Raw genomic sequence first — 64,590 nt, 5'->3', positions numbered from 1 at the left:
CTTACACCAGTCCTAGAGTAAAGGCTTGCTAATGAATATTAATTTCAAAAGAGACGCAAAATAGAAAATCTTCTGCATAAAAGTCTTTACTTTCAAAAGGATAGATTTAATGCATCCTTTCTTGACTCTATTTTAGGGACAAATTTATCTGCAAAAGTAAAAACGTATGATTTGAAGATGTAGGCGTAGTTATTTCACCCTTAGTGAGCCCCTCTTGTTAAAAGGTCAAATCTCTGAATATCAATGAACTATTGACCCCTTTAACTAGGAGCCTAAAACTAGCATGCAGTTCCATCTGATGCCTCATCAACCTCCTTTGAACTCTTTTGTCTTCTAGAGGACCCTGTTAAGAGACAGATAGCTCACTATGACCAATGAAATATTTTCTAATTCTGCACTATTTAAAGATCACCAATAAATATAAGTAAATTTGTGGCATTGATTATGTGACTCTTTGTAAAGACGATCAGAAGTTGAAGCTCAAGATGCACTTTCTCAGATCATGCTGGAGAACATAATCCTCATGTTTTATACAAACTTATGGAGTTCATGTAACTCAAGGTCTGCTGTCATTAAAGCAAAAGAGTGGCAAATCAGATACCAAGACAATCTGACATTCATTCTGTTACATAAAATTATCATGCTAACAATATAACTTGTAATGAAAAAAAAGTTTGAATTCATAAGATTTACACAATAGTAGCATTCATACTGTATGACGCCAGTGTATAGGCCTGTATGCGCATGTATAACCGAACACATATACGTCATTCCTAGTTTGTATGTCATTGTTACAGTCATAAATCCAAGGATTACATTGCTCAAAGCCTCAGACTAGTAAAACAGCTGTTTTGATGTTTAGATAGCGGCACTTTCGTCTGTTTGTGTGAAGTATGAAGACCATAGGATTCTCCACTAAGATCAGGACAAGTTGCTCATGAATCTCATGCATTAGCATGTCAGTGTTACTTGTGTGTACATGTGATCTCCTGCTTCAGTGTCTGAATTAGCCACTACATGTATATCCAAATGTTCATGCTTATGTACATGATTTGACGCTATACATATATCCATGCTTACACACACATAGTTAATTTTGCCATAGTGCTTTAGATTCAGCATGCAGTTAAAGCACAAGCTGTTGACCCCATTCCATCTGTACTGACATTTATCCTCAGGAAACCCACACCCGGCCTTCCTAGCCTGATTGTTCAAATCACAACAACATACACATCAGATATAGCGGAAGAGTGAAAAAAATAAATTGCTTAAACAGTACTCTTACTAATGCTACAGTAATATATTGTGCATTATTGAATAAATAAATAAAAGTTCACCCAAAAATGAGAATTTTCTGAAAATTTACTTACTCTCAGGCTATCCAAGATGTAGATGAGTTTGCTTCTTTATTGGAAAAGATTTGGAGGAATTGAGCATTTCATCACTTGTTCATCAATGCATCCATTGCAGTGAATGGGTGCCGTCAGAACGAGAGTCCAAATAGCTCAAAAAAAGGGTTTGTAATAAACAAATCCACCATTTTCAATTTAAACCATCACATCGCCAGAATCAACAAACATATTTATTTAGAACTTTTTTGGACTACTTCTGCTTTGATCTGTGCCTATTTCTCTACTGATTCATGTGAGATGACTTTTTTTACTGGAGAAAGTAATATTACGGATATAGGACTCAAACATTTTAATGACGTATTTGTTTACGTAATATTAACACACAGCTTTTTTACTTCACAAGATATTAAATGATGGATTGAAGTCATGTGGGGTATTGTGATGTTTTTATCAGCTGTTTGGACTCTCATTCTGACGGCACCCATTCACTGCAGAGGATCCACTGGTGAGCAAGTGAAACATTTCTCCAAATATATTCTCATGAAGAAACAACCTCTAAAATAATCTATATCTTGTATGGCCTGAGTATGAGTACATCTCAGCAAATTTTATCTTATGTTAAGATATACTATACATTATATTTCAAACGCTATGCCCCCCCCCCCCCCCCCCCCGACACACACACATTGTTTTTTCAAAAAAGAAATTTACTGCACAGTATTCTGTAAGTAATAAACTAATGTTTCTTTCTGAACATACCCTGTGACATGGAAAGACAAAGAGCAGGAAACAAAGAACATTTGTTAAGTTTGATAATGCTCATAGCATTTTCTGCTAATTGTCTCCAGTTGTGTCCTTGCACTGGTTAAGAGGAAAGAGGACAGTCATGGACCACTGCAGGGGAACACATGTTTTGGGTTGTTCGTGTGGATTTGAGTGAACTAATCTTGCCCACTAAATGCTCTCGCTGTTCTCGTGGGGAATAAAACTATTTATAAACAGTTTAAATCAACAAAGACATCTAAAATCAAAACCATAAGCGAGTGGCAATCATAAAGATCTATATTGCAAAAGACGGGGTGAAAATGTCTCTGGCTTCATTTCTTGCAGCTGTGACATCCCTCAATGTGACTTTATATTTTCAGCAGTTCTGAGTAATTCCGATTTTAATCTTAATGTCACAATAATCAGTTTTATTTTTCACTCTAAGGCGTAAAGTATTTATACACTTTTTGTGTTTGTGACAATCGATCTTGTATAGTACATCTGACAATTCCTCCAATAAGTTTCTGGTAACTGTAACTGTTCACTGTTCAGATGCCTGACCTTATAAACAGTTTAATGTCTCCTCAGTCTCAAACACTAATTATGTCTTTAAAAATGATGTCTGAGTTTTGACAGTGTTTTTCACGCTAGAGTTATGACACAGCTCGGCTGGCATGTCGCAGCCTGCCGGTACTTCAACATTAACCAAACTTTTTTTTTTTTTTTGGACTGCACTTGAGACCATGTTTTGTTTTGAAGAAAGGGGAAGCAGGTGTTCTCTTTGTGTAAATGGGCGGCAGATTTCGCCCTTAGTAAAGATTTCCTCTGTTTGTGGTTAATGTTATATCCAAATGATGCTCTTTTTTGGAAACACAATGAAGACAACACCCCCTAAGCACGAAAGGCAAATCATTTCTCATCCGTTACAATGCTTTCATGGCTACACTGACATGAGGAACAAAACATGTCCTGGAGGTTTTAACTCTGCGGTTGTTGATTTTGGGAGAGGCAGATCGGTGGGTAGGAGGATCGACTGAAAGAAAAGGAAATCAAGTCCTGTGTTATGTTTGCTTGTAGAACTGTACACAACGTGTCTCTCAGCACTTTCTTCTTTTATATGATATTATATGGATAATATGATAATGATAGGTAATGATATGCTCTTAAAACTGTTTCCTCAATGTCTACCAGGGAAATTTGTGAGCGTTGTTGACCTCGGTTTCTCTCTTTGGCATGTTAACGCTTTGGTAACAGGAAAACTGAATTTTAAATAAACTCATACAAAAGCATATTACATTGAATCGCACACTACAGTTTAAAGCAAGCAAGTGCCAACAATTTTATGTTATTGAAAATGAAAAAGAATTGAGCAACAATTATATTATTTATATATATATATATATATTTTCTATTTATTAAAATTTTTATGTTTTTGTAATTTTAATGTAACATGTCTATATGTTTTTTTTCTTCAGTTTTAGTCAGTTAAGTTAATGTCGCCTTGGCAACTATCTGAAATATATTTTATTTAAACTATATTTAATTAAGTTTTAGTTTTAGCTTTAGTTAACTATAATAATCCTGTTTTGCACTTCCTGCAGAGAATTTGAACAATTTTATTGTGAGTGTTTTTGCTAAACTGTATATATATATAAATTCATTCATTATTAAACATTATTGAAATAGATTTTACAAGGAAATACTATTTCAGGCTTTCTACTTTAATATGTCATATTTAATTCAATGTCTTGTCTTTTGTTTCTGACTTGCAATTACTGAGATAAAACAGTTTCCGCACTATTGTTTTGTGTGTGTGTCTGTGTGTGCATGTAAAGTTGCACAATATGTGTATTGATCTTTCATAGATAGGGTCACACACAACTGTAGAACAAGTTGACCCTCTGGCATTTAAGCATTTCTTTAACAGAAAGTTTCATTCAAAACAATTACACTGCTTTGCATAAATTGCAATTCCCTGGGAATTGAACCCATGACCTTGGTTTTGCTCACACTGTGCTGTTTGTGCATCTGGATGCCTTTATCAACATCTGACACCCCCTCTGCCCATCTGTATCTGTGTCTGTAAGTACAGCGTGTTCAAGCGTGAAAAATCAGACCAGAACTGCACAAGTCAGCAGTAAACCACAAATATTGCATGTATACTTGCTCCTGATTGGATATCACAGACTCTTTGAGGAGCCTGAGTGGTATAGCACAGATTATATGGTCAGAAAACTGTGTGTGGGTTTTCCTAAGGATATTGTGTGGGAGAAAATGTTTCTATGAACATGTAAGACCTTTTCGTGTGTGTATGTGTGTGTGTGTGTTGTGGAGCATGGAGACTCATCTCCTCCATAAGCAACAATGAGCTCCTGAGCTCTGGAATTCAGATGGTTTTTCATTATCTGGGTGCTTTGCAGTGAGGATTAGAAAGAGGGGCAGATTAGTGTGTATGTGTGTGTGTGTTTTTCGGAGGATTGGAAAGGGGCAGATTAGACCTTTACAACCCCACAATCATGCTCTGCTAAGTCACCGTAGAAGACATCCCGCTGCCATCTGATGCACACACACATGCACTCACATCTCGTAATCATTATGAAGAAATTCCTGCAAAGTATTTTCTATTATTTATCTATAAATCTCTTCATCACTAAATAAATCATGTTCTGATTCTAAAATATGATTAGATGAGCTGCATTTAAAATTGTTGTCAAATGCAGATAAATGCACAGATGTGAACACATAGAATTATAATTAATAAATTATTTTTTGAACACTGGTGTTTTGTATCACATGCTAATCTATCTGTTTGCACAATGTAATGTCTAATTCAACCAGTGACTTGAGTCCAATTCATAAAACTGGTCCTAACGATCCATTGGAAATTCACTGAGACTAATTCAGTTCGGTTCAACTCACTTATTACATTTTCCAGTTGTAGTGATTCACGATCCTTCATCTTTCACAAAACACATGGGTTTTAAATGACATGAGGGCAAGTACGTAGATAATGACAGACTTTTCATTGAGTGAACTATCCTTTTAAAAGTTTTAACTATGATTTGTTTTTCCAGATTGTGTATGATTTTAGTCTCGCTGTCAAGCTCTGAATATCAATATTCCATTCTTCAGTTCTAATATTCCACATTCCACATCATTTCTGAGACACAGAACATATTCTAAGAAAAAATAAAATAAAATCTGTAGTGAAGAATGCACAAGAATGCAAAGTATAAATAGACTATCCAGGTTGACCTGGGTGGATGTTCTTTTTAGTTTCAGTATGATCTGAGTGTTGACAAAAGTGTCGCTTCTCTTGTTGTTTACTTTCTCCCAAGAAGTCCTCCACCTCTACCACAAGGTGCAGACATCAAAGGGCAATTTCAGACACGCAAACACACACATACGCCTTGCGTTGTCTCGCTCACACACCCGCTACTACAAAGACACATTAAGCACACAGACTCAGACGTAAATACACACACATCTCTGCTGTTTGTTTTTCTTATCTCTCGTTCTCTATCCGTCTGTGGCTTGATATCGCTCTAAGGTGTTTGATTGCAGGTGGCCCCATATGAGTTGTGACTGAAAATGTGAGAAAGAAGACGGAGTGAGAAGGAAAGTGCCCCTGCTGCAGGGCAGATGGGAGTGTTGCCATTGTTCCAGATTCTTCTGTAATGACTCTCACAACTGATAATTGCAAAGGGCCACTTTTCTCCAAACGGCTCTCAGATGAAAACAAGAAAGCGGCGAGCTTGTTCACGAGGGCCTTTTTGCCACTTTAACCTCTGTTCTTTCAATCACACAATGCTCACACCTGTACGTACATGTGTGTATCCGCTATCCTTTTTATTCACTTGATTGTTTTGCAACAAAACTTCATTCAACTTTACTTTCGGACAAAATGCATATAGCAGAACCTACAAAGTGAGATGTTTTCCTTGTGTTTCACCCCAGCGAGTGACTTTTTCTGATACTTCATTTGCGTTCACAAGAAGTCATGCAAACAGTAATGCAGCAGTACTGGTTCAATCACATGGCTGTCAAGACAGTGTAACAAGTGCATAATAAATCTCTTTAAAAGATTGAAACTTGCCGCATTTCTTTGGACTGACATTATGACAATTCAGTGATATACAGACAAATAGTCATTTAACTTCATTTTTTCATCATTGTTAAAAATAGTTTATCATGAAATGTAAGAAAATAAAACCTGTACAAGGTTTCTCATAAGTCAAACATGTCAAACTTTTAATGAAGCTCAAAATTAAAAGTTGAAAATGGCATGTTTTGGGAAATGAGTAAATACATACATATACATTATACAAATTATTTGTATAAAATATGCTTCATAGACCCAAACTGTTTGTAGGTGCGAATAAAAGAATAAAAGTGCATTATAAAATTTAGGAAATGCATATATAACACACACACTAATCAAACTTCAATCACTACGAAATTATTAAAGTTTAGTAAAGTTTTGCACCTTTTATTATTGTTATTGGGTATTTGGACTTTTTCTTATTCTCACTGCTGCAAGCACTGTTTAAAATTTGCCAAAACTTTGCATGTAATGTAGGCTTGAAACGCTGTTAATAAAAATTGTAATAAAGCAAGAGTAATGTCTAATACTTTTTTTTTTTTTAACCTTCAGGTGAAACCCATGCCACTGTCTGGGCATTTTACTGTTGTGGTAAGTATCCAAACTGCACCAAACTTCAAAACAACAACAAGGTTATTCATTTTCTGTGCATTCTGAAAGAGAATTAATAATCATGATGGATCAAAGAGCAGTCTAAAAACACAATGATCAGAAAGCTTTTCTCTGAAGATATGAAGCTACAATTATGAAGATTTTCACAGTGATAAAGCCCAGGCTCTGTCCTATCGACCAGTTCAATAGAAATCTTAAATCTTCAGGTGGAACAAACTGCCATTGGGAGGGACAGGAAGGTGCTTACACAGCTTCTTGACTCCCTCTCTCAGTGTCTCCTCTCTAATCTTTTTCATGCGCTGTTATTTCAAGCCATTTCACAGGCGCAGATATCAAAGGCAATTTGTATAAAGACTGGAGACAAGAGATAAAGCATATGAAAGGGTTTTTTAGTAATAGAAAAAGTTATAGAAAGGTAATACAAGATTTGACAATTGACTTTAAGAAAGAGAGCCATTGTGAGAGTGAGTGTTCCGGCCTGTTTATGTGTGAGACGCTTTTCTTAAACAGGTCCTAACTGGAAAACAGGTGCTGAAGAGCCTGTGGTGATGAGTGTACGGGCGTCTTCAAAAAAGATCTGATCAAAGAGAGCCAACCCTGCCTGCAGTCAGTCAGCCTAGAGAGTTATGTTAGCATGTCAGCACACTTAGCACACAACTAAGACCAGCAGCACAACATAGTAGGCAACCTGACCTTATCATAACGTGTTTCTGAGGAAGAAAGATTAAATTCATGCTTGAACCTCAGAATTGTGAGATAGTAACTTGCAGTTCTCAGTCGAAAAATCTGCGAGATTTGTGAGAAAAAATTATAAACTTTTATAAAAAAAAAGGGGCTTCCATAATATACTAAACAACAATACTACATGATTTCATTCAAATATTTCATTCATTGTTATTATAAAACAGGCATTCTACTGACAAACTCATAATTACGTCATGTGAACAACTAGCCAGCAACAGTGAATCAAGTATAACAGTTAGCTGTTAACAGGAGCCTGTATTTGATTCATCAAAAATGATTGATTAGTTCAAGAATCAGACACTAATCACGCTATGGGACGCTGACCACAAAGCAATTTTCTCTGATGACTCTGGAGATCAGTTTAAAAAACAAGCTTTTAAGATACATTTGTTTGGGAATCAGACTACATATGTTGTGTCCAGTGTCACCACTACACTTGTCTGATCTGTACATATCTGTTTTGTGATGTAGAGGTGTTGAGAAAATGTAGAGTATTTTAGAACGACATTGTGCCTGCATCAGCAGAAGAAAATGTGCGAGGAGGAGACAAGGGAGGAAGTGCCTCCTCAAAATACTGGATGAATTTTTTTTTTTTTTTACAAAAATAAAACGCCAGTTTTACAAAATGTAACATTAAAAAGTGTTTAAATCAATTTATTTTTCTAAAGTAAAGTGATTGGTTCATGCGATAATGTATTCAATCTTTCAATAAATTTTTCCTTTTTTTTTGAAAATCATAGAAAAACCATTATGGATTATTTTTTCTTTTGGTATTGGAGAAAATGGGGACACTACTTATTGCAGTTTTTGTTCAGAAGTTACTTATAATAAACCCAGAAATGTGAAAGAGTCCATAATATTTCTGAGTAAAAACCAGTTTGTCGTTCCCAAGCCATTTCACTAATGAAAAAAATTAGTAATGTGTGGTTTTCTCCTTTCTTCCTGAAACATACCTGAGAAACTATTTAATCAATGTTTACCATCTGAACAGAGCAAGCAAACACCTAGATAAAGCTGTTAGTAAGAAGCCCTTTCAGATGTGCAGAGCACTGGATGTGGCATTAAAATGAAACGGGCTGCTGTCCTTTACACTTCAGCTCTTACCTTACTTCAAAAACACACTCCATCTTCACATAGTGAGCCCACCTTTAACTACAGAGATAGCAGGTAAGGAAGAAAAAAGGGAAAAGAAAAAAGTGAGATGGTCTTCAGAAGAAGGTAGAGTGGTAACTGTCATTGATATTTACAGTTCGACTCACATACCCTAGGGCTCGGAGTCCAGGTGGCCCCTTAAACAGCCTAGGGGGGGAACACAAGTATGTGTGTGTGTTTGAGAGAGAAAGATGGGGTGGTGTGACAGAGTATAACAGAAGTGTGTGTGTGTGTGTGTGTCAAACGAGGCCTCTCTGATTCATGTGCCTGAATTCTGAAACACTACAAGGACTTTGTAGAGACTTGAAAACCCCCTGGGCAAAGTACAGAACACACACTTCACTCAATCCTTCTCATCAGATCAGACCTGTTTTAGATCTTTTTCACACACACACACACACACACACACTGCACTTGACACCTAAAGTGATCATTTAAAGGGCAGAGAAATTGTCCAAATATACCATAATCTCTTAATGACTGAAACTGTAATAGATGATGACCTAATAAATCTTTGCCATTCGCCACTTGCTGTTTGTTGCATTTGGGCTTAGTGTGCTTTAAAAATCTGAACAAAAACTACATGGAAATATTTTGTTTGATTCACCGTCACAGTTAATACTTGGATATACGCATTTCATTTCGTCTTTGAAGAAGGTAGAATGAATGAGATGGCTTACAGTAATTATTTGCAATAGGTTGGCAAAACATCTCTAGCATATGTTTCTATTAGTGTGTTTCCTATGAACATTTCAGATCAAAGTCAAAATGAAGTTGAACTTGAAATATCAAATGAAATACTTAAGAGGGGATTTATATACAAAACAAGCATATTTAGTATGAAGACAGATCAAAAGACACCTGATGATGAATCTGGACATGTGCATTTCTAGGGGAAATAATCAGCTTTTTTACAAACTAAGTAATGCGATCCTTTTATAAGCATTTAATTCTTTAAAATATAATTCTCTCAGACAACTCATTAGAAACCAAATCAAAAAGAGACATCAGGAAAAATAGAAGCTTATAAGACATGATAGGGCATGTAATAAGAGAAATGTACTTTCCTTTTTTGTTGCATGTTATAGTTTTCATCTAACCGTGCAACGCCTGAAGGTCAGCCTCACCTGTCTACACAAATGCGCTCTATTGATTCAAGCTAATGACAGATGTCATTAGATTACTAAAGGGCGTAATAATAAAATATTCTTCTGGATTATCTAGACAAACAACCTTAAGGCTCACTGTGCGTACTGTGAATTTAAGTTTCTCAGGTCAATCCAGCATTAAGGTATTAACACCATAAAATTATGAGTACACTGGTATCGATGTGCTAAGGAGGCACACAAAAGAGATTCAAACAGACACATACAGTAGATAGACGTATAAATATTTCTAGACTTTACTAGATGTCTTCACTGTTGATGTGATCTAAAAATGTTTGCATTAAGTTTAATAGATTTGAGCACAGAGAACATTCATATGTGATTGTTGATAACACTTTTTTTTAGTAATCTACTCTGGAACGGTGAAAAAGGCACACTTCAACCAAAGGCAACACTTCAAAAATGACCCAATTGGATGTTACAACTAAATAAGTGATAAAAAAAGCTAAACCTCGAGACCAAAACAAAACAAACTTTAAAGCCTCTGCTTTTGCATTATTGCTTATCAATGAAACATGGAAGTGAATAGATTAATTTTAAATAGACAGAAATATGAAAGCCATAAAAAGAAAAAAGGTCTTTCAAAATACTGACAACATTATTTGATGACATTTAAGTTTGTGTGTATATATATATATATATATATATATATATATATATATATATATATATATACACACACACACACACACTCAAACCTGTACAACATTTCTTTATTCTAACACAAAAGAAGATATTTTGAAAAATGTCTTGTTTTTTTCCCCTCCATACAATGAAAGTCTGGGTTCAATATTGCTGTGAACACCACTGACTGCCATTGTATGAACTTCTTTTGTGTTCCATAGAAAAAAGAAAGTCATACATGTTTGGAACTACATAAGCGTGAGTAAATAAGTACTTGATAAGCCCTTTACTGTAGGTTTTGAGTTTTTGGTAAGGTATTGCCTATAAGAAATATTAATGGTGACACACCTTTTGCTTCATTGGAGAAACACTTTTCAAACTCAATGCAAATAATAAAAGCGTTTGCTTTTCATTTCAGAGATTTAAAACTAAATTTTTTTATTTATTCTTATAAAATATGAACCTTTAGAAATATACACAAATGAATTTAGGACATTAAAAAGAGCTTGGTATAACAAAACAGACCAGAGGGCATGAACTGACTGTACAAAACAACTCAAATAACAAGTTTCTCTCTTTGTGTTGGCAATATTTAGTGCTTAAAGATTTACTTTGTTCCATGAAAAGGCCTAAAAATAGGCAGTTCATTCTCTGCCGAGGCCTTATTGAGCAGCTGCACTCCAATGTCAATGCAGTTGTGTATGACACGGCCTTCATTTCCATAGAAAAGCCACACGACTACGCCATGGAGGAGCCGCTTTTCCCCGAGCCATTCACACCCATTGTTTGTCGAGTCCTTTCATTGTCTTTAATCACAGCCCTACAGTATCAGAGTCCCTTTCTCTCTGTCACTAAGGGAAACAACTATTGCACATGACATGATACAGGCATCCCAATGACAGTAATAGGGTCTCGCTCCCTTTTTCTTTGTTTCACAAAACTGTCCCCAAAGTATGCAAAGTTTCAGATGTAGTACAAGCACCAAGAACTAAAAAAACCTGTTGGGGACGTTGCATCTGAAATTTGCCTACAATAAATACGGTCATGGTTGTGTCCTTTGCTGGCTTGTCTCTTTGTAAAGCAGTTCGTTAAAGTCCAGCATTTACTTAATTTCTTGGCCGTTTGTTTGTGTATAGAGGCCCAGCTCATACACAGGTCGCAGGAGGACCGGCCGGTTCATACTTGGCTTTATGTCCTTTCAGTGCAGGATGAGGCTTGAGGTAAGGTCCACTTCCTGTGAAAACACATGCAGCCTTCCTCCTCGTCTTCTTTTTAAGTTTGCGGCTGAAAACATTTTGCCACGACTGTAGCGTTTTAGAGGTCCAGATCCACATGCCACTGGTGATGCCCACCACCAGCAACATAAAAATCTTAACCATGAAGATCTCCATAGCCGGGATGGAGCTCTTCATCACACACTCCTCGCCGCTCTTACTGTCCTCAGTGCACTTCTGCTCTCCTGCTAGAATTTTCCAATAATCCATGTTGAGACGCTCGTAAAAATAGCAGGCGATGACGCAAGTGGCGGGGACTGTGTAGAGCACAGAGAAGACCCCGATCCGAACCATCAGCTTCTCCAGCTTATCCGTATTCTCTCCTTCGGTCTTCATGACCTTACGGATGTGAAAGAGCGCCACAAACCCTGAGAGCAGAAAGGAAGTGCCAATAATGAGGTAGCAAGAGAGGGGAATAAGAACAAAACCCGTCAAGGCTTTGACATCCATGCTGCCCACATAGCAGACCCCTGTGAGCTCATCTCCCGCTACCTTCCTCATAACCAGGATCATGATGGTCTTAATAGCTGGTATGGCCCATGCCGCTAGATGGAAGTAGCTGCTGTTGGCTTCGATGGCCTCATGACCCCATTTTTTCCCAGCTGCGAGGAACCATGTGAGAGTCAGAATAACCCACCACAGGGAACTGGCCATTCCGAAGTAATAAAGAATGAGGAAGACTATAGTGCAGCCAGTGCTTTCCAAGCCTTCCTGGATAATGTACTGAACGCCACCGTCACGGTCACAGGCCACATTTTCCACCCCCACGAAAAGTCTTATAAGAAAGCCCACAGAGTAGACACAATAAGACATAGACAAGAAGATAATGGGTCGCTCGGGGTACTTGAAGCGCTGTGGATCGATGAGGAAGGTGAGGACGGTAAAGGCACTGGAGATGAAGCACAGGATGGACCAGATGGCAATCCACACCATGGAGAAGCGCTTGTCACCCTTGCTCCAGTACACATCAACATTGGAGTAACACTTGGGAGCACAGGACTCGCTCTTCTGAACATAATGAAACTTTCCAGGATTGCTGCATGTCGTCTTACCGACCCTTTCCTTTATTGGCAGTTCTTGGCTGTTACCTGGCCGAGGGGGGCGGGAGTCTGGCGGCTGAGTGTGGGAGCCTTTTGGGGGCTCGTCAGTGCCATTGTTGGGTGCCTCCATACAGAGATAATTGGGGTCATTTTTATTTGGCAGTCTGGAACAGTCTAGTGACTTAGGCCAGTGGAAGTTAAACTGCTCCATGATTGGAGAACACTTCTGCCTTGCCTGCTCACACATTACGCGGCACGCTGGGATGGGTGTGGATACCTGCTCCGTGCACATGGGAGCGTAGAGCGAGCACAAGAAAAACTTCAGATGACTGTGGCAGCCGAACTCAATCAGCGGAGCAAACTCGTGCAGCTTTATGGCTGCCTCACTTTGATCTTCATGTCCCATTAAGTTCGGCATAACTGTCAAGTTGTAGCCAATGTCCTTACAGAGTGGAATGGCGATCTCTTGGCATCTTCCTTCACCTGGCCGGTCTGGGTCGATGGAGCTGATAGCAGAACAAAACCTGACAATGCACAGCAGCACAAGGCTGAGTCCAAAAGTGGCAGCAAACATTGTCTTTTAATATAAATTCATGTAACAGGGATCGTCTTTCAAAAAAAAAAGCTCTGTATTTTTTACTAGAAAAGTTGCTTCATTATCACTCTTTATAATTGTATTCGGTTTACTAAAAAAATAATTGTATCCCAGAAAATTGTGCAAGGTGAGGATGAATTTGTTTTCCTTTGTGAATTAATGGAACTGAGTCAGTAACTCAGATTCCAAACAATCAGTCCAGTTCAAAAGTAAGATTTTTTGGAAATATAAGTATTAGAAAGCTTTCACCATAGAGAGGTTTGACAGAGTTTATGTTCAATTCCCAGTCCACAAATTATAATTCCTTCTTCTGAAACTCTTTTGGTCTTCTCCTGTGAGATAATGTTGACGTTCCGTTTCCCTCAAGAAACTACACTAACTTTTCAACTCGCTCTCGCATTATTTTCCACATTCTTCCTCCGCAAAGTCTATCCAAACTAAACAAACTGAAGGCACGGCGTCGTTTTATCGCAGTCATCTGAAAATGAATGAATGAATCCGCTCGATAAACGTGAGAATATTCACTTCAGCTCGTGTCACACTCCGCTGCTCCGTCAAGAGTTGCTCGCTGCCTCGCGCGCGGTCTGTGTCTGAGCTCCTCTGCCACCGTCCTGAACCAACCTGCCAAAAGATCCGCCTTCAAAGACAGCTGCTTTACATAAGAAAGCCCAAACTGACACACTGATTATCCTTAAACCGTGCGGAACTGGCTGTGTAGACCTCAAATCCTCGTCACCATTTTACCACAAGATCACAGTAAATTACTCACTGGCCATTTGTTGTTGTTTTCTCCCCCCCGACGAAATCCCTCTGATGATTTACGATACACTTTTCGGCGCAAGTCAGCGAGAAATCTCTCGCCGAACGCGACCAAAAGGATTCCGTGGCTTTCCACTCGAGATGTGTCCCTTTTCTCTCCACAACTGACGATTTTCACGCTCCGACCACTGTGGGAAGAGAGTGTGGAGAGAAAGGAGAGTTTTATTCCTTGAAATTCCCCTAGCTTTTTAATGCTGACTAAATTAAGAACTGATGGCTAAAGTATGTTTTTTCTCTCACCACACGCATCTGAATGACAAAAAGTGAAACCATGTGGCTTTTGAGATGTTATTAATAAAAGATGCGAAATGTCAGTTTATGATCAAAATGTGCCACATTCTCTTTCTTCAAGACAATTTCCAAAGAGATTGTTTATGTTTATATATATGCAGCCTATGTAGTAACCTATATTATATCCTGACTTTCCCTCTGAAGTTCCTAGGAGTTTATTTTAGAATGGTGTTTTTCAGTTTATGAGTAAAAAGTAACATGCTGCAACATTATGTACATTTTTGTATCCTTTTTTTTAAACATAAATTCCTATGCAAGTATAAATTGCTGTACAAAGACAAAAGTGTTTCAGTAAGCATATATTCAACATCCTTGCCTGCACCTTAAATGTAAAAAAAAAAAACTATTTTCAAAATTCACATTTCCGTTATGACTGTAATTTATGTTCGAACAAAATGAAAGTCTCTTACAGGAATGTTAACCACAGACCTCATTTTACTCATAAATCAAAAAAGACCACTGACATTTTAGTGTTCCTGGGCCCTTGACTGCCTCTTTATTTTAAACATAAACATGATTTTTTTTTAAATGCATTATATAAGTTCCAAAGTCATTTTGCAGTGGTTCACTTGTACACTTGAACAATTCACACCAATGCTTAAATAACAAAGACTACGTTGTGGCAGAAATCACATTAATTCAGACGTTTTGTACACAACACTGAGTGCTTTTATAAATCTGCTGCAGTTTCAATTCTTTAAATGAATATGTAAAATTCTGTCCTGAACATACAATCATAGAACAAGTGGCCTTGTAAGCAGATGTGGGTGTGTAATGACATAAAAGAAATTCTTAACTTATGCTATGGCAGTTTCCATTCTTCACCCTCTGCTCTCAATTGTAAATACTTGCAAAAGTACTAGATGAAAATGCCTTAAGGATGAATTCTTAGACAAAGAGCTTTTCAGTCTTGTATTAGTGGATTCATCTACGACTCATACAGGTGCTAAGGGCTGGCAAGCCAAGGCCTTGTCTTACCTCTCCTCTAGGGCAGCTATGCACTCTCATAGCACATTGCATGCATTAAAGTATTGGTATTATGGAGTTGACATGTCAGAGTTCTACAGTCACTGTGTAAGCATGGATGAGGATTAATGCTCTGTTGGGTATTTTAGCAATGTAAAACACTCAACAGAGTTGATATAAAAGAAGTGTAGTTCATGTTAAAGCAACATCAGCTCAAAAAGATGTTGAAAATTGCCTTTGCTTGAGCTAGCTGTTGTTGGTATTCTCATGTGGCAGCCATAAAGAAGGGACAGAGGGCCTCATGGAGCAAGATATACCAGATACCACAGTGCTCTATCATGTTACCCAGTAAAACCATGAGTTATCTGTGCAACACATGAAGAACGTGGTTTTCAGGAGATGTTTGTCAGAACACTCTAAAAGCTTTTTTATGACAGCTTGTAAAGTGCTTTTCAACGTATTTGAAAAAACGAAACTAAGCCAGTCCTACTTTGAGTTGTGTGAGACAGCTTACAAGATTGAGATAGTCTCAGTCACTTTAATCACTATTGATATTCCCCAGAGACATTAACAAACTCAATATAATGCAATTGAAGCCACGCTGAGCACTACTTGGTATGCAAATTGTCCATCTTGGTCAGTAATTTGAATCAAATTCGTTCAAATGATTCTTGAAATTTGGTATTGCAGTATTATAAATAGCTAATCTTTTTCCTCATTTGCAAGTTGTTTTGGTTAAATCAGCAAATTTTGCAACCTGATAACTCAGAAAACACATCTTTATGTGATTTTGTGATAGTTTTTATATCATTTGGATGTCAAGATGTAAACAGACAGTCTGTCAAACAGGTTTTGTTTAAAAAGTTTATGACATTCACCTGGTATTCTTCAGCTTAAACAGCAGAGTATTGCACTCCACTGTAAAAATCCACCTTAAGCTTTAAATGCTGTCTCAATTTTTTTAATATGGTAAATTATTTTGATGAGTTCAAGTTATGGAAAAACATACTTTGCTATGACGTATCATAACTAAGGTCATGAGTTTGATCAGGGGAATGCACAAACAAATAAAATGCAAACCATGAACTGCAATATACGCTGGTTTGAAAAAAGTGCCTGCCTAAAAAAAAACCTCCCTTAAACCAGCCAACAGACCAGTTTGACAATTCTAGAAGACCAATAAACACCAGTAAACCAGGTTTGGCCAGTTTATTAAAAGGATTTTTCATTCATAAATGCCTGTTTGACATGCCGTTTAACCCCGGTGTTGTTAATAATGATGATCACATGTACATACATATCATAATTTCTCTTTACTTTGATATGTAAACATCTTTTCAATGCTTTTGCTATTAGTGAAGTCTTTCAGGATGTGTAACATATCAGAGCACTGTATGAAGCACAGAGTCGGCCTCATTAACTCACTGATTGATGCTGCTAAAACAAACAAATAAAAAAAAAAGACAGAATTTTAACGGGATACCCGTGCCGTTGCGCATTCAGCCTCAGCCGACTTGCTCCCAGTTTATTTTACACGTTTCTGTTCTGTGATTGTTTTGCAGTCCATGAGGAAATCGCTTTGAAGAATGGCAGAAGAACAGAGTGGAGAATCATGACCATTCAATTTTTATCATCAGTAGCCTTGGCAGCTCCTACATTCCCTTTCATGTTTTGTGTTTGTTTATTTCAGCGTCTAGCATCCACCACCCTCACCGTTTCATACGCAGTCCGTTCTACAGTTATCCTTTATATCCACCCACCCACACACACAAACACACACATGCATGAACTTTATCTCTTCCAAAGCACAGCAGCAGCAGCAGCTCGCTGGGATCCATCTTGGTGGAAATCAGAAAGTGTGAGATAATTCTGTAACTAATAAAGAGAAGGGAGGCCCTTTGATGGCTCAGACTGAAAAGATATTTCATGTTTTTTGTGTGAGGGATTGGGGAGATGTGTGATTCTATGGAGCCTGTGCGCTCCCCTGCTGTTCCTCTCTGCCTAGAAGCTGGCCCCCCTCTGGCTAATGTTATGGAGAAAGGAAGGCATTTTAGGGCTGCCTCCCCCCTCTCTCAGCCCCCCTTTTTTCTTTTGTTCCCCTTTGAAGAATGACTTTAGACATTTTATTTACATATTTAACCATGGATGAAAGAAAAGAGGGTTGCGAGAAAGAAAGCTCCCCGGGCTCTAGTGGGAATTTTGATAAGTTTAAATGAATGGAAATCTTATTAGCTTTTTTTTTTTCTAAGAGTCAAAGCTTATGTTTTTGGTGACGTTTTACATGCCAAGAATGTGGTACAACAGGAGAGACCTACATCTGAGACGAGGTGGATGCAGAGGTCGTCCCCAATCACCTCATCCTCCTCAACAAAACGCCTTTTTTTCATCACTGATCCTCCTACAGTCGTCAGCTGCAAAAGTCAAAGTGAATCTTTGCACACTTCAAACCGTGTGTTGGGGGGAAAAAGCAAGTATCAGCTTGAATTCATACAGCTTATTTTTATATTGCAGTATGTGTGTGGTTTGAAGAGTTGGAGCTGCTGGTGGATTTAAGCCCTGAAGGCCATGTTGGTTACAGATACAGGAGGACCACAGTCTTAATCTTCTTACCATGTCTCTGTTCTCCTCTCAAACGATATTGTACTTTGAATCAGGCTGCATACTTGTGTTATCAAGTAGATTTGTATAAAGATTATATATTTCTTTAGACTTTTTATCTTTTTTTGGACTTTCTAATGATCAAAGAATCCTAAAAATATCACAGCTTTCAACAATATTAAGTTAATAATAAATATCAAAAATGTGAAAAATATGAATATAATATGAAGATACTGAAGATGTAATGGCTGCTATACATACATACATACATACATACATACATACATACATATATATATATATATATATATATATATATATATATATATATATATATATATATATATATATATACAGGTGCTGGTCATATAATTAGAATATAATCAAAAAGTTGTTTCCAATTAAAAAAAAAAAAGTTATTCCAATAAAAAAAATGAAACTTGTATATTATATTCATTCATTACACGTGGACTGATATATTTCAAATGTTTATTTCTTTTAATTTTGATGATTATAACTGACAACTAAGGAAAATCCCAAATTCAGTATCTCAGAAATTTAGAATATTTCTTAAGACCAATACAAAGAAAGGATTTTTAGAAATCTTTGCCAACTGAAAAGTATAACATGAAAAGTATGAGCATGTACATCACTCAATACTCAGTTGGGGCTCCTTTTGCCTGAATTACTGCAGCAATGCGGCGTGGCATAGAGTCGATCAGTCTGTGGCACTGTTCATGTGTTATGAGAGCCCAGGTTACTCTGATAGTGGCCTTCAGCTCTTCTGCATTGTTGGGTCTGGCTTATCACATCTTCCTCTTCACAATACCCCATAGATTTTCCATGGGGTTAAAAGGATAGTTCACCCAAATAGCAAAATTATGTCATTAATAACTTACCCTCATGTTGTTCCAAACCTGTAAGACCTCAGTTTATCTTCGGAACACAGTTTAAGATATTTTAGATTTAGTCCGAGAGCTCTCTGTCCCTCCATTGAAGCTGTGTGAACGGTATACTGTCCATGTCCAGAAAGGTAAGAAAAACATCTTCAAAGTAGTCCATGTGACATCAGAGGGTCAGTTAGAAAATACATTTTGGTCCAAAAATAGCAAAAACTACGACTTTATTCAGCATTGTCTTCTCTTCCATGTCTGTTGTGAGAGAGAGTTCAAAACAAAGCAGTTTGTGATATCCGGTTTGCGAACGAATCATTCAATGTAACCGGATCTTTTTGAACCAGTTCACCAAATCGAACTGAATCGTTTTAAACGGTTCGCATCTCCAATACGGATTAATCCACAAATGACTTAAGCTGTTAACTTTTTTAATGTGGCTGACACTCCTTCTGAGTTCAAACAAACCAATATCCCGGAGTAATTCATGTACTCAAACAGTACACTGAATGATCTGCTGTGAAGAAAGAACTTTTAAGATGAACAAAAAAAAAAAAAAATGAAATCTGCATCTCCATAAAGTTGGTCAGCGGCAGGAAGCATGAAGTGCTCTAAAACTTTCTACGGCTCCGTTGACCTTGGACCTCAGGACCAACATCAGCAGATGACATGGCACCCCAAACCATCACTGACTGTGGAAAGTTTACACTGGACCTCAAGCAATATGGTTTGTGTGCCTCTCCTCTCTACCTCCAGACTCTGGGACCCTGATGAAATGCAAAATTTACTTTCATCAGAGAACATAACTTTGGACAACTCAGCAGCAGTCCAGTCCTTTTTGTCTTTAGACGCCTCTGACGCTGTCAGTTGTTCAAGAGTGGCTTTACACAAGGAATGCAGCTGAAACCCATGTCTTGCATACGTCCTGTGCGTAGTGGTTCTTGAAGCACCGAATCTAGCTGCAGTCCACTCTTTGTGAATCTCCCCCACATTTTTGAATGGGTTTTGTTTCACAATCCTCTCCAGGGTGCGGTTATCCGTATTGCTTGTACACTTATTTCTATCACATCTTTTCCTTCCCTTTGCCTCTCTATTAATGTGTTTGGACACAGAGCTCTGTGAATAGCCAGCCTCTTTTGCAATGACCTTTTGTGTCTTGCCCTCCTTGTGCAAGGTATCAATGGTCGTCTTTTGGACAACTGTCAAGTCAGCAGTCTTCCCCATGGTTGTGTAGCCTACAGAACTAGACTGAGAGACCATTTAAAGGCCGTTAATATTAATTTAATATTAATAGTTAATTAGCTGATTAGCGTGTGGCACCAGGTGTCTTCAATATTGAACCTTTTCACAATATTCTATATTTTCTGAGATACTGAATTTGGGATTTTCCTTAGTTGTCAGTTATAATCATCAAAATTAAAAGAAATAAACATTTGAAATATATCAGTCTGTGTGTAATGAACTAATATAATATACAAGTTTCACTTTTTGAATTAGTGCAAAAAATCTACTTTTTGATGATATTTTTATTATATGACCAGCACGTATATATATATATATATATATATATATATATATATATATATATATATATATAAAGAAAGAAAGAAAGAAAACATTTATTTTGAACTGTAATAATATTTACAAATTTTACTGTATTTTTGTAAATAAATGTAGCTTCAAAAAACCACAATAAGACCATAGACTTTTAAATGAATGTATATATGTAATTTTATTATATAGTCTTATATCAAACATACTGTGCAATGAATTTATTAAAGAAGAGCCTGCTATTAATATTCTGTAATATTCTATAGTCTCTACCCACAAGTATTACATTTAAGTCAGATATCTCTGTGATTGCGCAAGCATGTGCAAAATTCTTTCATTCTTGACTGACCAGCAAAGGATGAAAGTTATCCAGCGGTGCAGACATGTCTGTCTGAGTAAGAATTCAGAATCACAGAGTACAAATTTAATCCCCTCATTGCATAGATCCCTCTAATTTTCAAAATGCAAAAGGCTGTTTAAAAACTTGCTTCACTTCTCTAAAGGGTCAGATGATTTGAGGAAAGGCTTGTGAGCTCATCGATTAATAATTTAAGTGCTTGACTACTTCAAAGCCTGCTGTGTTTTATGCACATATGGTTTTAATGGTTCAATAACATATAATTTATTAATACATCTTAATGTGTCCCTTTATATATCAGATACATAATTATCTAGGCTCACATAAAAAAAAAAAAACATGAATAGATTTTCAATTGTTGTAAGAATTAGCACTGACAGCTGAAAAGCATTGCATAAAATAAAAAACTTCAAAAAGTAAATTCCGAATTGTAAACAGTTTTTTTTCCCTTGATGTATGACACATTAATATTTTTTAAGAGTCACCACAATAAACATTCATTGGCCATTAACAGATTTGGCTTAGTTTATTTTAATTTATGACACATATAATCCACATTATAAGCGTATTAATCATAACTCAAAACTGGATCACATCAGAGATAATCAATAAACAAAGGCCTCTGAAACAACATCAAAACATTGCAGTTCTTGCGGTTGGGTTGATTTGTGGGCTTGATGGAGAGCTCTGATGTGTGTAGTAAACACGGATGACTTCATGTGTCGTCTTAGTAATAGAAGTGTCAGAAACTCACTTTGAGAGCCCGTCTTCAGAGCCGCTCTTCACTCTGACCTCATTCAGCTTTCAAGTGGCCATCTTTTAACTGAACTTGAAACCCCAGACAGGCAAGCCAAACACTGAAATGACATTTTTCACAACCCCAATGCTTGTGAAATGAGTTGTCTGTCATTTAATTGCAAATGTGCTTATTAAAGATTAAACCTTTAAATGTGGGTTAGTATATATGTGAGAATCATGGCATTAAATGCAAAGGCATTAAATCATCCACACTGAAACTGTCTCATGTGAAGTAACACTGCAATAAATCAGCATAACTTGAATCCTTCTTCAATATTTAGATTTTAGAACAGTATTTAAGTTTGCAAAGTACTTTTGACGTAATGAAGTGACTGAAAAGTACCCAGAGTTCTTGTTGGGGCACTTGAGTGTCAGTCACTAATCAGGAGGGACTCTATGTTTCTTGCTCTTGCCCTCTTTCTGTCGTCTAATCTGTCTCTGTCTGAGTGGACAGGATGGAATCAGAAGTACTGGGGGTTAAGAATCAGAAGGGGTGACGGAAAGAGAGAGGGATGGAAAAAAGAGGATATGGGGACACCCCACTGGTTTTGGCTCAGGAGGAACCATTCACACAGAAAGCCTTCTTGGGTTATTCCCACAGTACTCTCTTACTGAGAAGACGCACACACAGACACACACTCCAGTCAAATTAGATTAGAGTCCTCTTCTTTCTCCCTATACTTAAATACTGGCCCTTTCATTGCAATCGACCCCTGACTTGCCTCTCAGATAATCCAGATCTTCTAACACCAACACCTATAGACAAAGACTATATTAATTACTAGACACACAAGGAAATTATTATTATAATTATTATTTTGTACTATGTGATTGCAAAGGTGTTCTTGGTTTTGTTAAAGGTTGGCACACACTACACAACTTTTAAAATCTGAACAGATTTTAAAGCTCTAGGCATCATTGGTGACTTTGTTAATGGTTTCTGAGAAAAACTGGGCATCATACATTAAACAACTGAAGATCACACACTACTTCCAAGTCATTCCGAATACAAAAAAACTCATGCAGATACATGCACTTTGTTGCTAGGAGACACATGACAAATGAAAAGTATAGTGCATATTTAAAATGTTTTTTTTTTCTTTCTTCCAACTGGATGGAATCAAAATCTGAAGTAAAAAAAAAATCACAGTCTGTTGCCATCATCCACTATGTGATTTTCTGTGAAATCTGTCATGTCCAATTGTTCAAAATCTGTAGACTGGCTCTGTACCTCTATGTCCATCGCTCTGTCTTTGCATGCCAAATAAAATCAATAATAAAATAAATGTCATGTTTCATGTTTTTTTGTTGTTGTTGTTGTTTACATAAAAATACATATTACATTATTTCATGATTAAATATCGTATCTCATTGTTAGGAATCGTATGGCATTACATGTGTTAATAAACTAAAATATGGAACACAAAATATATTTTAAAGAATGTTGGTAATGTTTTGTTGACCATTCATTTTCCATCATGCAGACAAACAAAACAAAATACAGAACAAAAAACTATATTTTTTTTAAAAAAGTTTCATGTTCTTTTATGTTCCAAAGAAGAAAGTGAGTACATGATGACAGAATAAAAAAAATTGTGGGAACTATTTTATGATCAGAAAGGACAGCTGTTAAATTAACACAATTGTTTTTATTTCTCAAAAGTGATTGAATGAACTAGTGAAAAAAATTCACTGAAATGAAAAAAGTAAAACTAAAATTCAGGCAAAGGTCTTGAGCAGTGTGTGTGTGTTTAAGGAGAGGGGTGTCAGTGAGAATCTGTCCAGCTGTTCATTGTGTCAACCTGTTACTTCCCTTGAGAAAGAAAGTGAGGCGACTGTGTGTGTGTATGAGAGAATCTGCGAGCAATCTCTTTATTACTGCCATCACCACACTTTGTCTCTCATTCTTCATCCTATTCAGCCATGAAACCTCTCACTAATGCATTTACAACTGGGTGTTTGCAGTGGGCCTCAGCAAAGATTAATGTACATGCTCCCGAGAGAAAGCGAGAGCGTCTACGCATGTTTTGACTAACAAAAGCCGAAGGCTGATCCTAAACATCATGTCATAGCCTTTAGAATAAAGCATCCAGAAAGCAGTGCCTGTAAGGGAGCGATTCCCAAACTAGCACTATGTTTAATTGCCCAGGTCCGTAGAAGCCTCTGAATGCAGGGAGCTGTGAAAAGACCAGTGAATTATGACTATCTCAACAAAGTCTGTGGCTGTTTCATCCCACAGACCTGTGAACCGACTGCCTTTAAAGTCTGATGAAAGAGAGAGCATGAGTGAGTGAAAAGATAGATTAAAAAGAAGTCCTTTCCCCTAAGCTTCGAGCGCTAAGCAGCTTTCATTTATTCTCTTATGTCCTAAGTAAGACGTTCTGTACTATTACTAAAGGCATTCTGGGAAACTTTCAGTGGAGGACTCAAACTTCACTGGGGTTTGTAGCACTTACGCATAAACAAATTTAATCGCTGGCTTCAAGGAGAGTTTTAGCTTGGTTAAAATATCTAATAGGACTCTTCAGTCGACTTAATTTGATGATTTAGAGCCGTCTCAATCCATCTGAGGAAATTACAAATAGAAAGGGCACTTTTGGAGGGGTTTATTTTTGGGCCTGAGTATGAGAGACAGAGGGAGGGAAGAGAGAGATGATGAAAGAGAGAGCGCGAGAGAGCTTTGGAAAAGGAAAATCCTCCAGAAAACTTTCCTCTTCATTCATTATAGTGCATGGAAGCCAATTCATGCGGCAGCAAATTGAGATCAAAGTCAAATTAAAGCTGACTTGTTCAAAGGCAGATAAAACTAAGCGAGCCTGCAGCGAAATTTTCTCCACTGATTTCTTCCTCCTTCACTTTCTCCTTCGTTCTAGCGCTTCCCTTTTCCCGTGATCCTTAGGACTTCTAAGAGACAGAGGCTTTAAGAAGTCCTGCAGCAGAGTGCTGACATGACTGAACAAACACAACAAAACCCCTAAAAGTTCAGCCAAGACAAGCGCCACAATAATACTCATAAACTCATAAAAATGAACGACACACAATAAACTTGAGAAAAGCTATTATAAACTATTTTGAACTGTGGCTGAGCTTGGTTCTAAAGCCTAATAGGCAACATTATGAAGCAATATCGGTTCTCCAAGGTTTCCAAAAAAAGGTAATTTTACTTTAAATGTAGCCAAATTTTAAAATTGGATCATATCTATTTTTCAAATGGAATGCAAAACCAATGCAAACTCTAATGTACCATAATGGAAGGGTACCAAAAAAGTGGTACAGTACAGTTTGCTCTTTTGGTACCATTTACAACCACTGACAATGGAAATGGACATAATTGTGTACCTTACCATACTGAACCATACCGCTTGGTGGAAAAGTGCCATTAGTGAGGGATCACATGAGAATCCTTTTGCAAAGAGTCGGCCAAGCTTGAAAAATTATATTTGTCCCGATATCCTAAAGAAAAAAGCACGTGAAAGCATCTCTTTAATGTTTAACTACAAACTAAATTCTTATACATCTTTTATTCTTTTTAACCTGTAACCTTCACAACTTTCTTGAATCCATCATTTAGCTGCTCATCGATGCACCTTTGAGAGCACAGTATTTGTTAACCGTTAAAGACCACAACAAACTAGCTTTCTGAATGTCTTCAAAAAGTCAGCCATTTCAACTTATGATTTTGTGCTTTAGTGTGTCATAAGCATCAGAAACTCATCACAGAACAGCGGTCTGTGTATAAACAGCTAGGGAGACTTGAGAAAAGAAACAAATGCAAAGACAAAGAAACAACTCAGTTTTATTGTAAATTGCTTCACCCGTCAATCACATTAAAAAGTTAAACTACATTAATAAGAATCTGCAGAACAAACCAATCTGAATGGTTGTTCAGGCTTTAGCTAATATATGAAATATTGTGCAATAGAAAATGTGCTCAAAAATATTATGATAGGCTAAACTATACATACATTTTGTGGAAGTATATTGAGGAGAACTATACTGATGACGCACGGTCCTCAGGCGATTACATATAGGCCTAATGGCCTTATTTTAACTCAAAGAGATTTTTTTCAGAGGAACTGTGTGGGATAAGATTGGGGGGGCATGATATTTTCATTCATGTGTTGTCTTTTCACCCGAGGTTCGGCGTTTCCTTTCATGCAGCCACATGTGGAGCGTCTCTTCCTCTGAAGTTGTGTTTGGATTAGGCAGGACAGGAGAAAGGGAACTCGCACATTTTCCCTGGAACTTTGTGTTTGCCTGAACCTCTCACAGAAACTAAACAATTCCACACACACCATGAGAGGAAGAGAATGGAACAAAAAATAAATGACATGAGCATTGGAGTCATCATGGGTGGTGTAAAAAAAGAGACAAAAAGAGGGAAACCAGAAAACGAGTCATGACATAGGGCTAAAAAATAAGGATAGTTATTTGCGAAAAAGGAGATATATAAGTTTATTGAAAGGTATTTGACCCCCTCATGATTCTTCAAGACAAATCATGTTCATTCACTACAACATGAAAGGGTATTTTGAATGATGTGCTGGCTGCTCTTTTCTGTGCAATTATAATGAATGGGACTGGAGCTTTCAAGCTTCCAAAAGAATGTAAGAGCAGCATAAAGTATCAAAAAAGTGGCCCATATGACTCATACTCTACAGTTTAAAGTCTTCTGAAGTCATACAATAGCAGGCTGAAATTTAAACTGTTAATCACTGGATATCTTGACATCCATCCTAGTTCACAAGGGAAGTAATATGTCCGATTCATGAACGAGTCTTTTCAATCACTTGGCTGTAGTGGTTCACAAAAATGATCTGAATGATTTGTTCACAAATTGTACTGATTCAGTTCTCAAGCTCAAACATCTAGTCACGGTAGTTCTTGAGATAATGTGTACTAGAAGGAAAATGATCAGTGAACGCTGACAAAAATTTGTGTTTTCACTTAATCTGTCATATGATTTGAAAAAGTCATATGGAGCTATTTTATGATATTTCGAAGCTAATAGCATGGGAATGAGCAACGATTACAAATCATCTTCTTTTGGGTTCCACAGAAGAAAAAAGAATGTCATGCAGGTTTGGAATGACACAAAGGTGAGTAAATAACCAGAGAAATTTTATTTTTTGGTGAATTATCCCTTTAAGAGTGATTGAAATTAAAAATAATTAATGCCCAGAAATCAGCTTATCTTCCAGGAAAATACAAAACAGACACAAAAAGCTCTTTCATTAAATGAAATGGGCACTTATGTGCAATTAGGTGTAGATCACACCAAGAACTGAGAGAGGGGGATTTCATTGTGTATGTTTGAGAGCTGCTGGCATGATGGACAGCATTACCTTCACAGGTATGAGGACAAGCAGGAACAATCAAGTCTTTTGCCGCGTTTCCACCGAAATTACCCGGAACATTTGTACCAGGAACTTTTTTTCCCAGGAACTTTTTCCCCCCCAGACCCGTTGCTTTCTGCGTTTCCACCACAGTGTAAAGTACCAGGTAGATTAGGCAAATAGACTGGTGACGTAGGTCTGCGCGTTTCTCAATACAAAGTACCGCTGATTTAAAAAAAAAAAAAAAAAAAAGGTACGCTGATTTTGGACTTGCATCATTGGTAGTTAGTTCTGACTTCATGCATTCGACTGGGGAGTGTGATGTCAGCGACTACGCGAATCCTGTAATTTTCCTCTCTGTATATTTACAATAAAACGAAATAGGATATAAAATACCACTGCCTCCTTTGGTTTCATTTAAGCATAATAACAGCTGCAGAAATGTACTTAGTTCAGGGATATGTGTATATGCAGCCATTACAATGAAACGAAATATTATATTTATAATATTATATTATAATATTTTATTTTCATTTTAACATATAGATAAATTGAATACAGACCAAAGAAAACCTGTTAGATTTACCCCGCAGCTGAATTATGTTATGTTTAACCACTAAAGAGACATCAGAGCCAGCGGCACATATCAGAAGATCTGTCCGAGATGAGGCTGCTCTCTGCGGATACATGAGGACTGAGCTCCCGCTGATCGAGTGGAGCTCACCGTCTACGAGATCGGCGAAATACATTTTTAAATAGGCGCTGTCTTTATAAATAAACCATAGATTTGAGTTTTAAACAACTACATTCTCGCCTGAAATACTTTTAAAATTACATTTCATGACACAATAACAGTAATATTTGAAAATGATCTAAATAAATGGTGTTTGAACTCAACCAATGCTGCGTGAACTCAGATCGCTTTGGCTACTGTTATTTTCCCCTCAGTATATTTACAATAAAACTAAATAGGATATAAAATACCACTGCCTCCTTTCGTTTTCATTTAAACATAATAACAGCTGCAGAAATGTACTTAGTTCAGGGATATGTGTAATGTTATATACAGCCATTGCAATGAAACGAAATATTATATAGACTTGCCTTTTTTATTTTCATTTTAACATATAGATAAATTGAATACAGACCAAAGAAAACCTGTTAGATTTTCCGCAGCTGAATTATATTTTATGTTTAACCACTGAAGAGACATCAGAGCCAGCGGCACATATCAGAAGATCTATCCGAGATGAGGCTGCTCTCTGCGGATACATGAGGACTGAGCTCCCGCTGATCGAGTGGAGCTTACCGTCTCTGAGATCGGCGAAACACATTTTTAAATAGGCGCTGTCTTTATAAATAAACCATAGATTTGAGTTTTGAACAACTACATTCTCGCCTGAAATACTTTTTAAATTACATTTCATGACACAATAACAGTAATATTTTGAAAATGTTGATTTGAATAAATGGTGGTTGAACTCAACCAATGCTGCGTGAACTCAACCAATCAGAATGTTTAGCGCCAAAGTCCCGCCCCCGAAAGTTCCGGAACTTTGAAAAAGTACCACCTCGCCAGCAGGGACTTTCTGAGGGGCATTTTTTTACCCGGAACTTTATTTAGTTCCTGGTTCCTGCGGTGGAAACACACCAAGTACCGGACCAAAGTCCCTAGTTCCTGGGTAAAGTTCCTGCGGTGGAAACGCGGCTTTTAATGCTAATCAGTGGTTGTGTCTTGGAAAACTTGATGTTTATCAGCATTCCTTCAGCTTCAGTTATAACAGAAAGCAAAGCCTTCTAAACTATACTTATCAGTCTGTAATATATACTTGAAAAATAATGGAGTAGAACATTTGTAAAATCATTTTTTAGTGCATGTATTCAGTACCCACCTGTTTTTTTTATTTACTTTCTATCAAGGTTACTTTTTCATCATTTATCCAGAAAACTAACATCTGTACTGTAACTTAATTACAGTTCAAAGGCTTCGTTTACAGTAAAAGTGTTTGCCTCAAGTCTCAAAAAGAGTGTGTACACACACACACTAAGAAACCTTACACATGAGGAACATGTCAAGGACTTAACACCTGGACAAGCTGAAAGGAACAGAGGAAAATGCCTTTTAATCTGTCCAAGATACGGTTTCATAGCTGTGAGCACTTACCTCATCTTTGCCTATCCGACCCCCTTCTGACACTCTCCTGCACGCAAAGACTACTGTACCCATGCACATTCCTCCAGCTCTTATATCAAAACAGCCTCAAATCACCTGCCACTCTCACACACAGACACACACGGTAGGAAAAGCCTGTGGCCCTTTTCCCATTCCTTGAGAAAGAAAAGGCACTGAAATCATGACACCAGAGGGGCCAAGATATTTAAACTATTTCCGATGACTGAGTAATGCACAGGCTTATCAAATCAAAGACATCCTTCATTTGGTAAGTTCACATATGAAAGAATAAGATCAGATACTCATCATATCTACTGTATTTAAAGTTTCAGAAGATTCTCAACATTGTCACAAACTGAGCTTTGTCATTGTCTAGAAATCATTCAAACATTTCTCATCAAATTGTCTCAAAAACTAAATAAGGATTGAAGAAATGTAATTGTCCACTAAAATTATTCTGGATTGTCTTTTTGTGAACCTTAATTTTGATCACAAATAAATAAATAATCAAATGAATGAATGAATGAATAAATGAATAATAATAATAATAATAATAATAATAATAAAACTTACTCTAACCTTAACACAAAGATAAATAAACACATTAATTAATTAATTCATAAATGTAAGTTAAAAACAAAATAATGAATAATACAAAATACACACATGCAAACCAGTAAAAACAGAATGTGAAATTAATACTTGATTTAGATTCCATTCCAAGGTCTGTACTATCCATCAAAGCCTCATTTTTAATTCACATACAATTAATTATGAAATCTACAAGGGATGCCTGAAGCTGAATATGTGAATATTGGAGAATCTGTGAAGCCAATAACTTTATTAATGTATAAATGCTTGGTGTGACTTGAACATTTTCTTTCTTGCTCATTCTTCAAGCAGGTTGCATGCAGCATGCAATGCATGACACTCAGTCCTATCCAAATATTTTTTACCAAAACCATATAATTGAAGCTGATGTGTATAAAATGTCTCCTCTAGATTATAGAGTTTACCCAGATTGTCCATTCTAAAATTTATTTTTTTAGATAACTTGATAGGCCTACCTACTTTAAATGAAACAGAACTTAAAACTCTCTTATAAGTTCTTCACAGCTGTATAAATTCCCTCTGTGTTCATAGATATGAACCCCGCAATGTGTATCCTTGACATCAAAATACATACTAAAGTCAGCAGTCAGGGCTGAATCCTGCTCTGAGGCAGTCAAAAGCGGGCGGTCCTAAAATATTCTACAGACTTGATATATATATATAAAAATATGATATAGTTTGAAGTGAGAACAGAGTCAGACAACACCCCTCTTCCTCTCTGTTTGTGTGCATTACACGCTGACATACGTCAGAAAACAGGGTCAGGTACATCTTTCAAACGCAGTCTCTTTGAGACACACTGATCTTTTGGGAAATGCTGCTCTCAAAAGTATTTGATTAAACATAGTGTGGAGAAAACACACACTCCGCTGTTTTAATCCTCTTTCTTTTGCCCTCTTTTTCTCTCGCATCCCCTCCTCTCACTGTGAAAGTGATTAGAGGGAACATTCTTGTGCCTGACACACAAACACCTTTTGTAGGGGCCCTTTGAGTGTCACATTGAAGTGTTTGAGCTTTCTAGTGAAGCCACTGACTTGAATGAAACGAGAGGTGCGTGCAATCGATATACAAATGCATTGAAAGTGGAATGAAGAGAGAGAAAAAATAGAGACTTTGTAACTTTGACTTTGTGTGTGTTTATATCTGCTGTCCTTTGAGTGTCTTTTATGTACATTGTCTTTATATATCTAAGTGTGCATACTCTGCAGAAAGACACACAGTGCTTTTACAAGCACTTTAAAAGTTCAGTTTCAGGCTGACTATATATTACTGCATTTATGTCAACAAAATCAGTTTTATATTTGAATATATTTTAAAATGTAATTTATTCCAGTGATGGCAAAGCTGAAGTTGCATCAGTCATTACTCCAGTCTTCAGTGTCACATGATCCTTAAGAAATTATTATAGTATGGTGATTTGCTGCTCAAGAAACTTTGAAATGAAAATGTATACATAAACACACATATATACAGTATATATTTAAAAAATATATATTTAATATATAACATAACATATTTTTCTTATAAACATGCATGTGTTTGTATTTATATATACATAATAACTATACACAGTATACATGCATATATTATGTAAACAAAAATGTATATTTTGGATGCGATTAATCACGATTAATCGCTTGACAGCACTAATAATATATACATATATATATATATATATATATATATATATATATATATATATAGCGAGAGAGAGAGAGAGAGAGAGAGAGAGAGAGATACAAAAACCCACATTGATTATAACAATGCATATTAATATACTGAATGTACTTTGATACTTTGATCTAGATTAGGTAGGAAAAATTGCATTCCCTTTCAAAAACCATAATACTTCATTATTAAATGTCTAAGACAATTAAAAATGTTTGCATTAAAGAAAATATAGCTCTTTTATACCAAGTTTTCCTGAGGGTGAAGAGCACTAGGCATGTTGTAATGTTTGCTCGTCTGTAAAAGAAGCGCTCTGGCTTTGCCTCTTGCGTGATTGCACCCAATTATGATTCTGTTTCATCTTGCTGCAGATGTTAGGCAGAAGTGGGGCTTAAAAGAAGAGGGGCGCCGGCTGAGGGGTGTCAACAGGCCCTCCGTCAAACCCTCTTTGAGGCCAGTGTCAGGTGCTTTGATTGGCGGGCCTTCGTGAGGAGAGATTCTCTTCTCATCTGTCCGGAGAGCATGACAGGTGAGTGCCACTTCAAATACGGCTGAATAGAGAGAAGGATAGTGATCCTTCACAGCAGAGAGCTAGATGACACATGTTTGTGCCAAGGTGAGGGACAACGACCTTGGTGTCGCTTTCTTTCACATTGTCTCTGTTTGGTGAAATGAAGCCACATTTGCTCACAGGAGTGAGAGGAATGATACTTTTTACTGCTTCTCCAAGACTGTTCAAACAGCAAGTGCTCAGCAGACAGTAGTCCAGACAAAGTGAGGCCATAAAAGAGAAGCCCTTTCTTATCAAGTCTTTAGTTTAGTTTATTTATTTACAGGGGCAATGCACATTAATAATAATTACTGTAAATGTGCCAGAATTAGACCAACAGGTAGACCCTTGACAGAATGGTAAAAAGTCACCTTAAAAACAAAAACAGGGCATCTTACACACATACAGTATACAGAAATACAGTAAAAATACAGATACATGAATGCACTACTAAAATACAAATATAAGTGGTTATGTAGATAAAATAAAACATAAGGAGAAATTGATGGGTACAGGAGAAAGCAACATAGTCAAGACCAAGTAGTACAAAGAAGTCTACTGTCAAGAAGAATAAAATGTTGACATTGCTGAGCTGTCAGTAACCATTTCATTTTTTTTTAAATGAAACTGAAAAGAACCATAAGTTTCTAGGCTTCTAATTGTTGATGGGATGGAGTTCCATTCCCTTGAAGCTTTGACGGAGAAGACTGGTAAAATTTACATCTTTTGAGAGGACTACAGTCCCCTCTTTCCCTACCCCCTATACTAGCTTGTGACCAAGTAGTTAAACAATAAGTGATATGAGAAATAATCATGGCATGCACATACATCAAAGCGGCCTCAGATGACATATAATCATGAATAAATCAAAAATTTGACAGACTAAATCTGACCCGGCGGCAGCTACAGACCCCTTTAACCTGAGCCTTAAATGAATGTCTGGAATCAATCAGAACACAGAGGTACTTATATTCAGATACAACTTGTAGTCTTTCTCCTGATACAAAAATATCTGGCACTACACTTGAACTATTAGTTTAAGTGAAGAACATACAGTACACACTGCTTTATAGATGTTCAACTGTAAACAGCATTGTTCTAGCCATGCTGTGACATGAAGCAAGGATTTTGTAAGTTCATTTGCAACTTGTGACACACTACTTCCATGTATGTAGATAACAGTGGTCAAATGCACACATTTGGATGTTAGTGTTAGGACAGACAGATGGAATATCATTGATGTACAATGTGGAAAGCAAAGGACCCAGAATAGATCCTTGTGGAACACCAGTGGATATACTTGGGGGGCTGACTTATAATTCTGTATACAGTACTAACATACTGTACTGTGTGTGACCTGACAAGTATGAATCAATCCATCTCAAAGTATCTGGAGAAAAATTAACATGTTTAAAATATTAGTAATGTTTTAAAATGCATGAATCAATGTTTAAAACTAAATATCAAACTTTTCAGTAACCTTTGGAAAAAGGTTAAGCTGATTTTTTTATTTCTTTCTGAGAACTAACTTAACTTATTTTTACAAATTTAGTGCAAGGGAACACAATCTTTTTTTTTTTTTTAATGCTAGGACCCACTTGATATAATTACCTTTGAGATCCACCCCAAACTTTTAAGAGAGAAATATGAGAAGAATGCTGCACTATTTAGAGTATACATATTATATATAAATATATCAAAAACTTATTTTTTTTATAGTAATATGCATTGCTAAGAACTTTATTCTGACAATTATCCTAACAAACCATACACTAATAGAGTGTATTTATTCAGCTTTGTTCAGTGTGTTAATCTTTTTTTTTTTTTTTTTTTATTACCCTCATGACTGGTTTTGTGGTCCAGGGTCACATTTGCCAGCTTGATTCAAACAGATAACTTTTTATGGAGGTTTCACAAAAAGTGCAGAATGCGAGTTGACACTGAAAACCAGTGCAGGAAACCCTGCTGTGATATCCAACAAACTTGTGGTGAATCATGCCAGACGAATAATGCCCACCAATGAACATAGTAGGCTAATTGAATTTGTGAATGTCAAATTCAGTTTTAGATCTGCATTAACCTGTTAGCCTCACATTCAAATGGTGTGGTTTCAGCATTTTCCAGTAGTTGCTAAAAGTGTCTTGCTAACCAGCAAAACCACACACAGATGTTTTAGCAACAGTAATCGCATGTGTTGCTCATCACATTAACTATGGGCAAAGTTTCACAAACAGTAACAGAAATATCATTATTTTGAAAAGCTTATCTTGTTTTATAATGCATTATTTCCATAAACATTCATCATTTAAAATGCCTTTTTGTGAAAAATTAATTTTCAGGTAGTAAGCAATTTCAAACGTTTCACCCCCATAATTTTGAATAGTATATCAAATGTTTTATAATTTATAATTTCTTTAAACTTATTCAAACCTTTATCAATCAAAAATAACTTTTTGTCAAATTATTTGCTTGCAAAATATGATTGTTCTGTGCAAACATTACTAAGTGTGAATTAGTTAGTAGTCCAAATATATTTTGATGCCACAGTATATATATATAAATATATATATATATATATATGTGTGTGTGTGTGTGTGTGTGTGTGTGTGTAAATTGCTCACACTAAACACCTCAAATTAGACTCTTATATGTTAGTAAGCCAGAAGGTCAAAATGTCAGTCCTTTCCACACAGCTGTATCTTTGAAGCAGTGATGCATCTTTAAATGATGGAGCGTTTTCCATCACTTTTAATTGTGTGTATCCCATACATCTATTCTTCCTCTCATCTCCTAAATGTCATCATTAACGATATCACACACACACACACACTCACACACACACACACACACACATACACACACACACACACAAGCAGGAATACATTCAGAAGCTTCAATGCTGCAGGCCATTGAGGCTCTTCAAGCTAATTAAGCTGTTTAGAGTACTTTGCTGTGATTTATGAATGTTTTTCTCTTTTAATAATATAAAAATACTTTGGAGACATGATAAGAAGCCCAAATGTGTCTGAGCACATTTCTCGTAAAACAGCAGATACCTCCCGAGTCAGTAGAAAACGAAGTGCTTTCCTCAGAGCAACAATTTGTCTTGAATGTAAACTCAATTGAACAATTTGCCAGTAATCAGTCCTTTTTGAATCACCATGGGGTTAGTTTCATTGTTTAGTGGACCCTTATCAAAAGAATATTATAAGATAAGAGATTTTCTCAAATTTCATATCTAATTGGTGTCAAGTTTAGCTTCTATTGGGGAAACAATTTGCATATTGTAATTATGGTGTGTTTTGAGGTTTTTGTCTTACTGTCCCCAGTGACTCACATTAGAGGATTAAAACTCAAAGTGAATCAAATTCTGTTTAGTTTAAAGATATGATATTTATTTCTCCCTTTTCTACAACAAAGGCAAGAAAGTTTCTAAATGCTGCTGTTTATCAGGCATGCAAATGTTTTCGGAGGAAGCGTGGACCAGACACACACACAAAAACACAAATAATTTTGTCCCGCTCTCATGGAACAAAGCACAGCTTCTGTGGCTCTTTGCCATGCACACAAAAAGACTTGGGCCTAGTCAAGAAAAACTGTTCTCTCTTTTTAATATCTGGAGCCTTGTTAAAGACTCACTGGGGGAAAGTCACTGCGGAGACCAACAAGGCATCTGTTATGTTCTTTGTATTCCTATTTTTCACAAAGGGGGGAGGAAATTATGCCATGGACAATAAAGATGGTGCAAAAAACGTCTCTTCTGTTTAAACAGATAAAGTGGAAATAAGCAGGATTGCTTTGATGCCATTTAATAATTGTGTAACCGTTTGGTATAAATACTTGTGTTCAAATTGCAATACACATAAATGTTCAGACAATTAATCTTAATCTTATTTATAAAACACATATGATGTACAGTGGCTACAATAAGCATACTAACAATTATGCATCAGGGTTAGTTGATAATCTGCTCAAATAATTTCATGTTTGCTATTTGCAATGCTGTTTACCAGCAGGACTTTGTATTATAAAATATTTGTTTGCAAATTGTGCTTACCCTATAATTGCCTTGGTATTTTGTTTGCTAGCAGTTCACCGACTTTAATAAATGTTACTTAAGTGTCTTAATAATTTCTCAGTTAGAGAAGGAAATGTATAAAATTTCCCTGCATTATTGCCACTTTTTTGGAATATGGATCAAAGACATGCAGCTTCTGAGGGGTTAAAAAAAGTTGTGGGGGCTGTGATCCACTGTTCATAGTACATTAACAATTGGCAAACTGATGTGATCATGCTGAAACAACTATTCAGGCAGTCAGAAAGTAGACTGCAGACAAAAAGTTTCACACACACACATTTGTCCAGTCTCTTTCACTCTCTCTTTCCTCTTTCTGTCCTCAGTAGACACAGAAGCAGGAAGGAAGTTTTGGCCAGCCGTTCACTGCTGGCTTTGGCCGGCTCTTTCATGTCTTTGTAGTTTTATTAGTGTTGTCATTAGGGCTTTTATAGCTGGTGTTTGCCCCTTTTTAAGAGCGGCTGTATTTAGAGGAGGTGTGATATGATGTCTGTGTTGATTGGGCTTTTTTGAACAAGCATCTGTCCCTCTGAGCACCATAAACACTCAGCTCCTCTCCCAAAGGGAACGTATACACTGTATTTGCCTTTAGGGTAGAGATACCCTGAAGAGAACGGAGCAGTCTAAAAACAGTCTGTCAATAAAGATTACATTTAAAACTCATCAAATTCTTACATAGAAAGTGATGAAAGGGATTCAGTTGGTTATTACTGCAAAATAAAACCATTCAGGATGATACAAGATCTCTTTGAGTGACTTTAAATATACCAACAAAAATAAATAAATGGACATGCAATACTTATTTGAAATCATAAGAAAGAGTTTATAGTAAGATAATACCATATGTGAAATATGTTGGAAATCAGTTGCATTGCTATTTTAGTGTCACTGAGATACTATTATAGATATAAAATTTATTTTCATTTGTATAGTTTCTTTTTCATTTTAAAATGTTAGTTAAAGATTTAGTTGTTGTGATTTGTAATTTTTTATTATTTTTTTTATTTCTCTTTTTTTATAAGCCTATATTAAGATAAATAGCCTAACTATTACAAGCAATTTGCATGTATTCCTCCTACATAACTAGACCTAAGGCTGTGAATGCGGAGTGTGTGTGAATGTGCAATTATGTGTGTGTTTGTAAGCCAACACCCTTTTGCGCCCTCTCACTCCCAATAACCACAAGCAACACAAAAAGAAACGCTAGCTGAGAGCCAGCAGGGGCACCGCGGCTGTCATTACATCCCGGCCATGGAGAGCAAATACCAGGCCCTAGCAACCTGCAGGAGGGGAGCGAGGAAAGAGAAGAGGAAGAAAGAGACAGAGAAAGGAGCGAGGCGAGTTAGCTTAGTAGTACCATAGCGAATGACCCCAACGTGACTCCTCGGCTCCTCAACAATCGCGCTCAGCCAGCTGGAGATGAGGTGTCGAGGGGGCCCCTCAGGGAACCCCCGGCCGAATTTACTGTCGACTCAGAGACCTGTGAATGAAACTCAATCAGCTCAGGTTCCTGCTCAGCATGAGCCCCGGACAAGGAGAAAAAATAAAGAAGAGCGCAGGACTTAGCACTAATGCGGCCGTAGCTGCCAAGAGCCGGCGGAGGCCCTTTCTCACTCTCAGACAAACAGCCGCTGCATTTTTATTGTCCTTCTCCTTTAGTTCTCTTCCTATTCGCTTTGCCCAAAAGTCAATTCATCACCACTTCTTGTTAATTTACTGCTGTTTGCTAAACTGAAAGTGAGAGAAAGTAAGGAGATAGGCGAGTGAGAGAAGAGGAGGAGATTTCTGAAGAGGGGAGGACGAAGGAGAAAAGGAGAGAAGAAGGAAAGGAGGTTGGGGGAACACAGAGAGAAGCAGCTGTCTATTTAAAGCAGGTTGCAGTGATGCTCAGAGCTACCTGATCAATTAGCATATCTGAATCCTCGCGCTGCACGAGGTTCCCGCGCTAGCACGCTGCTAGGTGGCACTTCTGAGGGAGGCGGCTTTTGAATGCGCACACAGGAATCCAGCAAACGCTTCGTGTTCCCGACCGTTTGAACAGCCACAAAAATGACTTGAAGTTCCAACTCCAAACTGAAGGGAAAAAAGAAAAAGTTTCACTTTTTCTTCTTTCTTTTTTTTTGGATATACAGAGAGAGGACAGACGAATTTACTTGTTTTTTTTCTGTACTTGATGTTTAATAATTCACTGTGATGTTTCTCCCGCTCTTCAGAATTCTTCGGGGAGAGGGATCCAGAAGAACAGACAGATTTTTCCTCTGAACTGTCACCAAAGGGTTAAACTCGCTCTTTGAGTGACTTCTACTGTACCAATTGTCTTTAAGCTCACAGGATTCCTAATTATAATGAATGTGAGAGAGTGGGAATATACAAAAGTTCAAGTTTGGTGAACTCTGACCTAAGGAGAATCAAGATCTGTTGACTCTAAACAAAGAATACAAACTTGCATACAATTATCAATGGTTATATTAATGACAGAAATAATCTATAGTATAATACAGTAGAGTTTACCATTTTGAATTATTTTGAGCCTATTGCTGAATCATAGCAATACAATAAAGCCATATAAAGCCACTGCTTATGTTGTGTGATTTTGCACGCACACACACACACACACACACAAATGGTTTTTATACTGTACAAACTGTATATTTTATCGCCCTACACCAACCCTACACCTAACCCTAACCCTCACAGGAAACGTGCGTTTTTACTTTCTCAAAAAAAACCCCAAAAAAAACAAATTCTGTATGATTTATAAGCGTTTTGAAAAATGGGGACATGGTTTATGTCCTCATAAGTGATCCTCTCCTTGTAATACCTGTGTCATACCCATGTCATTATACAGAGTTGTGTCCTGATATGTCACAAAAACAAGATCGCGCACACACACACATACATACATACATATATATATATATATATAAAAAAATAAATAAATAAATGCAAATTTATATTTAGATCAAAAGTTAATTATGTCATCATACCAAAAAGTGATTATTTTTCTTGACTTTTTAAAAGAAATTTCTGTAAGGACATTTAAATCGCCCAACCTGTTAAGTTTATATGTACTTGTACAGTTGTGGATAATTATCCCAGTCAAATGTCTGCTTATTGCTAATGAGCCTTACCATCAACAGAAAACATCACCCATAGCCGCCCCCCTCCATCAAAACGATAAAACCCTGAGTCTACGAACACGCTGGAAAATCCCTTTTTAGGTTTCATAAGGAATACATGCTAACGCTAACACAGCAACAGTGCGTCTAATGTCTCAGACTTCACCCTGAGGGTATGTCACTATTCAGATCAAGGCAAATCAACAACAGCGATGATGGCAATGCGTTCCCTCCCACATGGTTTAGAAAGTGAAACGATAGCGATGGTTTGTTGCTCTATTGAGTGCCTCAGTCTTCACAAAGGCTCAGACGAACCTAAAAACAACCTTCTATGTCAGACTGCCGAAGCATATAGACCATATTTGAGAAAAAGCAGGTCAAGTTTTTCTTCTCCCTCTCTCTCTCGCTTGTTTTCCCTTTCTCTGTTTTTTCAGGATAGCCTTGAAGTTGGTCTCCCATCAGTCACAAAGCATGGTTCTATTGACGGGATCCAGGGAGGGTATTGACGGTTCCATAATTTGGGCAGGGGAACACAAAAAAGCCCTGCCTCCCGCTGTGCACAGCATGCCACTGCAGGCAGCGGGAGCTTCACATTTTATTAGCCTGGGAGAGCAGCCCCACTGCAAATAAAGCACATTCAGCCAGCCACTGATCTCTGTCACAAAAACAATACCATCATAGCATACCGCTCGCTCTTTCTCTCCGTCATACGCATACATACAGGCACATGTGAACGCTCAGTGTAACTCTTTCTCCCTTTATCATCATTCAGGCTTTTACTTTCTCTTCAACTCACTCTTTCTGAACTCCACCTCGTTCCAACTTTCTCAACATTTCTCTCTCTGTCGCCCCCCTTTCGCTCTTCATAGTGTCTCTTTCATTCGGTCCCCACAGTTGGACACTTCACACTTGGAGGTATAGCAGCTCAATGAACAGGCTACAAATGAGCTGATTCAAAAGAGCTCAACCTAAAAAAAAAAACCTAAAAAAACAGATATATTAGATTAGCCCTCCACCTGCTCCATTCTGTGTGCATGTGTCTTTATGTATAGGCTATTATCATCATGGATAAACTTTGGAGAGCAGCACATTTCAAGTTAATGATTTAGTTTGACCATAAAGTTATAGACCTCTACGACATTCTTCTAACACTTAAATTAGTTTTTAATTATGTGCCAGTCTTTTTTTCATTTTTTTCATTAAAATACAATTAACAGGGATTAGCTTTCTAGCTTCAAACAGAACACAATGATCATTAAAGTGGTCTATTTTGCTGCATTATTTTTGGGACTGAAATTTAAGTTATTCACTGCTAATCTTCCCCTCTTGTAAGATTTTAACCACTGCGACCAAATCGAGTCAGTAAGATGAACTCAAAAACTTAATTGATTCATGCACAAATCATTCAGACTGGTTTTGTGAACAGGATCCACAAATCATTGACAACAGATGAAAAAAATGAAAATTAAGCTTGATTTATTATATTGAATGTGCATGTAAGAGGACAGGGCAAACAGAACTGAATGCAGAGATCTTTATTGACAGGTTCAGGTTATCAACAGCAAAGTAAGTATGGAGCAGCATTTAACCGGTAATGATTTATCTTTGATACAAGTCTTTGGGATTGAGAATGTATCTGATTCAGGCTGGCCGGATGGAGTCAGTGAATGATGAACAGTGTGCACAGATGAAGAGGGTAGCTGGTATGAAAGTACAGTATCCACAGGAGGGTATACAGGGAAGAAGTCTATTGAAATATGGCTTGTAGTAACAACAACGAGACCAGAAAATAAAGGTGTGAAGGACGACTGCTTTTATGGTATGTGATGAGGTGTGTGGTGGCAGGAGTGTTGATTGGGGACCAGGTGCAGGTGTGAAGCAGAAAGGATGCTGGGAAATGGAGTCCTTAATGTGGTAAGGTTACTGAGCTGGTGAATGGGATAGTGACTAAGGCTGGTGAACTTGTGACAGCGCATTTGTAGTGGACTTTAAATTTTTAAAGAATATTTAAAGAAAACTGTACTTGGAGATATATAACTGAAAGAAAGGTGAGTCAAGTATATTTGTGGCTTCATTTCTTAATACACTTTTTAAAAAATGAACTTTGTAATCATGCCAATTTAAATGTTTTTAATTAAATTTATGAAGTAAACGAATTGCATTCAACATACATTTTTAAGTGTCTAAAATTATTACATTCAGTTCACATGTAATTATATTCTTTTAAAATAAATTACTTTCATAAGTATGCTAAGGTGTACATAAAGACTCCCACATCCATGCATAGAGGGCAGGGGTCTGCATTTTTACACCAAGTGGTGTCCTGCGAGACTAGTGATAGTAAAAACATCCACAGAGAATAACCATCTGTCATAGCTACCATGCTTACTAGCATTTTACCATTGCAAGAGACAACTGAACAAACATAAAGCAGAATTGTAAATGACAGATTGCCAATATTTGTCTTTAAAGTATTAAACTTAGAAATATGAAGAAAGTGTTGTAAACCCTGCATATATAGAGAACAAACACATCTTGTTGCATGAGCACTAGGATGACAAAGAAGTTGCACAACTTGCAGACTCGCTGATAAATACTGACTGCTAACAATCTGGCTTATGCATCAATGAATCAACAAAAACTAAACTGATCTGCCTTCTAGAACAAAGACAGACGCGACTGGTTGTAATGATGTGCAGTAAAACACATACACACAACATATATTACACAAAATCTTACAGTCCTCTCATGCTAACTCAAAAGGAGTAACATCATTTTAAGGACGGAGAAACAGATGAAAGTGCAATTTCATTGAGTGGAAAGTGTTACAGAAACAAAGCAAACAGTTATTGAAAACACACACACACACACACACACACACACACGCACACACACACGTACAATGAATTAATAGTGTTTTCCAAAACTCTCCCTCCCTCTCTGCCTTTGTCAACTCTATCCAATTCATTGGAGGTTTGAAATATATTTAAATAAAATCTGCAGATGCCTTTTTTTTTTGTTCCGTTACACGGAACTCTCTTTAATCTAGCCGCACTCAAAAAGCTATTCAAACATCTTACATAAATTATGCTCTCAGTATTAAAATCAAAGGCCAACGCCACCAGTCCCAGGGCAGTGGGAGAAAACTTTTGATGGACAGAAGGAGAGAAAGACAAACTTATGATAAGCATATGCCATACTTTTTTTTAAAGCCTCACTTAGCCTAGATTTGTCTGCTATCAGCTCAGCATCAAAACACTCTTCATCAAGACGTGATTCCAGTCTAGCCTCCACTCTTGAATAGCAATAATTAAAAGCGCTCTTTTTCTCTGTTAATGGAAGTGTTACTCATCATTTTTTCTGTTCTGAAAGTGAAGAGCCAAGCAAAATGTACAGGACAGTATTCTGGATTCACTAAATGATCTGGTTTAATCAAAAACGAGTTGTGATTTCCATTACGCTCAGTTGTATTGGAAAAATTAAGTTTGGCTTTTAGAGTCACCACTGAAAGATTATCATTTTTATTGCTTATGTGATTGATAAGGGCATTTGTAACGATGAATAGGATGTCGTTATTTTACAGTTTTTGTAAAATTTTGTCTGATGTTGTGTCTCTAGTGTATGTGTAGTTTGTATTACTTCCTATTTTTAGCTAAGGATATTTATTTGTAGATTTTCAACAAATAAATATTGTGCAAATTATCTTACAGGCTGTAATATGAAGCATTATCAAGTCAAACTATGAAGTTGTATTATGAAGTCATTGTCAAGGCAAATTGTCCCAAATCTCCCAACTGTTTTATCTTAATTCAGATAAAAACAGGTGAAGGCTTACAGCTACTCCTATTTTAATATAAATGCAATTAAAAAATCTGTATTTATGACCTCTTAAATTAATTCATCAAACTTTGCAACATGATCATATTCCACCACTGTTCAAAAGTTTGGGGTCAGTAAGATTATTTTTTTTCTTTTAAGAAATTGTATTTACTTTTATTTAGCGATGATGCATTAAATTGATCAAACATGACAGAAAACACATTAACAAAAGATTTCTATTTTACATAAATCCAAGCAGTTCTTTTGAACTTTGCAATCATCTTAAGGAAAATACATAACACTTTCCACAGAAATATTAAGCAGCACTGCTGTTATATAAAGATAATAATAACTGATAATAAATAATGAGAAGCATTTCTTGAGCAGCAAGTCAGAAAAGCAGACAGATTTCTGAAGGACCATGTGACACTGAAGACTTTGCATCACAGGAATACATTTTAAAACATATCCAAACAGAAAATAGTTATTTTAAATTGTAATATTATTTTACAATATTACTGATTTATCATATTTTTAACCAAGTAAATACAGTGAGCATAAGAAACTTCTTTTAAAAAATGACAGACTCCAAACTGATGAATTGTAGGCCACAAAAAAAGCTTTCAATTAGGGACCACAAACGTAAATCACCAAACCATTCAATTTGAGCTGTGATCTGTGTGTCATAATATGCAACTGCACATTTGGATTGTGATGTGATTCAGTAGCTGACTATCAATGCTCATTTTTACTGTAATAAACAATCCATAGTATAAAGAAAATCAGTTTGTCTGAAGATCTTAAGCAGTTTTAAGCATTTTTTCTCTTAATGCTAAGATCTCACAGTCTCTAGCTCAATGTCCACCTTGTGGAGACCCCTGGAAACACTTAGGATTCGTGTGTGAGAATGTTTTGCAATACATTGCTCCTCAGTGCTGCTCGTTGCAGAAGTAGGAAACAGGCTGTCTGGAAAAGCGTATCACCAGCAATAAACAACATCTCAATCTATGCTATTGACAGAAAAGGATGCTGTTTCGTTATCACAGTACATCACACTAACCTGTGGACGTCTCCTCAGTGGACATCACATTAGCTTTCATCTTTCCGGTTTTACTGCAGAAAGGAAAACATGCATGAAATGTACACAAGTAAGAGGACATGAAATATTGAAAAAACAACAACAACAACAACAACAAAAACTGCTTAACACACAGGCCATCCAAAATATAGATGAGTTTGTTTCCTAGTCAGAACAGATTTGGAGAAATGTAGCATCACATCTCCTGCACACCAGTGGATCAAATGAGTGTTTTCAGAATGAGAGACCAAACAGCCGATAAAAACATGACAATAATAGACAGGTTTGATACACACTACTACAAGACACACTCTTGACTGTATGCAAAAGTCAGCCTGGTGTCTTCAAGATAAAAGAACTATAATAAAAGAATTACAATGGCTGCATTACTATCTTAGCATATCTTTAACTGACACTTTCTATAGATACTGTAACTGTAAACAAGTAGGCTAATATAAGCAGTTATAATGCATATGTAAAGATCCTAAATAAAAAAAAACAGTAAAGTATATAAATAAAGTGTGAAAAAAAATGTGCCATTCACTGCGCCTAAAATACTTCGATTGACTGACAAATACTTCAGCAAAAATAATGTTGTTGTTTTTCTAAATAATATAAGTTAATAATATAAATAATATAAGTTAATACTTGTTCAAAACAATCACTTTAGCAAAGTTTCTACTACTTTCTGCTTATTTTGAAAAAAGAAAAAAAAATCTGTAAATATACTGTCATTAAAATATGTTAATATAAAAACAAATTATAAAATAAGGAAACAAAATCGTTTTGATAAGTAAAGATTCTGAAAGTATTGAAGGAGATCCAATAATAATTGAATAAATATTTACAACAAATGATAACAACAAATGATATTTTATTACATGATATAATTAATATCATGTTTTTAAATATGATGGTTTCATTCTAAACATGGTGATTATATTTCTAATTTGGACACTCACATCTGAATCTAAACCATGTCATCTAAAACCATGAATCTAAATGTCAAAATATGGAAACGTCTTTTTACCCCAAATACCATTCATTTACATATTCTTTCATTATTTAAAAACTGTTGCATTAATTATCTTAAACAAAAATTAAAATCATAAAGAGGCCCTTTGTATCAAAATATATGCATTAATTTTAGTGATTTTCATTTGCTACTTAAATATACAAAATAAAAAAAGGGCTACACCACATTTTTGTTCAATCTAGTGGTTTAGATGAAAATGATATCAAAGGCCCCTAACATTCCTGGGTGCCTTTAGTCCCGTTGTACCCTACTAATATGTAATACTATAGGTTTCTCCAGGTTTTAACCATTAAGCAGACTGTAAAGAGCAGGTATAATGCTTTTGGGAAATGCAGCCGTGTTTGACTAACCAGCAGGCTTCAAAACCCAGTTCCACAGTGTGTGTAAAACACTGACTCTGATAATAGGTAAGGCACAGTCAAAATGTAGGTGACAGTGACCTCTGGTGGCTAACTTGTGCAATAGTGATGCGAAGTTCCGATGACTTTACTGACTCTCTCCTGTGATCTCATCAAAATGAACGCATCTTTAAGTCATGTCGTTCATTGAAGTGGCTTTAAATGTTAAATGAGGTAGGGAGAGGTGTAGGCTACTCAGCAAATGTAATTTTAATGAATACATTTGTCCAACAGTTTCACGGTAAAGCTTGTGTTGTCATTTGTATTGTTTAATGTAATCCTTTTCAGAAGATTCATCTAAATTCTGAAAACTTTCAGTTATCATGAATAAGCTCTTCAACATCCTCAAACTAGAGCATGAGATGGGTTTATATTTGTTTACATCTAATTTCTAATTCTAAAGTGTGTCTGTTCAAATGTAGAGATAAAGGAGCCCAGCAACTGCCAAAAAAAAAAAAAAATTAACTACTGTCAAACCCTATATCAAAAATACTGCATCTTCCACCTGTTTTTTAGATCTGATTCGATTCATAAACAAATAAAAATTTGTTAATTCATTTTAATGTCTAGCTTGTTTGCAAGAAAGAAGAAGAAGACGACGAAGAAGAAAAAAGCAAGCCTAATACGTAGGCTATGTAAAATAAATGGATGAATGTTTTGTGGGTGTACAAGACAGTTAAAATATGGGTGACAGGGACCTCTGGTGGTTATCTTGTGGAATATCAATCTCAAAGCATTGATGGAAACAGATCGTCAAGCCTTTGCAGTTGATTTTTTATAAACCCTTTTTTAAAGACAGGTTCCGAGATACTAAAGTCTTGAAATAGACCACTAGAATAGGGGAATCTTCAGAACCAAAAAAATATTATATAATTTACAATAGCAAACAAGGCCTGTTTCACATTGTCCTCTCAAAGAGTGTGTAGGAGGCATCTAAGACAGTAAATATTATTGTAGACAGTAAAAATATTGTAAATACCACTCTGTGTTTTTTTCTTTTGTACTAAATCAGGCCTTCAGCTGCCATGAAGACCCCCATCAGTAGCCCTACAGTCCCAAGAATGATCTTAGACCTTTCAGAGTCAGGTAGAGAGGAATCTGTAAAATGAAAGAATTCTTAAAATATGTTCAGTGATGCAACAAACTGAATTGGAATACCTTAAATTCACCTTATAATTTCATCACAGCTTTATTAAATTATTAAAAATCTTACCCCAGTGATAGATCATGGGTCAATGGGAGCTGGCATACTCCACTGCACTTGTGTGTACCCCCTGACCAAAAACAAAATATATATTGGGGAAGATTCTGAATCTCCTAGTTGGAACTCGCACTGGGCTGGGCTCAGTTCACACCAGGCTACATTCAGGTAAAGATGCTCCTTCTGGACTAAACTCTAGATCTGAGACCCTCCCTGGGCCTAACGTGGGAACAACAGCCCTCTCTGGGATGAATATGGGGACAAGAGGCCCTCCCTGGGCCAGTCGCAGGAACAGCATTCGTCTCTAGGCTAGGAATGGACTCTGAATTAATTTGTGCTGTAGTGGATTCAGGGCAGAACTTGAAGTAATGAGCGGACTCAGGGCCTGGAGCTGATGCCCGAGCGGACTCAGGGCCTGGAGCTGATGCCCGAGCGGACTCAGGGCCTGGAGCTAACGCCCGAGCACACTCAGGGCCTGGAGCCAACGCTGGAGCGGACTCGGGGCCTGGAGCTGACGCCCGAGCGGACTCAGGGCCTGGAGCTGATGCCCGAGTGCACTCAGGGCCTGGATCCGATGCCTGAGCGGACTCAGGGTCTGGAGCTGACGCCCGAGTGCACTCAGGGCCTGGATCCGACGCCTGAGCGGACTCAGGGCCTGGAGCCGACGCCCGAGCGCACTCAGGGCCTGGAGCTGACGCCCGAGCGCACTCAGGGCCTGGAGCAGATGCCCGAGCGCACTCAGGGCCAGGAGCCGACGCCCAAGCAGACTCAGGGCCTGGAGCTGATGCCCGAGCGGACTCATGGTGCTTTCACACCAGACGTGAATGAAGAGTTAAGCATTCAGGGCCTGGATCCAACGCCTGAGCGGACTCAGGGCCTGGAGCCGACGCCCGAGCGCACTCAGGGCCTGGAGCTGACGCCCGAGCGCACTCAGGGCCTGGAGCTGACGCCCGAGCGCACTCAGGGCCTGGAGCTGACGCCCGAGCGCACTCAGGGCCTGGAGCTGATGCCCGAGCGGACTCAGGGCCTGGAGCAGATGCCCGAGCGCACTCAGGGCCAGGAGCCGACGCCCAAGCAGACTCAGGGCCTGGAGCTGATGCCCGAGCGGACTCATGGTGCTTTCACACCAGACGTGAATGATACTGCGCATGTGTGATTCAGCATGAAGCAAACCGACACACAGAGCGCTGGACCGAACTGATTCTGTGCTAATATTATGAGCCCAGGTAAACCGAAGGCTTGCAATCATCGCCAATGACGTCATTACGTCGAGCGCAAAAGACCCGGTGAACTGTTTTCTTCAACCGGTTTATTGAATCGAACTGTCCGAAAGAACTACTGGTGATCCGGAAACCGATGCAACCGGTTCTTGGCTCGTGAACGAGTCATTATCTGGCTCGGCTCGGTGTTCATCTCTCTCTTCACAGCAGTTCAGTCAGCACGCGCAGTCTTCTTAATCGATTGATTCACTCAATGATGTGCCAGCTTCATTAAACCTGCCATCTACAGTTCTGGCAGTGGTAATGTGGGTAACGAGTAACATCGTTAAAGTGAAAAAGTGAAAAAGTGAAGTGACATTCAGCCAAGTATGGTGACCCATACTCAGAATTTGTGCTCTGCATTTAACCCATCCGAAATGCACACACACAGAGCAGTGAACACACACACACACACACAAACACTATGAGCACACACCCGGAGCAGTGGGCAGCCATTTATGCTGCGGCGCCCGGGGAGCAGTTGGGGTTTCGATGCCTTGCTCAAGGGCACCTAAGTCGTGGTATTGAAGGTGGAGAGAGAACTGTACATGCACTCCCCCCACCCACAATTCCGTCCGGCCGGACTAGAGACTAGAACCCACAACCCTTCGATTGGGAGTCCAACCCTCTAACCATTAGGCCACAACTTCCCCTTAACTATACATCTCTGCTCCTAAGTCTCACTCTTCTCTTCTCCACTTGGTCTCTCTCTCTCCTGTGCTCTTCTCTCCCCAGTCTCACTCTCCTGTGCTCTTCTCTCCTCAGTCTCACTCTCCTGAGCTCTTCTCTCCTCTGTCTCACTCTCCTGTGGTCTTCTCTCCTCGTTGGTCTCACTCTCCTGTGGTCTTCTCTCCTCTGTCTCACTCTCCTGTGCTCTTCTCTCCTCGGTCTCACTCTCCTGTGCTCTTCTCTCCTCGGTCTCACTCTCCTGTGCTCTTCTCTCCTCGGTCTCACTCTCCTGTGCTCTTTTTTCCTCGGTCTCACTCTTCTCTTCTCTCCTCAGTCTCTCTCTCTCCTGTGCTCTTCTCTCGTTGGTCTCACTCTCCTGTGGTCTTCTCTCCTCTGTTTCACTCTCCTGTGCTCTTCTCTCCTCGGTCTCACTCTCCTGTGCTCTTCTGTCCTCGGTCTCACTCTCCTGTGCTCTTCTCTCCTCGGTCTCACTCTCCTGTGCTGTTCTGTCCTCGGTCTCACTCTCCTGTGCTCTTCTCTCCTCGGTCTCACTCTCCTGTGCTCTTCTGCCCTCGGTCTCACTCTCCTGAGCTCTTCTCTCCTCGGTCTCACTGTCCTGTGGTCTTCTCTCCTCGGTCTCACTCTTCTCTTCTCTCCTCGGTCTCTCTCTCCTGTGACCTTCTCTCCTCGGTCTCACTCTCCTGTGCTCTTCTCTCCTCGGTCTCTCTCTCCTGTGGTCTTCTCTCCTCGCTCTCACTCTCCTGTGCTCTTCTTTCCTCTGTCTCACTCTTTTCTTCTCTCCTCTGTCTCACTCTCCTGTGTTCTTCTCTCCTCTGTCTCACTCTCCTGTGCTCTTCTCTCCTCAGTCTCACTCTCCTGTGCTCTTCTTTCCTCGGTCTCACTCTTCTCTTCTCCCCTCAGTCTCTCTCTCCTGTGCTCTACTCTGCTCGGTCTCTCTCTCCTGTGCTCTTCTGTCCTCGGTCACACTCTCCTGTGCTCTTCTCTCATCGGTCTCTCTCTCTCCTGTGCTCTTCTTTCCTAGGTCTCACTCTTCTCTTCTCCCCTCAGTCTCTTTCTCCTGTGCTCTACTCTGCTCGGTCTCTCTCTCATGTGCTCTTCTCTCCTCGGTCACACTCTCCTGTGCTCTTCTCTCATCGGTCTCTCTCTCTCCTGTGCTCTTCTTTCCTCGGTCTCACTCTTCTCTTCTCCCCTCAGTCTCTCTCTCCTGTGCTCTTCTCTGCTCGATCTCTCTCTCCTGTGCTCTTCTCTGCTCGGTCTCTCTCTCCTGTGCTCTTCTCTCCTCGGTCTCTCTTTCCTGTGCTCTTTTTTTTCTTCGGTCTCACTCTTCTCATCTCTCCTTGGTCTCTCTCTCCTGTGCTCTTCTCTCCTCGGTCTCTCTCTCCTGTGCTCTTCTTTTCTTCTGTCTCACTCTTCTCTTCTCTCCTCGGTCTCACTCTCCTGTGCTCTTCTTTCCTCGGTCTCACTCTTCTCTCCTCGGTCTCTCTCTCCTGTGCTCTTCTCTCCTCTTTCTCTCTCTCCTGTGCTCTTCTGTCCTCTGTCTCTCTCTCCTCTGTCTCACTCTCCTGTGCCCTTCTCTGCTCCCTGAGTAGCTCCACCAGCTTACACTCACTTCCTCCCCTGTCCCAGGACATTTGCAATCCTAAGGCAGAACAAATATTACACACAAAAATGTGTCTATTAACTTGCTTACTTTGTATTTTTTAAGTCTATCCCCAGCAGGCTTACAAATATTGAAGTGCTAAGGTTTGGTCAAAACATTTGTAGACATATCTTGCATGAAGGCACTACAGAAACACAACAAAGGGAAAGACCATCGACCTATGTCTTATTGTTTGTGGGCTTTGTTTGTTTTTAACCATTTCGCTAGGTATTTGAGTAAATGAAAACACAATACTGAATACTCTCATCCTCCACATTCTTTTAATATAAATTGAAATACACGCTATGTTCTTCCTGTTTTAAAAACAATAATCTAACATGGTTCTGCATTGTACATTGACCGGTATTCCTCTTCCTTTTGAAAATGTAAAATATATAACTAGTAAAAAGATGAATAGGTGTGTTTCAAGAGAATTGTATTAATCTAAAAGTACACAGGCTCAAAAGTCTAAAATTCAGTTATTGTTAATATGAATTACATATGTAACAGGCTTTGCACTTCATTATTACTGAGTGTATTATTAGTCATATTTTGCTAAATATAAAATAATTAAATGAGTAATTTATCATTTTTGTCATTTGTTTGCCATATATTGATATTAACATACTAATATTTTTTTATTATTTTTTTTTCTTTTCCAATGGTATGCCACCACTGAGGGATTCTGTTATTTACATTATGTACAATGTGTTTTTAATCAAATCTTATTAAAAGAACTGAAGATTTATAATACATCACATATATATGAATATAAAATGAATGTAAGGCTGGAAAAACTTCAGATACTTTGATCTCCTGATATGCGGACAATACAAATATACTATTAACATATAGGGATCTGTTTCCACAACCCACTGAGTAAAGATATGAGAAAGCTTCTTTCTTTATGTCCTTGTCATGTGCTGTCTACTAGAATACATTACATAGTTAACAAAGCCCTACATAAAACAAACACTACAAATTAACAAAAGAATACAAATTATACATAAACGTCATAGTAAATGGTATTTAATGATTTGTACATTACATTAAAATGATTACTTTTATGAAAACATTTGCAATTTGAAAAAGAGAGTTTTTTTGCAAAGCAATTGGTTCAGTTAATTTGGAGTTTCTGAAAGCTCAGTTTTTTTCCCATCACTAGCAGGACCATCCTGAAGTGATTCTTGAATTTAAAACCCCCTGACACTTTCACGAGCACAATAATATTTAACATTTACATTTTATGCATTTAGCAGACACTTTTATCCAAAGCGACTCACACGCATTCAGGTAAAAACGTTTTTTTTTTTTTTTTTTTTTTGCTTTTACAAGCAAAACATGAGAAAGTTCTATGCACACCAAATCCTTTGCATAAACATTATGGGAAACTAAATGGTTTCTAGTGCCTGCTTGTTTGAAGGTTCTCATGAGCATGGAATAATTTTTTATTCCATACTATTTAGATGACAGATAACCTTAAGAAAGTTGAGAGTGACAAGAGACTGGTAAACCAAAGAAAATGATGCTTATTAAATCAGATAATATGGATAATCAGGAGATGAGAAATACTGAATAGGGGACTGATGTCTGAATATTGTCACACAACCCTCATACTCAAGCCACTGTTCTCTCAGATGGTGTAAAAGGGATGTTGCAGACTCCGCTATTACGACCTACTGCTCTTCAGTGCTGTTCATTGTTTGAAGTGGAAGTAAACAGACTGGAAGTCTGAAAAAGCCTGTAGACAGCAACAAAACAACAGCATTTTCAACATCTCAGTTAATATTATTAACACTGAATTATTATTATTATTGTTTTCATTCTTTACCATACAATATGAACGGTGTTGGGGAAAGTTGCTTTTAAAAGTACTGCATTACAAATATCACGTAACTAAATGCATTACTCAGTTACTTTTTATAGAACATAAGGCATTACAGCACTTTTGTGTTACTTATGTATGTGTGTGTGTGTGTGTGTGTGTAAATATATATAGAGCAACTGTAAAGGACCTTTCCCAATACAATTAATAAGCTTTAGGCTGGAGGAAGTGCCTCTTCCTCTGAACCTCACTCCCAAGTTCCCTAACCACGGGTTCAGGAGATGTGTCAGTGAATAAACGGAACATCCAAAGCAAATGCATTACTTGAAAAAGTACCTCAGATATTTCATTTTAAATTTAAAAGTAATCATTTTCTACTAGTTATTAGAAAAAGTAGTCTGATTGCGTATAACTTACGTACATTACTTGTCACGATTTACATCTAAAACTGAATATGAATACCAACCTGTGTGTTTTCTCTTGTAGTAGATCAGTCCTCCGGCTGCTATAAGTACCCCCATCAGCAGCCCCACAGCCCCAAGAATGTTTTTAGATCTTTCAGACTCAGGCAGAGAAGGATCTGTAATTATATTCCCCCCCCCCCCCCTTGTTTTAAATATGTCCCCTGAGGCAAATGATTGTAAACACTAAATTCATTATAACTCATTCTTACCCCAGTGATAGATCATGGGTTTATGGGAGCTGGCATGCTCCACCACACAGGAGATCTTCTCTCCAGATTTGGGGAAGTATTCCAGATGGGAGTGGATCTGGTAGTACCAATCTCCATCAGCCAGCTCCTCAGTGGACGTCACATCAGTTATCACCTCTTTATCATCTCTAATCCATGTCAGTTTGATGGGTTTGGGGTAGAAGTCATAGGCACTGCACACCAGAACAGCTTTCTCATTCCCTTTAGCTTCCCTGTCTGACCAAATAATTACTTCTGGTTTTACTGTAGAAGTGAAAAAAAAAAAATATATATATATATACATATATAGATCTAGTATACTGTATATACAAGGGCATGACACTAATAAATTAAAACTGAAATTAACAAATATAACTGGTATTTTCACAATTTGTAAATAGCACTCATCGCAAGTAGAATTATCTTACCCGTTACCTCTCCATAAGGGACAATGAACTTTCTAAACATTATGCAGTGTTGCAGAAGAATATCTCCCTTTGCAAGTACAACCTTGTTATTATTATAATCCTCTGCCCATTTCTCTCCAAATTCAGTGTAACCAACAACCCTTTTCTCAGTACTGTTGTATCTCAGATATTCAAACTTGTTGTAGTTGACTGAGTAAGTAAGCTCAACATTTTGTTGAGAGATAGATGCATGACACAACATTTTGATATATCCATAATGTCCATGCACTAAAAAAAGAGAGAAAAAAAGAGAGAATTGAACAGGAATACAAAAATTAGCATATACAGTATATATAAGATATATCTTAAGATTATATTATGTTATAATATAATACAAGAGCAGACTGAAGACACTTAATAAAATCAAGAAATTTATTTAAAAAATGTGTGGGCAACAAAATTCTGCAACAATGGATTCTAGAGAAATGTATTATACAAATGAATCCTGGATCCCTTAAACACAAAGACATTTCTATATAAATGCATTTAATCTTACCTTTTTCAGATAAAGCAGACAAAAACATTGCCAGATACAGTATAGGACTGTATTGCATTTTTGCATTTGTGCCACGTACTTTTGCCTCATGAATATATTGGTCTCTGCACTGTAATGTACATGCCTGGATATGATAATGACACTCTTAATGTCAGCATCTGCCAATCAGATCATTTCTAACCAAAATATTATTCTAATGACTGAACACAGCACCAAACTGAATTATAATGTTAAGCAGAAGGATGCAACCATTCTTTGGTTAGATTCACTTCTGTGAACAAACATGCTTGGAACATTTTGTGGAATAACATTTTTCATCACCTATTTCCTATATACTGAGGGCCAAAGTAAGTAAAAGCTTTGAGACAAAGTTTGCGGTTTTGATTTAAAAAATATGTTTTAAAATGTGGTCTGAATGGCAAAGGGTACTTTGTAGTGTAGCAGTATTATTGATAATCTTTTATTAAAAAATATTTGTCATACGTTCATGCTAAAGCTAATGGTGTTAATTTATTTCATGTTCTTTGTGAGTTATTACATAATAATCTTCTAAATTCTGTGATCTAGGCTATCTTGAATATGGCTTGATCATATCGTGCAGTGGATCAGCAGGTACTAATGAAATTCTCTTCGCTTTTAACAATGATGTGGTTGCATACATGGACTTTAATGAGAAAAAAATGGTTTTTGTAGCACCTGACTTTTTACAAACTCAAACTATCTTGAATACATACCCCTTGGATAATTTTAACATAGATTTTATTGAAGTAACAAATTTTTGCAAAGACACATATTTCAGGACACTCTCCTTTAATGCATCTGAAACTCTTGGTAAGTTTTATTTTAATCTACAGCCCATTTTAATTAAACATTTCACTCTATCAATTCAAAATCAAGGGACTAAAACGTGCAAACATTTTAGTATACATTACAAATACAGAAAAAGAGTATTTCATGTTTTTATTATCAAACTGAAATAAAAATGTCTTTCAGAACCCCCCTGGGTCTCAGTTTATCCCAGGAATAACGTGAAATTAAATGTCAGGAACAACCTGGTTTGTCTGGTTTTTGGATTCTTCCCTCCACCTGTCAGAGTCTCATGGATCAAGAACAATGTGAATGTGACAGATGAATCAACTCTTAGCAGATATTACCCCAACAAAGACGGGACAGTGAATGTTTTTTCTCGACTGAACTTCATTCCAGAGGAAGGAGACATTTACAGCTGTTCTGTGGAGCACAAAGCCCTTCAACAACCTCAAACCAGAACATGGGGTGGGTTTGTATTTGTTACTCACATTGAATCCCTGTTAAAAACACACAGCATGAATTTCACACATTTGTGTCTGTGTATGCAGTTGTAGAGATAAAGGAGCCCAACAATGGTCCATCAGTGTTCTGTGGAGTTGGTCTGGCTCTTGGGCTGCTGGGTCTCGCCACTGGAGTCTTTTTCATTGCCAAAGGAAAGAACTGGATATAATTATACTGATACAGTAATATTGACATAATGTATGTGTTGTTAGTGTTGTTACAGAGGTCATATACATTTGCATTGCAAAAGCTTCTGTAAGTCAAATACATGCTATTTTCTTCCTGTTTTCCTAAAACAACAATCTAGCATGGTTCTGCACTGTACATTGACTGACATTCCTCTTCCTTTAAAATTTGTAAAAAATATAATAAACTAGTAAAAAATCTTAATGTGCATTTCAAGATAATTTATTTTATAACAGTACACAGGCTCAAAAGTGCACATATTATACTCATACCTTCGGTTTTTGGAAATAGAGTATGAACTGTAAACAGATCCACCAACACATCACAGTCTTCGGATGGATAGATCTGAAGGCACTGCACATGCATTTATGCTATGGGCCCTATTTTAACGCTCTCAACGCAAAGTGTAAAGCGTGTGTTCTGAGTGACAGTGTGTGTTATCTCAGTGAGGGTTGTGTGTAGTGTTTGGCTGCACTGAGCCTGTTTTGAGCCATGTGTTAAGAGTTGTGTTGCCTGGAATGAGTTTTGCAGGTGATGTGAACTGTTTAGCTCAGGTGACTGTTAGTAGTGCATAGATTAATGTAATAGATTTATTCTTAAAAAAAAGTTTTAAGAAAAAATGTATCTGATACATTTTTACAGCAGTTTAATTTAGTGGTTGTTTTCATCCAAATATTCCAAGCATTTTCCCAAAATATGCGTAAAAATAAGATTTATCACCAAAAATAATTCAATTTGCTGAAACACAGAGAAAGTTGTGGCCAAAATAAGACTCAACTTTATCCCCTAGTGAACGAAAACGTCCCCAGCAAAAAGCAAAAAGCATTATATCATTATCAGTGTTGGGAGTAACGCGTTACAAAAGTAATGCATTACAGTAATTTATTAATTTTTCCTGTAACGCAGTAGTGTAAGGCATTACTAATTAATTTTCAGTAATATTTTACTCGGTACATTTTCAGCAAAGCGTGCGTTACAAAAAAAAAAAACACCTTTGCGAGACCGCGACATTTCATTAATCTCCCTCTTGTTGGTGTAACTTTGTTATTGCGTGACATAGTCCAGTGAAGGCGGGTTTTACAGGAGTGGCGCGAGGCATAATTTCTGCCCCTGCTGTGCTCTTGAGTCGCGCTTGCCAGTGGAAAAGCGGCTAATGAAGATGGCAGAAGACGACTGTACATTCAAGAGGTGGTAAGCAGTTAGGCTATGTTTAGCCTATATGTTCAGTTCCGTGGACTAAAATGACTGAGGCTAAGGGGTTGGTCCTCCAATTGCACTTTATACTTGAGAAAGCACAGCCTAAGCTATGTTCATCATGTGCACTTTTTGCATGACAGTTTTGTGTTGTGAACCTCTTGAATTCAAAGAGAATAAAGTAAAACAAATGTGCATCTTGTCATGGCATTAGAGTTTACTTATGTTGTGTCTTATATTAATAGACCCAAGCTATTCACGGATATTGCCAGATAATAATTTTACCTCTACCATACTTTTAACAGACTTTAATTATTTGTGATTTTGTCTTGTCATCCTTTTTTTGTCTTGAGCCTTCACTTTGCCAATTATATGCTATATTGTTAGTAGCCTGGATAGCCCACAGTCATTATGGAACATCAAATTGCCTTCTACTGGATGTAAAATGCTCTGTATTACATTTTAGAATTTTAAGTTCTACCTTGTAGTTATTTTTGTGAAAGTAACTCAAAAGTAATTTAGGAGTAATGTAATGTATTACAATTCTGAGACAGTAATATTGTAAGGTAAAGTATTACATTTAAATAACAGTAATAAGTAATCTATAATGTATTACAGTTTGGAAGTAACTTGCACAACACTGATCATTATAGGGTGGTTGTATACACACACTGCCAAGACACATTTCAGTTTTAACAACATGTAAAAGTTTTGCATCCGATGCAACCACAAAGAGAACTTGTTTGCAGTTTTATTCATAAATCCAGTAATGATTATGTTACTAAGCTTACATAGGCTAATTAATTTGAAAACTAACAAGTAATAACTAATTTTTTTTTTTTTTTTTAAATAAACTAAAGTAATTATTTGTGGCAGATCTAATATGTCTGGTCTCTCATCAATAAAGCTATTATACATCTTAAATCAAACAAAACATAACAATGAATGATGAAATCATATCAGTCATTTGACTGATTTGTTCCTTTTTCTTTCTTGCTTTGGAGAACAAAATGTAAAAAAGATTCCTCTATGCATGACAAAGATCATTAATTTAATCTGTCAAACTTCCTTAAGTTTTTTTGTTTTTTTTGCCCATATTTAGCTATTTTGTTGTTGTGTCTTAAAGGGGCCATGTATTGCCTGCACAAATCAGAGAGTGGGGCTAAAAAGGCAGTGATGTAGAAGCAGGCATAGATCTTCTGTGGAGGCAGTGTTTAGCCACACTATTACGTCATTACGTCAAGTGGCACTTTCAACAACTTGTTGTTTTGGCAGATTGTCTTCAATATAAGCTGTTTTAGACTTTCAAGAAAGTGTTGAGTACTGAAACTTGCAGGATGTTTGTTATAGCACAATGACCTCTTAAATGTCAAAAGATCAATGGAAGTCTTGATTTCTCAGTTCATGACATTGTCCTTAGGAACAATGTCCTCGTCTTTTTTAGATGTAGTGTAAACAGATAAACATAGATTCATTTGTGTATCGAGAAGGAGTCAATGTTTCGGCTCGTTGTTCATCTTCAGTTCTCTCTTCACAGCAGTTCAGTCAGTGTACAGTTTGAGTACATTAATTACTTGGGATATTAGTTTGTTTGAACTCAGAGGGAGTCAGCCAGATAAAAAAAAGTTAACAGCTTAAGTCATTTGTGGATTAATGCGTATTGGAGATGCGAAACGTATAAAACGATTCAGTTCCATTTGGTGAACTGGTTCAAAAAGATCCGGTTACATCGAATGATTCGTTCGCAAACCGGATATCACAAACTGCTTTGTTTTGAACTCTCTCTCACAACAGACACGGAAGAGAAGACAATGCTGAATAAAGTCGTAGTTTTTGCTATTTTTGGACCAAAATGTATTTTCGATGCTTCAAAATATTCTAACCGACCCTTTGATGTCACATGGACTACTTTGAAGATGTTTTTATTACCTTTCTGGACATGGACAGTATACCGTACACACAGTTTCAGTGGAGGGGCTGAGAGCTCTCGGACTAAATCTAAAATATCTTAAACTGTGTTCTGAAGATAAATGGAGGTCTCACTGGTTTGGAACGACATGAGGGTGAGTTATTGATTATATAATTTTGATTATTGGGTGAACTAACCCTTTTAAGGATGTGCACTTTCACATTCAGATAGCACCGCATCACGAACACTTTCTGATGTTTACTTTTGAGGGCACAGCGTACCAATTCTCTGTTCTCCTGTTTGGGCTGGCTTTGACCCCACGCACTTTTTCGAAGTGCATTGATGCAGCACTTTCCCCTCTCAGTGCGAGCGGGATTCTTATTCTCAACTATCTGGACGATTGGCTGATTTTAGCTCAGTCCCGGAACATGTTAGTCAGCCATGTAGACATGCTGCTTCGTCATTTGGAGTGTCTAGGGCTATGTGTCAACATGCAGAAGAGCACTTTCGCTCCGAGTCAGTCTATAACGTATCTGGGAGTTTGTTTTGACTCAGTGGAGATGCAAGCCCGCCTCTCTCAAGAGCGCACGGTTGCCATTTTGTCTTCCCTGCGCCATTTAAGACTGGAAAACTCTGTTCTCTTGAAGGAATTTCAGAGGCTGATGAGACTCATGGCATCTGCTGCAGCGCTATGTCATTTGGGCTTACTACACATGCGCCAGCTGCAGTTATGGTTGAAATCTCGTGTCCCTTAGATGGCATGGACTCCGGGCCGTTTGCGGGTCGCGGTATCCTGTTCCTAGCTTTAAAGGATTATTGAATGCAGCTGGAACAGGGCATTTACTGATTCTCACCGACAAAGTGTCTATGTCTCATACATAAATCACCAAGGAGGCGTACATTTCAGGGCTCTGTACAAGCTAGCAGTGAATCTTCTGCTTTGGGAACAAAGCAGTGCACATCCCCGGTCTCCAGAACCACGGGGCGGACATGCTTTCGAGGAAGGGGATTCATCAAGGAGAGTGGAGGTTGCACCTCGAGTTGGTTCGGATTATTTGGACCCGCTACAGGAGAGCGGAGGTGGATTTGTTCGCCACAAGTGAGAATGCGCACTGCCTGCTGTTCTTCTCCCTGTCTCACTCCTCGCTGGAAGGGGACGCTCTGACATCGCACTGGCCAGCAGCCAGACTGTATGCATTTCCTCCAATAAAGATATTGCCATTGGTCTTATGCACTATAGAACATCACTGAATTAAATTAGCCTTTACACTTTAAAAATAAATCACATTTTTATCAACATGATTAAAAATAAAGAATAATAATAAGGAAAAGAGGCACATTACAAATAGCCTATGTCGCTGAAGCCCTTTCTACTATAGATAAACAGAACATCTCAGCTTATTGACTAACAATCATGTACCTCTAAGAAGCACAAATAAAGATATACTGTAGGTGAAAACAGAATACAGTGACATCAACGTTGGTTTTGAGAAGCAGTTTTATCAGAACGCGTTGGTTGTCACGATTCGCACCAGTGAAACACAGGGAGATGAGAGATCCAATCGCAGGTATTTTTTATTGGGGATAATACAAATTCGTTGTCAGACATGCCAGGGTCAAACCAGAATGCAGTCCAAACAAAAACAAACAAACAAGAAAGGAATAGGAACGGGAACTCAGAATATGAGGAAGGAAGAATCTCTGGAAGCGAGAAGACTGGACATACGAAGGGTAAGGACTCCATATAAACAACAGATTTCCTGCACCTGGTGCAATTAACTGGAGTGCAATTACTGTGAAGACAGGACCAGACTAGAGGAATTCTAAGGTGCGTTCCATTCGACCGTAAGTGTACTGCGAAGTGGACTTCACAGGGTATTCCGCCATCTTAAGTGAGATTCCAATCTGAAGGGAGCGAACATGTTCAGTTCGAAGGGCACTGGGCACCCCACAGGGAATAAGGGAACATCGATACATCACTTCACAGGAAGTGGAGAGCGATTATCCCCCAACTGTCATTGCGCGAAGCACGTCATCACCAGTCAGAACGGCCGTCTTCGCTGTCTTCGTTCATATTCATTACGGATTGTAAAAAGGTATGATCATGTAAAAGCGACTAGAAGCAGACGAGGCTCTGACATTTTTCTTTATTTTACTTTATTTACCTCAGTGTTTACTATACAGCTGTGCGCGGGAAGAAGGCGCACGAGACCGCTATGCAATTATGACCATTTATTAAAAACACATATACAAACCAAATAAAACACAACCAAATAAAAGTTTATTTTCATATTTGCATGACAGTAACAGCAGGGCTTCAATTCTGTTAATGGTCAAGTAATAGCAGCAATAGTCAAACTCAATGTTTTTTCTTTTTTATTGTATAGTGTACATAATTTAAATGTGATTGTAAATAAAATTTAAAAAATTAATGTAGTCCTATATATTTAGGTTATATCATAATTTGCGCGACCCCATCGTTGACTTTCTTTGATGACGTTTGCAGGGCGTTCCAAATGAGCGGTTGTTGACAGTGAAGTCCACTTCAACTGATATATCGTGCTCAGGGAGTCGGGAGCAGTGGACACCGCGTAGGGACCCTGTCGAATGGAACGCACCTCTAGTGCCTACGGTGAAGTGTCTAAGGGGAAGTGAGCCCACTAGTGGACACCCAGGGAAACAGAAACTCGACAGCGTGACATTGGTGAAACTCATGCATCTAGCAAGAACTTAATACACAAAATAATCATATTATGGAACTTCTAAGCGGCCATGCATTTTCCTTTTTGTTTTCTCGTTATAACGACTTAATTTTCTCGTTATCTCGACATAACGAAAGTCGTTTTCTCGTTATAATGGCTTATTTTTCTCGTTATCTCGACATAATGAAAGTTTGTTTTCTCGTTATAACGACATGACAGTTTTACTGTTGCTATAGTAACGAACTCAACTTTGACAGGCATGGACAACTTTGGACAACCATGCAGGCGCTCTTACTGTAGCCTATATTTCAGCAAATTTTGCTTCGCTTAGGTAATAACGTCTACAATACTGTACATAAATAAAGGCTGATCAATCACTGTTGATTTTTCCAGAGACAGTACAACGAACGTTTTGTTTTTGTAGTGTATGTATGTGTGTGTGTGTGTGTAGAAAAAAAGATTACAACATTATAGAACAAAACTGAATTAAATTAGCCTATGGATTTTACATATACATCCCATTTCTCATCAATATGGTTAACAGTAAAGATTAGTAATAAGGCAAAGAAGCACATCAGCCTACATCGTTAAATTACTGTAGATAAACAGAATACAGTGATGTCAACCTTGGTTTTGATAAGCAGATATTTTATGACACAGAACGCGTTGGTGAAACTCATGCATCTAGCAGGAACTTAATACACAAAATATTCATATTGATTTAAGCATTTAACATTTATGAACTAATTAAATGTCAGTAATGAACAAGACTGCACAAATTATAGCGATCACGAGGAAGGTCCGCATACAGTAAAGTGGATAGTATCCAACACCCCATCAGTTATATTCAGGTCTATAGTGCCACCTGCTGGCGCAGTTTTGTAACTTCTTAGAGAAAATTAAGTCTTTATAATGAGAAAACGAACTTCGTAATGTCGAGAAAAAGAGAAAATTAAGTCGTTATAACGAGAAAACGAACTTCGTTATGTCGAGAAAACGAGAAAATTAAGTCGTTATAACGAGAAAACGAACTTCGTTATTACGAGATAACGAGAAAACGAACTTCGTTATGTCGAGATAACGAGAAATTCAAGTCGTTATAACAAGAAAACGACCTTCGTTATGTTGAGATAACGAGAAAATTTAATCATTACAACGAGAAAACAAGAAGAAAAAAAATTATAATGCATGACCGCTTAGAACTTCCGTATCATATTGATTCAAGTATATAACATTTATGAATTCAGTAAATGTCAGCAATGAACAATACTGCACAAATTATATAGATCATGATGAAGGTCCTATTCTATCCTGTACAGTAAAGCATACCGTAAAGCGGATATACAGTATACAAAACCCCATCAGTTATATTCAGATCTATAGTGCCACCTGTTGGAGCAGTTTTGTAACTTCTTAGAGAACACCTTTTGTTATGTCAAGATCACGAGGAAATTCAGTTGTTATAATGAGAAAACAACTCTGGTTATATCAAGATAACAAGAAAATAAAGTCATTATAATGAGAAAACCACTCTCGTTACAGTGTATGTCGACATCACGAGAAAATGAAGTTGTTACAATGAGAAAACAACTTGTTATGTCGAGATAAAGAGAATATTAAGTCGTTATAACGAGAACGCCTGCTAATTTTGTCACCACTAAAATAAAATCTACATCAACAACTAGAAATTTTTTTTTTTAATTTACATTTTTTATTCACTTGCATTGAATACAAATATTATTTGAATATAAAGAATAAAAAGGTCACAAGTCCCTTTTAATATTAAAATTGTAACCTGATTTAGTGAGAAATATATTACAACATATGAACAAGTTTCTCATGACCCATAATGCAGACACTGATATAGAATTAAACAGCAACCACACTATGCAAAAGTATAATATTATATCATGTATTAAAAAAACTTACAGCTTTTGTACATTGTTGCAGATGTAACATGTCCGCTGCTGTGTATTAAAATGTAGAGCCCTGAAAATATAAATTAACTAAATCAACCCTAAAATAAATTCTGTTGTAATTTTTGCACAAATTAAACTAAACATGAGAACTAAAACAAAATAACATCTACAGCTTTCAGTGTTATTGTATCATTCTCCTCATTTTTTTTTTTTAGCAATGACCCTGACCCTGTTTAGAGATGGTCAACCTGTGGATGATGATCAGATCACAGGAGGACAGATTCTGCCCAACGGAGACAGAACGTACCAGATGAGGAAGAGTTTGGTGATCAGTGAAGAAGAGCTACGCAAGGAACTTAAATAAAACTGCACAATGAAGTAGTTTTCAGTGTGCTGGTGTTCATGTGTGTGGTACATAATAACTGTGCTCATCATACGGAGGAAGAGACGAGCTGCTGGTAAATGTTCTGTTCAGTCCAGATCAATACATCTAATGCTCAATTAGATGAACATTCATTGTATGCCGTTTTGTTTCTGTATTGTTGCTTTGTATCTATCATGGTTTTATTATCTTATTCTTTTTCAGGACAGGGAACTGGGACATCACAGAGTACATACTCCCCTACTCCATGTGAGTAAATTATTTTGTAAAGTAATATGAATTCAACAGCATGTTCTTTTTATGGTTAATTTTGTAAACTTTCTAGAAATAACAGTCACAATATTTTTTTATTTTATTTCATTTCAGCGTAAATGAATGATAAACATGAAAAGTGCTTGTAGGATGCTATTTGAGTTGTGCTATTATGGCCTTCAAATTATATTTTAAAAAATACAAAGACAAAGGAACATATAGCTAAATAATATGGGTCTCGAACCCAGGTCTTAGGCATGGGAGAAGGGCACACTTACAAAGACTGCATCCTGCACAGCACCTACCCGCTGGCCTCTGTTGCACAAGCTCATTGGCATATGATGCTTCAGAAACCAATTATCTGTGCCATGTAGAAAACTATGTGATTGCTATCAGTTATGTACTATGTAGCCTATCAGTCTGCGCCATATTGAGTTTCAAGACAAAACTTTGTATATCTGTTGAGAGAATGTTAATGTATTTAGTCTTGGCAGAACAGATCTGCTATGCTGCTGTTTCTTGCATTATTGCTGCTGCTGCTGCTACTGCAGAGCAAGTAAAGAGATACTGCCAATACGTACACAGACAGACTGTTGTGTGTATTTAACATGCTGCTGTTGCAGTTAAGCAAGCAAGGGGGGTGCTGCTGCATGGCTTAAAGCTAGTCATCTATTGCTGTGTGTACCTGTTCAACTAACCATATATATATAGTGGCTTCACTAACAATTGTGTATTTTGATTAGTTGCTGAGGGAATTGAGTGGACAGTTGTTTTTCGTGCTTGTGTAATATGTTTATTGCCTTTTACTAATAAAATAATGGAAGAGTACCAGAACAGAACATGTATATTTTCTATTTTCAGAAAATAGCTCTACTAACAAATGATTCATATTTTGGTAGCTCT

At 37.5% G+C, this 64,590-nt stretch overlaps 3 protein-coding genes across 3 annotated transcripts; 1 reads left to right on the top strand and 2 right to left on the bottom strand.

Annotated features, from left to right (window-relative positions):
* Positions 1 to 10,900: 10,900 nt before the first annotated feature.
* Positions 10,901 to 14,300, bottom strand: LOC127964265 (frizzled-10-B). Its single transcript, XM_052564408.1, has one exon. The coding sequence runs from the start codon at positions 13,403 to 13,405 to the stop codon at positions 11,663 to 11,665; it is 1,743 nt and encodes a 580-aa protein (XP_052420368.1). The 5' UTR covers positions 13,406 to 14,300; the 3' UTR covers positions 10,901 to 11,662.
* Positions 14,301 to 51,976: 37,676 nt separating this feature from the next.
* On the bottom strand, positions 51,977 to 53,890 carry LOC127964117 (rano class II histocompatibility antigen, A beta chain-like). The gene is made up of 5 exons (XM_052564279.1): positions 53,833 to 53,890; positions 53,298 to 53,564; positions 52,852 to 53,133; positions 52,645 to 52,758; positions 51,977 to 52,094 (listed from the first exon to the last, which is right to left on the bottom strand). Exons 1-5 carry the CDS (start codon positions 53,888 to 53,890, stop codon positions 52,030 to 52,032), a joined length of 786 nt encoding a protein of 261 aa, XP_052420239.1. The 3' UTR covers positions 51,977 to 52,029.
* A 225-nt stretch (positions 53,891 to 54,115) lies between these two features.
* LOC127964118 (H-2 class II histocompatibility antigen, A-U alpha chain-like) lies at positions 54,116 to 55,312 on the top strand. The gene is made up of 4 exons (XM_052564280.1): positions 54,116 to 54,179; positions 54,400 to 54,663; positions 54,826 to 55,107; positions 55,191 to 55,312. The coding sequence occupies exons 1-4, from the start codon at positions 54,116 to 54,118 to the stop codon at positions 55,310 to 55,312; spliced, it is 732 nt and encodes a 243-aa protein (XP_052420240.1).
* The last annotated feature ends 9,278 nt before the right edge of the window (positions 55,313 to 64,590 follow it).

This window comes from Carassius gibelio, chromosome B8 (assembly GCF_023724105.1).
Source record: "Carassius gibelio isolate Cgi1373 ecotype wild population from Czech Republic chromosome B8, carGib1.2-hapl.c, whole genome shotgun sequence".
Taxonomy (NCBI): Eukaryota; Metazoa; Chordata; class Actinopteri; order Cypriniformes; family Cyprinidae; genus Carassius; species Carassius gibelio.
The sequence above is the reverse complement of the archived record's forward strand: the minus strand, read 5'-3'. Positions and strand labels throughout refer to the sequence as shown.

Bases quoted from the DNA above. Each gene is read 5' to 3' on its own strand.
- LOC127964265 (XM_052564408.1), bottom strand. From the start codon at position 13,405: ATGTTTGCTGCCACTTTTGGACTCAGCCTTGTGCTGCTGTGCATTGTC.
- LOC127964117 (XM_052564279.1), bottom strand. From the start codon at position 53,890: ATGCAATACAGTCCTATACTGTATCTGGCAATGTTTTTGTCTGCTTTA. The intron at 53,565-53,832 runs GTAAGATTAAAT...CTCTTTTTTTAG, and splicing joins GTCTGCTTTATCTGAAAAAG to TGCATGGACATTATGGATAT. The intron at 52,759-52,851 runs GTAAGAATGAGT...ATATAATTACAG, and splicing joins ACCCATGATCTATCACTGGG to ATCCTTCTCTGCCTGAGTCT.
- LOC127964118 (XM_052564280.1), top strand. From the start codon at position 54,116: ATGCTTGGAACATTTTGTGGAATAACATTTTTCATCACCTATTTCCTA. The intron at 54,180-54,399 runs GTAAGTAAAAGC...TCTGTGATCTAG, and splicing joins CCTATATACTGAGGGCCAAA to GCTATCTTGAATATGGCTTG. The intron at 54,664-54,825 runs GTAAGTTTTATT...AATGTCTTTCAG, and splicing joins TAATGCATCTGAAACTCTTG to AACCCCCCTGGGTCTCAGTT.